The sequence below is a fragment of the Rhipicephalus microplus genome, unplaced genomic scaffold (assembly GCF_043290135.1).
Source record: "Rhipicephalus microplus isolate Deutch F79 unplaced genomic scaffold, USDA_Rmic scaffold_15, whole genome shotgun sequence".
NCBI classification, from domain to species: domain Eukaryota; kingdom Metazoa; phylum Arthropoda; class Arachnida; order Ixodida; family Ixodidae; genus Rhipicephalus; species Rhipicephalus microplus.
In genome coordinates this window covers 7,130,860-7,202,948 of record NW_027464588.1, presented here as the reverse complement: position 1 = coordinate 7,202,948, position 72,089 = coordinate 7,130,860, and the positions used below count along the sequence as shown (strand labels likewise).

Sequence of the window (72,089 nt, the reverse complement as noted above, 5' to 3'; positions counted from 1 at the left end):
GCACTTCCAACTCTCTGGTACTGTCGCTGTTTCCCACGTAGAGTTGTAGAACGACAAGAGAGCCTGCCTTGCTTCCTGGCTGAGGTGATATAGAGCCGAATAAGTAATTCCGTCAGGCCCTGGTGCGGACGACCGTCGGGACGTAGAAATCGCAGCGTCGAGTTCGTGCATTGTGAATGGCAAGTCGAGGCGATCGTCGCTGGATGGCGGTGAGGCTAAATACGAAGGTGATATCGATGAGGAGGACATACCTACGAGTAAGTGGCAGTAATCTTCTGCAACCTCTACTTCAGGTCGACCTTGCTTTAGAGCCAAAGATCGGAAAGGGAACAACTGTTGAGTGGGCGTCTGAAGGCTTCGGATAGTTTGCCATATTCGAGACAGGGGTTTTCTGGGATCAAGGGAGCTACAAAATACCCTCCACCGTTGCCTATCGAGCTTATCGAGGTGTCGCAATACATGTCGCTGTGCTTGGCGTGCTCTAGATAGGTCAGCTGGTGTTTTCGTCCTCCTGTATTTTCTCTCTGCCCGGCGACGAATTGCACGAAGGTATTCATATTGTGCGTCAAGTTGTGATCTTGGTAGCGACACATTCACAAATTTCGTATGCGTTGATAAGGCTGATGCAATTAGGCTTTCTATTTCAGATATAGATTGAATGTTCCCGCACTGAGCATTTACAGAAGCTTGGAATCCTGGCCAGTCTACGCTTTTCACAGGCCGGGGAGACGAACTATGGAAACCTTTTAGCTGTATATATGTAGGGAGATGGTCACTTCCATGTGTTTCAACGTCTACAAACCAACAGGTGGTAGGCAAGAGACTTCTGCTCACAAAACATACGTCTAGACAGCTGCTGTACGATGCGCCACGGAGGTAAGTAGGTGAGCCATCGTTAATGGACATAAGGCCTTGATTGAGCACAAAATCGGCAATGTCCCTGCCGCGGGTGTTCATTGAGGCAGAACCCCACATGGGATGATGTGCATTAAAATCCCCAACTAATACATGTGGTCCAGGGCAAGCTTGGAGAACAGACAAGAGATGGGGACAGTCCACGTGGCTTCTAGGAGGAATGTATCCACCAATGATTGATATTGAACGTCGCTTGTGCTTTATAGATAGGCAAATATAGTCGTTAGAAGCATGAGGAGCCACGGCATGTCTCACGTACGTTAAATCTTGACGTACGCATATAAGTACTTTGCTCGCATTTCGATCATCACGTGACCACAAAGTGACGTATCCGGAAATACGAAACGACGACATCATATTCGGCTCACATATTACAACCAACGGAAATTTGTATTTAAACATCCGTTGTCGAAAGTCAGATAATCGGCTTCGCAAACCCCGTGCGTTCCACTGCATTATGGCAGAGGTGCGCACACGTTCATCGAAGAAATTCGCCATATTGTTTATGGAAGGGTCAGCAGTAGCGGTTCCAGCACGTTGAGGATCTGCACTGCTGTTTTCGCTCCTGGTGTGTGTAGCTCGTTGAGAATCGCACGAATAGATTTTAATAGATGCTTGAGCATAGTTTGGCTCTTCTCAGTGTCTTGCCTATCATTTTCTGCCTGCTTTGAAGTTGCAACCCATGGTGTGGTCTTTTTTATTGCTCCAGTCGGTAGCGAAGGCCACTCAGTATCGGAAGCATCGGCGTGCAACGCGGGCGTTGGTCCACTTTCTGCATCCCTGGGACGTGGTGCATACAACATGGGTGTAGCAGCCTGATAATGCGTACGCGAATGTTCATCTGTTGCTGATGGTGATGCATCACTCCTATGTCCACTATGCTTTCGCTGGTGCCTACGTTTTGGACGACGTCTGTGTCGGCGGATGGACGTGACTGCCTCTCTGTGTGTCGAGTTGTCTCTCACCATCTTCCGCAGGACGCGTATTTCTTCTTTGATCTTTGGGCACTCCTTCGACGTTGCTTCATGTGCACCAGACCAGTTTGGGCATTTCAATGGAACAGCAGTATCGCAGTTTTCCACCTTATGAGACCCGCCGCACCGCTGGCAAGTTGTCTCATTTTTGCACACTGCGCTGACGTGTCCCAACTTGCAGCACTTGTGACATTGCAAAGGCCGTGGCACGTAAGGGCGCACGGGATGTCTCACGTATCCAACCTTCACGCTAGGGGGCAGAGTCTCAGAATCAAATACTAGTTTGATGCAGCGAGACTGCCCGAAGCGGCGTATGGTCACGATTTTGACTGTCGACGTCACAAGATTCTGCAGGTCAGCGTCTGTGATGTCAGCGTCGACGTCATTTATCACGCCAGTCGTTGTTCCTTTCCCGTGAGCGAGAAACGCGCGTACTGAAATACTTCCGAGTTGCGTGACGGCCTTCAGTTTGTCAAGAATGGTTTTGTTTGTCACATCAACTGACAATATGTTTTTCCTGCTATTTATGCGAATTTCATTCACTTGAGCAGGTGCAACTCGCTCGAAATAATTAGTCAATGACTGCCTGTTTAGTGAGTTCAGGTTGTCTGATGTAGACATGGGCACATACGAGATGGTGAAACATCGCTTGCCTTTGTCTAGCGCCGGTTGTGGCTCCGCCGTTGATGACGTCCTGCGAAGCTTCCTTTTCAACCGGCGGGTATGGAATGTCCTGAAGTCGGCTTCCGATTCCATCTCTTCCACTGATGAGCTCTCGGTAGAGTCATCACAAGGAGCAGATGCGCCAACGCGGTCACCCACATTCGGTCCATCCTTATGCAAACGGCTAGGGCCCGCTGTCTCGTTGGATGGATGGTCCCCCATCCCGGGGGGTGACGTCTTCCGTTCCGCTTGTTCAGAGAAGGTCGGGAATTCTGACAGTTTAAGAAAAAAACGATAGTTGTTCAAGGCAGAATTATGCCCGAACGCACTTCTTCTTCCTCCGATAATCAGGAGCTATCTATCTTACCGTGCTCATTTCGCTACTTTTACCAGATGCGTTCGGGGCAGTTATGTTCATGAGTTATGAAGGCACATGACCTCGTTTATTTCAGTCCGTTTGAAACGTCAATGTTCCTGTGCCTTGTCGGTCCGCGAGAACAAATTACTTCCTCTCGATTCCTAACGTAGGCCGGGTGACCAGCAGTGTGGCCGGCACAACGTAATGTTCCGGGTTACGACCACTTCTAACATACTGCAATACGCACCGCTGCATTTGGATGGTGATACATAAATCAGCTCTTTCCGTATACTGCATTATGTGCTCGAGAGCGATGCCTAAGTGATCCGTATATAACTATTGTGTCTTTTTTTAGTGAATTCAGATTTATGTACCACTGCTAATCTTAGAGTTACAAATATGCTCATATATGTTTTTCACCTTTCTACAGCGCATTTAAAAAGAGATGGCGTCCTGTACACTCCCAGCACTTCAAACGTTCCCTTCATGCCTCAATGTTTACTGAACGTTTGATTTGAAAAAAAAAACGAATGCTAGATTGCCAGGGTTTTAAATATGGCACACGTGCCAGCCAAGAGCAGTAAAAGGGCAGTAGTTTTTGGGCTCGTTTCTTTCAAGAACCAGCACTCGCCGTCCATGACGTATTTATGTATAAATAGCACGTCTTCTTAAAAAATATCGAATTTGAAGTATCCGTATTTCGGCGTCATTCACACGTTATTTTTCCACAATATCAATTAATGTATTTACGCGCTTAGCCCCGCCGCGGTGGTCTAGTGGCTATGGTACTCGGCTGCTGACCCGCAGGTTGCGGTTTCGATTCCCGGCTGCGGCGGCTGCATTTCTGATGGAGGCGGAAACGTTGTAGGCCCGTGTACTCAGATTTGGGTGCACGTTAAAGAACCCGAGGTGGTCAAAATTTCCGGAGCCCTCCACTACGGCGTCTCCCATAATCAAATGGTGGTTTTGTGACGTTAAACCCCACAAATCAATCAATCAATAATCAAATGGTGTTTTTGGGACGTTAAACCCCACATATCAACCCCACTTAGTTTACCAACATGCCGTAGAAATGGCTACGCTTGTTTTTTTCTTGTTAGACACATCCTAAGGAAACCAACATAAGATAAAGTCAAGGAAAGTATGTGGAACATGATTTGTAGAACGCAGTACTTTTGGCATAAAAAGAGTGAATGTTGCCAAGAAAGCAAAAGTTCATTGCAATTACGAACCAAGCTGGCAATTTCAGGTTAGCGTGACCTACGCTTCATTAATTGAGCTACTGTGGTTCCCTTTCCAGTGAGTTTTATTGACATTCCTGTTCTTGCATTCCTGCCTGTGTTAACGGTAAATGCGGCTAATATAGCTTGATTTGTTGTTATTACGCGTGCAAGCTAAACACGAGTGCAGTTTTGAACTATTGAAAAAGCTGAGTACTTTCCTATAAGTATAGGACTTGCCATCTCACACAGCAAGGTGGAAAGTTAAGGTGACTGCACTTAAGTAAACTTAGGCCAGTGCTCAGTCAAAGATTTTTTCCTTTGCTTTTATAGGCGCTACAATGAATTGAAGTGGTGCCTTAAAGTTTTCATTTCATGTACTCTCAACACTGTGGGCTCAGTCACTTATCGAGAAAGCGAAGTGATTAATGTTGGGCTCCGCGTAATGCTTCTTTTCTGAGACTTTCGTGCATAAATCATGTGGAATAATACGAGGAAATAAATTAAGCAATACATATACGTGCATAATGCAAATAGGTCATATAAATAATTTACGTGCTCGGTGCATTGCGCGCTCTGACTCGTAAACCAGCGAAAACGTTGCAGCTACGGAATCGAGCCCGCGTGGAAAACATAATGATAGAGGAGTGCACCTGATTCGTTGGTGAGTAAAGAAAGAGAAAGAATATTTAACAGAAAGGCATAAATAAGGGTACCACATATGAGTCTTAGAGGTGTGTGAATAGTGAATTCGGTACCGAATCCCATATAAATTGAATACGAATAGTAGCTGAATAATGTTCGAGTGGTTTACGAATAGTGAGTCAAACCATTTTTCAGAGAGTTCAAGAACTTTGCTACATTTTGTTTGAAACAAAACTTTTACAACGTCACCGAAGGACATTACGGTTACATGTATTCGACGGACAATAGAGCAAGTAATAAAGCTATGACAAGCCTGTTTACCGCAGAGCACAGAGCCTCGTCATTTTCTGTAACTGTATCGTAAAACACAGCAGTCACTATTTCATCCATGTGGGCATTTGTGACTTGATTTAAGATAGAATCAAACAACCTAAATCAAACAAATTTCAACAAAACACCTCAGATGAGGTAGAGGTGCAATGAAACAGAGCAAGCTGTCATCAGAGCTTGGCAGGAAAGGATGCATTTATCAATTTTTGAAGCTATATCTGCAAAACAGTTTACCGAAACGCAACAGTTTCGCTAATTGTTAGGCATGAATACGCTACCCTTCACCCCTTCATTACTACAAGATTAGACTTGAACTGAATAATGCCTACAACTTCAGCACAGTTAAAAGTGTACGGGCAAGGGCGAAGTTTTCAGAATGACACATTCATCCGGCAATCGATGAGCATTTGCTATCGGTTCGTAAATGTTTGGGCTTCATCCAGACTACTTTATGGATTAAAAGAGAAGAAATCAGCATTAGCTCTTTCAAGGTTTTAACTGGGGGTTCTGCCGTTGGTGCTGCTTATTCAAAAACTGTTTTGAAACAATATTTCACATTTTCACTGTTCCATTCCAGTACATAATGGAATAGAATGCTCTTCAACATGGTACGGAAATTGAATAGCTATCAATTTGAGTATCATCGGGTAGCATTCGCATTTTTGAAATGAGTATCAATCAAATAGCATTCGCTCACCATTATACATGATTAGATAAATTTTAGCATTTATATGATTAGCTTTCTATCAATGAACTAACGCTACGCGTGACCGCCCCCTATAAAGCTAGTCTCTATGAGTGGTACTGAAGAAAGGATCTATCTTATGTACGTAAGACAGGACTGTACGTCGCAAAAGAAGGCTGCGCAGGTGCTCCGGCGCTTTCTGCGTTCAAAAAATCTTTGATCATATTCTGATCGATTAGTACGCCCTGCACCTGTAGGCATGTGCATTCTTTCTTTTCCTTTATTTGTTTTATACGTATCTCTTTCTATCCTATTTTCGACCTGTACTTCTGCGCCCCGTGATCATGGTATCCAACCGTTGTTTCTACTAGCTTCGTTTCTAGTGTATTTATCTTTCTTTTTTTTGCTTCACATGTCTCAATTTGCAACTATAAAAAGCGACAGCCTTGTCTGTTTCATTATCGTAATCGCCGTTTACCATTATTCCTTTAGCCTTAGCTCTTACCCTCTGGTTGTTTGTTTCCTTATGCGTAATGTTCTAGCCACGTCACTGTATCAATCATAGTACCTATCAATAAATATTTTCATTTCTTTTTGACAACCCTTAAAATGCCTTCCAAAGAGTGCCTGCCTATTGAAGCAGGCATACTAGTAACATACTAGTAACAACATTTCATGTGAGTACAACTGTATGGTCTAACAAAATGACAGTGGAACGTGCCACCAAGAGAGCGTAGACATGATGTAACTTACAGCAATTCAACAAAATCACCGATCATCGAAGGAAAGAAAAAACAGAGCACACAGAAGGTCACTAAGCTTGGCAGAGTGCCACATTGTTTGGGAAGAAAATAAACAGTTTTTTCCTGCCCGTGATTTTTAAATTAGGAGTAGAGAGATCGAAATATACGTTTAGAAAAGGTGGTGTTTTTAAAGAAATTTATTGTCACAGATGTCAATACCATTTCAACAGAAAATTTTCTTGTTAGACATAAGTTACCAATAGTGGTGTTTAGAATAAGTGGTTAACAATTTCGAATACATCGTACACAAGTATGGTACCGTGATGCTTATAGAGAAAAAGTGATTAACGATACTCGACACCCCATATTATGAAAGAGCTGAAAACCGGCCCGTGGGTTTCACACTTGATGAGGTTGCATCGACAAAAATTTGGTGCAACGTGCTTTCAGGTAGTGTTGCACAATTTAGAGTACTCCATGTGTTTATAAAAACTTGGTAATAATTTAGAGTACTAGAAACTCCACTATGAAAAAAAACTGAAGCCGTCCCGTGCGCCTCACACTTGATGAGACCATGGCACGTGTGTTTAGAAAACGTTGTAAACAATTCAGAGTACTTGGTACTCTACTATGGGAGATCATAAAGCTGTTCCGTGGGACGCACACCTCATGATGCCACATCGACAAAAATTTGACGGAACGTATGTTAAGATAAAGTGTTGCGCGATTTCGAGTATTCCATGTGCTCAGAAAAAGTTGGTAACGATTTAGAGTACTATATATTTTACAACCTTTGTTCTCTACTATGAACGAGCATAAAGCCGTCCCTTGGGCCTCAAACTTGATGAGGTCCTGGTACGTGTGTTTAGAAAAAGTTCTTAACGATGTGAAGCCCTTGGTCCTCTACAATGGGAGAGTGTAAAGCCGTTTCGTTGGGCGATCATAATGCCATTCACACCCCTGTGTTCAGAAGAAGTTGCTAAATATTTGGAGTAGAAGGTACTTTATTGTGGAAAAGCGCCAAAGCCATCCCATGCCAACGAAGGGAACCGCAGACAATAGATGTATCGAACAAGCTGTTACAGAATAGGCTACATCAAAACAAATCAGTGGGCATTCTGCTGAAGTACAACGCTCACAACTTCACAGCTTCATTTATGATTGGTTTCGTCTTGTCTAAATAGTATCGTAGTTTTCATTCGTTCAACCCCAGGTATTATTAAGATTACTTCCTTCATACACGAAACATTTAGTCGCCATTTCAGCTATTCTCGCACTTCAAGATAAAAAAAAATGGCAGATCCCGCGTGCAGTGGAAATCAATAATGTGCGAAGCACGAATAAGAAATGATAAAAAATTGGCAGCATATCCACGGAGTGAATGATGGAGAGTGGGGCGAAGCATTCGTTCGTCCATTCGTTCTTGCTTCCGTATGTCCGTGCGTCCGTCTGTGTGACCGTCCACGCGTTCGCATGCCCATCCGTGCGTGCCTCTGTTCGTGTGTCCGTCCCTGCGTTTCTCCATGCATCTAACCCTGCGTTCGTTCATGCGTCCATCCATGCGTATGTCTGTGTGTTCGTTAATCCATCTATTCAACACTCCAAGTACCACCATCTCGCATCTTTTCATCATATATTCTTCATATAGAAGCACCGCCATCCATTGGACATTCCAAGGACTAAACGATAGGTGGCACACGAACACTTTCTTACGGCTTGCGCTAGGTATCTCCTTCCCACTTTTACCCACCTCGAGTTCATGGTATATACTAGTTAATTGGATTCATGGCACTGCGGCTCAACGCTCGCTAAACCTTTCTAAAACGAAAGATGTTACACCCAGCGAGTATAACGTAGCAACCCTTTCTTGTCAGAGAGTGCTCAATGTGCATGCCTATGGCTGCTAACGGGGATCGCAGCGTGCGCGTCAAATAAAAGCCGAATGCTCCGGTCTCTCATTCCCGATTAGCAGCCATTGGCATGTACATTGAACACTATTTTTTATTGTTCAACAATACACGGAATAAGTCTCCCACCGACAAAACCTTGGAGGTCAAAATGTAACAATTGTTACACACGACTCTACGATGGACGAACGGGTGCCGCTATAAAAAGCTTCGCCCCTAATAAGTCACCTTAAAATCAACACAACGTTACGAGGGGGAGATAAGCGATGCCGTACATGACGTCGTGGCATGATTATCATGTTTGGATGTGTCTTTTGCCTTCGTAATCTATTCATGTCACATGATACCAAATTTAGTATATGTGGAGCTATTGAAACGACCGCGAGCACGCTATGAGCGTGGTATGCTGTCATCTTACATGACACGCCTGTCAGGATTATCATGCTTGCACTAGTCATATATTTTGTCGTCCATTCATGTCACGTAACACCAAATTTGGTATATGTGGAGCTAGCAAAACTCGAGCACTCTATAGTCTCACGCCAGGCGCGACCGGGGTCCGTCGGCGTGGCCCGACGGCAACCGGCGCGAAATGCCACATGCTGCAGATCGCGCCAATGCTTTAGCCGCACAACACTGCATTTCCCTCTTTTCGTGACGGAGAGATGCCGGACGCAATGAAACGCGCATGCGCCAAAGCAACGCAGCATGGCGTGCGCGTGCGAGTATAATGAAGTACCCGCGCCTGAGTGCTTCATGACCATAGCATGTAGTCATGTTGTTACATAACAAACATCTCCTGTTCATCATGTTTGAACCAGTATCACACCATTATCCATTCACGTTCTGTAGTAACAATTTTAGTACAAGTAAAGCTATTGAACTGGCTGCCAGCGCATCATGATTGTGGCATGTAGTCATACTGTTACATGACATGCATCTCATGATTATCATGTTTGCACCGGTCACAGGCCTTCGTCATTCATTCAAGTACTGCAATACCAAATTTGGCGTATGTGACGCTAGCGAAACGGCCGCGAGCACACAATGAGCGTGGTATGTAGTCATGTTGCTACATAATACGCATGCCATGATTTTCATGTTAGGGTCTGTCGCTTGTGCTTGCCATCTGATCATGCCTTACTGTACTAGTTTTGCAACATGTCTTGTTAACGAAACCCCCGCAAGAGCTTCAGGACCGTGAAATGTATAACATGACACTCATGACACCTGTGTCATAATTTTTATGTTATGATTTTTATGTTATGTCATATGTCATACGGTCGTGTTGTGTCATACCAAGTTTGGTATCGATACCATTATCGAAACGGCCCGGAGAGTTAGAAGTCGTAGGCGGCTAGGTAGATAGATAGATAGATAGATAGATAGATAGATAGATAGATAGATAGATAGATAGGCTCAAAGTCACCGTAGTTTGCTATGAAATGCTTTGCATTTAAAAGCGTACTCCTTATGCATTTTACACAACTTTGGAAGGATTCATCTACTATTGCACAAGAGCGCAGGACAAATTTTAGGAGCGGAACTTTATGCCATGGATCGTGCGTCCGCGATTTATGTAGTAGTAGTCATTGTCTTAGTAGTAGGTAGCCACCGCTTATTTAGTTTGGGGAATGTGCGCTGGATGGCGGTACTTCTGTATGATGAGTATATAATGAAAAGATGTGAGATGGTCGTACTGTGAGAAATTTGGTGTAGTGGTCCTGTATGATAAACGAATGAACAACCCAAAATAGACGCAATCAAATAACACCCCTTTTTAGATTAGTTGCATAATAACTCACATCTGCAAAGATACTTCTGGAAATTAAAATTAACTTTCAATACGTGTTCATACAGTGAAGCGGACACATGATCTAAAGTGTCTACCACTACGTGAATCTCAATATTTAATTAATTTGGTCTGAAAAGTAGAGCTGCATTAACATTACAATTACTTCTAATATCATCCACTATACTTTCTTGGCATTTTAGTCTGGTAGCTCTTAATACTATTGTACGTGACAGAGAAAACGAGCCCTTCGATTCACGCGTTTTTCTTCATTTGGTTTAGTGCGCCAGAGCTGAATAGTTAGCTTGTTTAGTTTGTGTTGAGCACTCGGGTGAGCAGTTATCTCGCACTATATAGGAGGGAGCAATTTGGCTTTTGCCTAGGCCTATACAACTTCACTCAAAAGCATCTCGTTAACCTTTAGATGTAGTGTTCTGCACATATATGGTAAAGAGCGATCTTTGTTGGGCTAATAGAAATGAAGAAATTTTGAGCGGCACAGCGTGCATTACCTAACTGCACAGTTTGCTTTTATTTATTGTATACTTATTAAATATTTTTCTTCTCTTTATTATTGTTAGGAAGTTCAAGGCTTTACACAAAAGGTTCTTTGTGAGATGAAACTGAATGGCTGTGTTGCTTTCTTCCACATAGCTTCAATCATCCGGGGCTTGAATACGAATTTCAAAGAATATTGATTTCTCGAATAAAGATCGACTTGATTATACAGTTACCTTTCTAAACGTGTAATGCAGTGTAGATGAAGGATGATTCAGGTTTGTTGAATTCAGTTTGGGCAAACGCAATCTGCTATGTAGATTTTGTTATGGCATTTTAAGACAACTACATGTGCTGCAGCACTCACGCCTTCGGTCTTTGGTATAGGTGTTCTAGAAACTTTTTTCGGGCCACCCCATTTTTTTACAATCCTGTATATTTGTGTTTCACCTGCATGAAGGCATGCGTCCATCCATCCGTCCGTCCAACCGCACGTTCGTTCGTCTGTATGTATGTATGTATGTATGTATGTATGTATGTATGTATGTATGTATGTATGTATGTATGTATGTATGTATGTATGTATGTATGTATGTATGTATGTATGTATGTATGTATGTATGTATGTATGTATGTATGTATGTATGTATGTATGTATGTCCATCCGTACGTCCGTTTATCCGTTCGTCAGTCAGTTGATATAGTGAACACACCAACGCCATCTCATATTTTTTCCTAATTTTCTCATCACACACCAAGTACCACCACCCAGCGGACATTCCAAGGGCCAAACGGGAGATGGCTACCTACTATACTACATACATCGAGGACGCATGGCCCACAGCTTAGGGAGCTTCACCACTAAAAAACAAAATGCCCAAGCCAAGACTTCAGGGAGGCTGAACACGAACCGAGCGATCAATAGCTTGTACGGGACGTTTCTCAGATGCTATTACACATGGTTAGTGGTAGCGCCACTTCCAGTGTACGGGAAACGAGCACCATTACTCAGCGGAATGATGCTGTTGGTGAACCTTTATCGTGCGAACAGCGGAGTAGCAAGGGAAACCAGCGCCAAGTGGCTCAGCTGCTTTACAGCCAGCGGGAAACGCGTGCGACGAATGTTCTTTGCCACTTTCTGCGACTCGCCGAACATCGCAACCCCTAGGCAGCAGAAAAGTGTTCGTCACGGAACTGCTTGTGGCACACACGACTCCTAGCAGATTGCTGCTTGCCCGCCATTCACTTACAACCGAAGCTTCAAGCTTTTTCTTTTCCTGGTACCGGAGCAGACTGACACCGCGCTCCCTCGTGTAAGTACGGCACTGTTGCACCGAGCTGTACAGAACAGCACGTTCGTCGCCTTCGGAGGCAGTTACTTATATTACAATGGATTAGATGACGTTCATTGCGAGGAAACCTCCGCTTTGGGAAAACCGCTGTGCAGGTGGAACTTAAAACTCGTTTGCGACATACATGGCAGCGCTCCGTAAGAAGCCCATGTGGCCCCTGAAACTACGTGATACCTCCAAGCACGTCAGGCCGATGATGGCGCTGGCGGTTTCAGTGGTGGGCATCGCATCAATGAAGAAGCAACACCTTTTAAAGTGCCGCTTTTTCGCAGATTGACAAGAGCAATGCGGCGAATCCTTGAAGTTTACGAACTGACTGAAGGGTCAACTGTTAGGCTAAGCAACTTGCGACTTATCATTTGCTTTAGATATGTCTGACTTGTTATGCCCACAATTTTCTCTCGGGTGCACAAAAAACGTGCCACAACAACAACAAAAAAATTTCTGCGAAGGCCTTGCGAGTGCGTTTTGCGGTCATATTGTAGCGAAGAAAAAAAAAACTGTCAGTGAACGCGATATGGCGCACATAAGTAAAATTATGGACGAGCGCCTTGCAACCCGGGGAATTTTGTGTTCGGACGCGGCACCTTCATATTTGTCACTGTCTGCGTGGTGGTCGAAAAGCGAGGGCGCTTCCGGTTGCTGTCCCCCGAGGCATCTCGCTGTGGGAAGTTTGCCCGCTCTTTCGCTGGCCGATGGGCAGTGGTATGACTTTGTGAACGCGCGTAATGAGTCAGCAAGAAGATATCCCAGGCCGCTGCCCTCATCGTAGGCACGTTGACAGATAAAACTTTCAGGATGTGAAAGAAGGAAAGAAGCCAGTAATAAACTGAACAGTTGATACGGAGTATCCTTATTATGTATCTTCATGTTTGTTGTTTTTGTCCCGTTTATTTCTCACTCGCTTATAAGTTGCACCACTGCTAATTATCTAGCGTTTGCGGTGGACAACATGAAGTTCTTCTGAACCTGGTGGTATAAACTGGTGAGCACAAAGACAGTGCCACAAGAAGAACAAAATAGAACAGGTAAAAATTTACTTTTAGTTTTCGTCATCCTCCAATATATACTCAATAAACAGACAAGCGCAAGCAGAAATCTGGTCACGTGGTAATGGCCAAATATATCACGAGAAAACACGCAAAATTTGCGCTCACTATGAAATATACAGATGGTTCTCTAACACAAGCATTGGCTTTTACAGACATCCGAAATGCTCTACAAGTTTGCAGGCTATTGTACCACTGTGCGCCGAAAAATATCTAGATCTTTCTGATAATCGGTAAACCCGCAACATTAAATTGTTGCGAGTAACTGCATAGGCTATTTTAATTGATATTTGAGATGTTCGGTTAAACGTCTCAAAGCCCCCATATGAATATTAGATACGGTGTAGTGAAAGGCTCCGGGAATTTTCACTACCTGAGGTTATTACGTGCACCCAAACCTGAGCAAACGAACTTACAACATTTCCGCCTCCATCAGAAATGCAGCCACCGCAGCCGCGATTGAATCCCGCGACCTGCGGGTCAGCAGCCGAAAACCTTAGCCACTAGACCACCGCAGCGGGGCTAGGTTTTCTTAACCTGTTCAGATCAGTGGACAGCGGTTGTTCTACTCGGCGGCTGACGTGAAAATCGCGGACTTCATCGCGCCGTGGCGTTCGCATTTCAGTAGAGAAGTAAATGCTTGCGGCCCAAGTATTGTGCGACGTGCATAGAAATAAAACGCATCACGTAGTCAAACTTTAGCCCTCTAGTTTCTCTCCAGTACGACGTGCGTCAAAAGCATATTATTCTCAGTTTATTCTAATAATAGGTGTCATTCACTCAACTTTAGTTATGGGTGTACTGTTTCCTGTAGCTCCTATTTCATGAAGGACTTTTGAGTGCTCTGTTGGCGGCATAAATTTCCATATACAACAGGAGCGTCGTCAATCTTGACGTAATATAAACTCAGAAACTTTTAAGGTAGCCTTTTTAAATTTATATTTGAACAATTTTCCCCAAGGCAAGCATGGATATACAGAAAGAGCGCGACGAAGAGTGATATTGAAGATCGAACTTTCGGAGATGATGCGACGCCGATTGCCCACCTTTTTTGTTGTTCTTTTTCTGTGGCTTTGTACTGAAGTAATCCCCCTCTTGCAGCCTTAAACATACACGAACTGGCTCGACACTTCACACTATTGAAAGACGCGAACATTATTCACCAACCACGTCAAAGGTGTATCGCAAGAATTGAGGGTTGACGGGCATATTTTGGCGTGGTGAAGGCCGCTGAAATCGGTCCCTCCAAGTATTTTCAGCGTTCATATATATGCATACACAGATGAATACACGCACATACAGGCGTACATGCAAACGGGTAAGACATCCTACCCACCTGCCGATAACTCAGGATAAGTGCCAGAAGCATGCAGATTCCTCAAAATTTATAAAATTATCGTAAAGTGTCGAGCACTTGCCTCCTGAATCACGCACGACACATTCGCTTCTTCGAGTCATACTTACGCATTCCGTGATTGATCTATCGCACGTAAGAAGTAAGTGCTGCATTATATAGAGAACAGCACAGTCGACGAAGCTGCCGTCTGCGCTGTTTACATCGCAAACATACTTCACGCTCATTCTTCATTGGCAGGGCGTACGCTTCCCGGGAAACCTGTCGCACTGGAACATCTCAAACTTCTACTTTGATCTGGTCAAACCGTTTCCTACACGAGTGGTGATGTCGTCGTCACTGCTTTTAAAATGATCCACGCTCGCCAGACTGCATTGCAAAGTTTTTGATGAAGTAAAACAAAACATCTCCATAAGGCTTGGGTTTTCTTCCAGAATACGAAAAAGCCTGTCATTGTTCCTGATCGGGAACGCTGGTTCTTGTAGCAGCCGGTGCGGTGGGAGGCATGTATGAGTTGCAAAGACTGAAATGATGGGCCATATTTTTGTAAGTGCTGCATGAAATTGCGCTGCTTCCCGGAGCTATTGTAGGTTATTTAGAAAAAAAGTGTGTCGACTTGGACCGTCACACGTGTTTATTATTGATGTAGCTAGTGGAACGCACATTGCTGAGAAGACGGCAAAACAAATCGCTACGTTGACATACATCTAGAAAATAAACATGTAATTATTATTTAGAAAGTCTAGTTCATCTTTCACTGCGACTAGGGTTAATACTGTTGTTATAGCAGAATGAATTTTCCTATATGCAGGTCAACTTTCGCAAGAGGTACCACAAAAAAATTTGGCACTGTGTGCTTAGAATTTTAAACACACCTTTTATGCACTGCTAGAACTTGGTATCACATCTGTTTTGGCTATAGTCAGCACCGCAACTTCAAGGCTTGCAGAATTATCTGAACCCAGATTGTTTTGGTCGTATCGAACACATATAGTACAAATTATGTTTGCAGGTGCTTTTCTGACCGCCATTATTTATGATAGCCAATAATAAATGAGTGTCACGTGCATGAAAGTGCGAATTCGTAGGAACATACCAAGGAGTGCTGAGTCATGTCCTTACCAATTTTCTTTTCTTATATGAAGACGAATGAATAGAGGGGTGCGCTCTTTTGATAGGCGGAACATAAGAAGAGCTCGGCAAGGTTCTCCAGCAAAGTTAACAAATATTAAGTCAAGGAAAGAATAGGCAATATCGTGATAGTGTTCAACTGAAATATACAAATGCGTATACATCAAAAGAAATGGGTGAACTTCTACGTGTAATTAGGAGTGCTAGCTGGTGCCACTTGTAGCCATAGGGCCAGATGTAGAACATTACTTTTCGTTTCCCTCTTGTATCATGTAGCTCGTGTCGTGCAGCGAGAGTTTATTGGTAACTGGAAAATTCACCTTTGCATTATACCCAAAATGATCATGTACCCTTGCTGGCAAATGAACGAATTAGTAAGAATGAATCGAGTAGTATGCCCTATGTTAGACGCAGCCAATTGTAGCCAGCCGATAACAAAGCATCACAAAAAAGTGCACTAATGCATCTCTAAAACTTTTTTATATTTATTGACTTTAAAAAAGCTTTGAACATGTGTTCTTGTGGGTACCTTGAGAATATGCACCAACTTATACTATTTTAACTGATTCTTCCAGAAAACCAATTTAGAAAATTGGTAGCCAACTCTGCAATGATCTGTAACCGAAGATCACACTGCGTATGCATACAATGTAAGTGCCTGATTTTTTTCAAAAGCCGGCCTTTCCCAGTAGACGGATGCAGCGCACGCTTTCTTTTACAAGAGGACGACAAAGCGAGTGCAGTTCAGCTTTATCAACTGCCTACAGCGAGGTAGTCATCGTTGCAATCGCCCGAATATAAGGCAACGAGGATAGCGATGTGGGGCAGGTGAGATACTTCACGCGCCGGTGATTTGAAATCAAAAGACGATGCTATCGCACTCAAATAGTAGCTGAAATCATCGCTGAACTTAGCACTGGTATGCTCAGACGAGCTGGCACAGGTTGAATTTGCGTCGGATCACATCGCTCAATTGCTTTCCTCACGTCAGAGAAGGTACGTGAGCTATCTTTACACTCTGGCCAGCTGTGGGGGTGGATATCTGATTTAGTGACGTCATTCGATACTGACCATGAAGACAGGAGCCACTCCCTATCAGAGTTTCTGTTTTGACTCATCATTGATTGCATACAAAAATTATTGACGAGTACTTGGCAAATTCAGCCAGCCTAACGGCTGAAAAACTGTTATTTGAAAGCGGCCTTTTCTCAGTAAGGCCGAGAATGCGGATTTCCCCTTTAAAGCATAACATCAGGCTTTTTGCAAAATAGGAGGCTTCATGAAACGTCCAGATTTCTTCTGAAATTATACACTCTTTATTGTATCGTTTAACAAACAAACATTGAATAAGTTGTCCACTTTAGCAACTACTGGAAGATTAAACATTCTGAGACGAGCGCAGTCTATGTTTAACAATTTAAATTTCCACAATATTGGACTCGATGACATACCGTTGCGCAACCCACGGGATGACGTCACTCATGGGATGCCTGGTTGACTTTGTCTGCAAGAACACCGCATTTTCTATGCTTTTGCTGTGGACACCGTGCGTGCTTCCCTTTGTTTTGAAGCTCAGTACATAAAGAAGCGTTAAGACCCGATAATACGGGCAAGCAAACTGTGAATCGGTGGCCCCGGTAGCCCTCTCATGTCTAATTTGCATCGCAAAAGAACGACTAAGAATCGGTGCAGCCATAGGGAACGATTCAGGTGGTGTCGCGAAAGCAAAGCTGCCGTATTTAACAACTATTATCCTAACAGTGACGTCGAAAAGATCGCAGTGCTGGCCTCTCTACGGCGATCCTCGCGGCAAATGTGTACCGAAAACGCACCAGTGAAACTTTCCACGGTCACTTAGTCATGTGCTGGTTGGTTCATCTGGGAACTCTGGGTGGGTACTACGATGGCAGAATTTTTTTTTGTTCGCTAAACCTTCCATTTCTTTGTCTATCTGAGGTTTGGATACTGCAAGGTCCGTAGCTCTGACGGCCACACTAGATTTAGTGCTCTACACTTTTCTTTCATTCGAAGGAAGCTTTGGGGGCTTTTCATGACCAGGAAAAGACCACGCATAGACATAAGAAAAGATGGGAGTAGACACTATCTGCACTATTTCCAGCTTTCGCCATGCTCCTGATATTTTCTTTAAAATGCGCAGCATTTTTTAGCGAACTTCGGCGACCTTGCGCATATCTATCTATCTAGCCGCCTATGACTTTTAGCTCTCCTGGCCGTTTCCATAATGATATCGATACCACTTGGTATGGCATAACATGACAGTATGAAGAACATATTTGACTAGTTATAACTTGAAAATCAGTTATAACTTGAAAATAACAATATAGATTTCATGAATGTAATGATTTAAATTTCATGGTCCTGCAGCACTTGCAGTGGTTTCGTTCACATGGCATGTTGCAAAACTGGTATGGTAAGACATGATTGCATGGCGAACACATAGCCACAGATCCCAACATAAATATAATGACATGCGTGTCATGTAACAACATGACTTCATGCCAAGCTCATGATACGCTCGCGGGCGTTTTGCAAGCGTCACTTATGTCAAGTTTGGTATTACGGTACGTAAATCGATGACGAATGGTATGTGACTGTTGCAAACGTGCTAAACTTGAGATTCGTGTCATGTAACAACATGACTACATGCTACGCTCATGATGCGCCTGCGGCCGTATCGCTAGCTTTACATAGCCATATTTAATATTACGTGACGCCAATGCTTGATGAAGGTATTTGACTGGCGCAAACATGATAATCATAACATGCGTGTCATGTGAGAACATATGCCACAGTCAATGCGCCACTACATTTCGACGTGACGCGGTGCGCTTGCTCGCCGGCGTTCATTTCGTCGCGTCACGACTGCGTGGCTGCAGCAGGTGCTGGTCCTGCCATATATTCGCAGGTGCGCGCCTCGCTGCGTTGCTTTGATGCATGTGCGTGTCAGCACGCCCGGTGTCCCTCCGTCACGAAAAAAGGAAGACGCAGTATTGTGTAGGTAACGCATCGGCGTGAAATGCAGCATGTCGCATTTCGCGCCGGTTGCCGTCCGGCCGCACCGACGGACGCTAGTCGCGCCTAGTGCTCGCGTTTCGCTAACGTAGCGTCGCTACGCCCCGCGTGCGCGTGCGTCAACGCTACACTAGAGTATAATGGGCCCTTCATGATGCACTCGCGGCCGTTTTGCTAGCTTCACATGTACCAAATTTGTTTTTACATGACGTCAATAGATGACGAAATATATGACTAGTGCAAACAAGATAATCCTGACACGCACATCATGCAAGAACATGACAAAATACCGCTCTCATAGCGTGCTCGCGGCAATTTCGCAAGCTCCACATACACTAAATTGGTTATCACGTGACGTAAATAGATGACGAAGGTAAACGACACATCCAAACATGATAATCGTGACACGGAACCCATGTGCGTCTTCGTTTACCTCCACTTTTTAATTTGTGTTGATTTTAAAGTAACATATCAACATTTCTCATTCGCGCTTCGCATATCATCGATTCCCACTGTACGTGGGATCTGCCCTTTTTCTTTGTTAACCTTCCTTGCTGGTCGCTGTCTTGTGAGCCTTCTTGATTTCCATGGTTATCTGTGCAACTGCTTCATCGCTATATAGAAGCGCTGAGAGCCACAGCTGAGGGATAACAATGGGACAAAACTCCTATACAATAAATAAAAGTGCCGATAGGTACATGCCGCACCTGGAGAGTTATTGCTTTCTTACTATGGTAGCACCCCTGCGTGAGCTACTGCGGCTTTTTGGCTTTCCAACATCATCGCTCTACTGCATTTGTAGCAAGCAGCTTATTGCAAAAAGGAATGAAACCAGACACAACATTTTTTTACTTGAAAGTTTATTGTTGCGCCCAAGTGTCCTGCGTGAAACAAGGCAAGACAGTTCTACCTAGCATTTATAATAGCTTTCTTTATAACATTGTGACTGACGATCAATGCATAATCCAAAACAGGACACCACGCAAAGCAACTTGGGTATGAGCCATAATACGATCATGTTAAGATGTCCTCGTGCGACGACCATAGCAGCAAGCCCATTAGGCAGCCAGGAAACAGATCCTCCCGATTTTTCGAAGGTTTCCTTAGGCCCCGACCACTAATTTGCTGGGGTTCTCAGCAAACTTGTTGCCAGCACTGTCAGTTCCATCATCACCACCACCACCGAAACTTCACGGAACATTAAAACCATCATAAGGCAATACCTTCTATTAGTTTGGGCTTGTCTTTCACCCGACGCTAATGCGCAACAGCAGCCTCAAATTAGGAACCCACCTAAGCAATTGAGTTTACGCAGTAGGATAAAAAAGATTGAGATGAAAGCGGAACGGGAGCACAGCTTACGTACTTTACGGAGACTACTCGTTTCTTAAACAATGCCCTGCAAAGTTTTCTTTCCCTGATTTCTGGACAAAGCAGTACACTTGTTCCCTGAGGAGGCCTAGCGCTCCTTGCTTCATCGCACTGCCTTTATGGCTGACAGAGAAACACGTATAAATGCATCCGATGCTTAGGAGCCCTGTGCTCGGGGCGTGGTGGTATATGACATCAGCACACACGGAGACTCTTCGGTCGTGGCCCCGTTGCCGGGCACAATGATCGCTATAGAAAAACACATTTTCATTCTGAGCGCGGCAACTTCGGCTGCCGGAAAGAACTTTCATTGTCCGCGTTATTGCCATGGGTGCGCGAGCACATGGGGCTTATAGTGTAGCCCGAAAGATGACTGCATTTCAGCGTGTGACCTCGAATCGGTGGGCTCCTATTCGTGTAGAGAGGACAAGCCTTTCTTCAGCCGAAAACGCGCCTCCAATCTCTTTGCGTGTTTCCTTCTGTGTAAAAGGAAGGTTGCCTTCCGTATGCTAAGTTACGTGCGAAGCCGCTATCTCCCTCTGCACAATAGACTTTCCTCTTCTTTCTCGTTTCTTATTTGTTGCGTGTGTTTTTTCGGGACTGTGGCATGCGCTATTCGCTGTGTGACACGTATGGGTGCACTTAGGGCACCATATATGATGTTATTTCTCTCATATGGCTTTATTTAAATGCCCTTAAGTTTGATTGACACCTCCGACACGTATTGCATCTTTCTAGGTTACACAGCTATTGCACGTTTGTCGCAAGTAAGCACTTAAATGTGCAAAAAGCTGGATGCTCATTCGAAAATTTTACGCATTGCCCCTAACACTTTCGACAAACTTTAATGCCATTTAACTAAGTTTGCAGTTAAACTGTGAGCATTTTATTGCATGGTCGCTACATATAACCCATAAATGGTCGTATGGGAAAGATATTTGCCAGTAAGTATCAATGCCTCTATCTCCAGGACTTCTCCTTCATCGACCCTGAGAGGGTTGCAATTTCCGGTTTACTACTTGGGAATCATCTAGAAAAAATTTGAGCAATTCCGTCATAACCAGCTATCTGGCACCACTATTCCCATCGACACCACCGGCACTTTTTTTCTCTGCGTGAAATTTTGTCACGCCCGTTTTCACCAGTTGTAATAACTCGTGAATGATTGTACTTGCTGCTATTTCACTTTTAGCGCGCAATGTCACGAAGAGTACGTTTATCCCTTTCTCTGGATGGAAACGCACTTGAGTTCAAGAAGCCTTGAATTTGTACTATTGATTACTGTATGACACAAACAGCTTTTCTGACAGTACAGAAGTTGATGACGAAGACAAACCATTTTTCGTAATTACTCGCTCCAATGGTGATGCAGCAAATACAATACAACTGCATTGCAAGGATTTCACTCCTTTTACAACTTTGGAATTAATTTAGCGGGAGTAAGTAGAATCCCTTTCCAGCTCACTGAAAAAAATGTTCGGTTCACTAAATATAGCTTGGCCTGTACCGCATACTTTTGTGGCAGCAGCTATCATTGAAGAATGCTGTTGCTCCTCAACTTAACTGAGTGATAACACGTCGAAGTCTGTTCAATGTGCAATTTTTATCTCTGAGTCGTGCGTTTATCAATTTTATTACAGGTATGCCTATGCCAAATGCCCATAGGGAACGATATCCCCATTTCGAAATTTTCAAAGTTTCGTAGTATTACGACACTTTTAGCGCTGCATTATATTTTTCTACAATTAACAGTGTTTTGAAAGATTTCTGTATTTACAATAGATGCCGCATGGAAGTTTACGGGAAAGCTTGGAAACTATGAAACTTGTTCTGAAGCCCCTCAAAAATACATTTTGCAATGTTCATGACTAATTAAATAAGACTCTAAGAAATTTCGTTCCCACCCCTACCGCACGGAAAAAAAACGCATGAATCAGAGCAAACTGATAGCAAAAGTGTCGCAGCAGGTACCCAGTGTGGGAACAATAAAATGCACTTAATTGTAACAAAAAGTGCTTCAAATTTGGCATAAACGAAAATAACAAATGAAGACAAGTTTTGAGTCGTTCAAGTTATCATAGACGACAACGCTAGTGACGCAAGTGTCCTCGCAGTGGAGTGGGATCAGAGATCCGTCTAGAAGCTACAATATAACAGATTGGTTTGTTTTAAAGACGATAGTCCTTCTTGGCGACCTTCCACGCAAGAAGTTTAGTCTGTCTCTCTGTACATTTGTCTGCTTGTCCGTTCCTAACGATAATTTAAACAGTATCAAACAATACCCCAAACGCCGACCCAATCTGCAGCGCCCACAAATATTGCTCAAGATTTTGCGTTATTACATATGTGATTGTCAATTTAAAAAATGGCTCCGTATCTGCATGTTTCTGCAAATGTCGTCGAAAGACGATAGTCTTGCGTGTGGAGAGAGTGAACGAGAACTTTTTTTGAAGTTCTGCGCAAGAAAACCGGTGAATGATATTCTGGAGGCGTTGCGTTTGAGTACCTCGAGCATGCAGCGGAGGTGAACGAACGCATCAAGGTACGTCACACGTGAGACATGAGCGCCATCTGGCAGTTTTCTTAGAAAACAAAGCGCGTGGGTCTGAGACGGGTGTGCGCGCCCATCTCAGAGATCATAAAGTGTAAAACGCAAAGCGACAGGTAGGTGCCACTACCGTCTCAATTTAGCAAACCGTCGGAAACATTCCTCGTTCCGTGCAAGCGTTGCATGGTCAGCGCATTCGTAATAAGTGCTATGGTTCTTAAAATTACTGATGTATGCCTTTTCTAGTAACAGATGCACATGGAGATTTATACGTGTTATTACGATGCCCCAGACCTGCGCAATAATTGCTTTTTAATTGACAGTTGCACAAGCATGAACGCCCAGCCTTGAGCAACACTGGTGGGCGCTGCGGATGGGGTCGGCCGTTTCAGGTACCCAAAGCCGTTAAGAGTGAACAAACAGACAAATGTACAAACAGACAGACCAAAATTTTTGCGTCAAAGGTCCCCAAGAAAGACTATCATCAACAAGAGCAATTATTGCACATATCTGAGGCACCATAACAACGCGTCAGTATTCTGTATATGAGCCTATTTACTAGAAAAGACCTACATAAGTAATTATAAGGACCTTAGCGCTTTGCACGCTGCGCTGACGATGCAACGCTTATATCGGCTTTGCTAAGACGACATGGTGGTGGCACCTACCCACCGCCTCGCTTTCTAAACCTTATCGCCTCCGAGACAGTCATGCGCTTCGTTTTCCAAGATAACTGCCAGGTAGCACTCATGTCTCACGCGTGACATGCCTTTGATTGATATGTGGGGTTTAACGTCCCAAAACCAGCATATGATTATGAGAGACGCCGTAGTGGAGGGCTCCCGGAAATTTCGGCCACCTGGGGTTCTTTAACGTGCACCCAAATCTGAGCACACGGGCCTACAACATTTCCGCCTCCATCAGAAATGCAGCCGCCGCAGCCGGGATTTGAACCCGCGACCTGCGGGTCAGCAGCCGAGTACCTTACCAGCTAGACCACCGCGGCGGGGCGCGTGAGATGACTTTATGCGCTCATTCGCCTCCGCTGCACGCTAAAAGCACTCTGACGCAGCCCCTCCGGAATACCATTCACCGATTTTTTGGCGCAGAACATGGAATAAACGTTTCGTAATCTCTCTCCAAACGCAAGCCCATCGTATTTTGATGACATTTGCTGTGCAACATGTATATACAGGGCCATTTTTTTTAAAGTTCACACGTAGTTCAAGCAGTCGGTCGTGTATTGGACATATAAGTTATACTTCGGGAACAGCCCAACAACGGGCATAGCAAACACAAGCACGAGATGAAGCGCAGACACACAAAATCAAGTTTTGTTTCGCTGCAGTGGATTATAGATTCTCTGAATAAGGATCGCAAGGAGTGATCATTTAGCGTAATATAAGTAGCGCTACTGAAGAAAGAACATGATTATCTGGAGTGGTGAATGCTGTCTTCACGTATCTGCTGGTCTTTATAGTTTCTTCGTTCATCCATGAATTCATATATCGTTGCGGTCACGTAAGACTCGTTGTTGTCAGTCAGCCCTTGCTATTGTTTCTTCTTTAGATATCCCGTTGTACTGTTGTTTATTCAATGTCTCGCATATACCAACAAGTCTACGTTAACAATCCTTGTAGAATTTGGCACCTTTATTCATGGCACGTGTGTTCCTAATAATTAGGAGATACCCTGACGAAACTAAAATAGCAATGCGGGATGCATGCGGATATCAGAAAAAAGGTGTAACGGTTACAAAACCCCTTGAATATAAAAATACACTTGGCAGAATGCATCTACAGCGAGAAAGGTACAGGAAAGAGGTGTGTGTGTGTGTGAGTGCCTGCCTGCGTGCGTGTGTGTGTGTGTGTGTGCGTGCGTGTGCGCGCGTGTGTGTGTGTGTGCGTGCATGTGTGTGTGCGTGCGCGCGCGCATGTGTGTGTGTGTGTTTGTGTGTGTGTGTGTGTTTGTGCGTGTGCGTGTTCGTGTGTGTGTGTGTTTGTGTTTGTGTGTGTGTGCGTGTGTGTGTTGTTAACTCTTCTCCAGATGGTCTTGCCTCATCTGCTGGTATAAAATAGTTCGTGTCGGAAAAGCATCTTTTTCTACGCGATCCATTCATACCTAGAACTTGCTTTTTAAAATATATTATGATATATTGTACACAATCTGCTATGCCTCAATTTCCATTTCTTATAGTCCAGGAAAGCGCAATGAATTATTCTTGTATCCACGAGAAATTCAAGAAATGGTGAGACTTGTTAAGAATGCAGTGACACTTGCTCTGTCCTGCTAACCTCAAATATAAACCAACTGGAGCGAAAACTTCATGCAATGAGACGTTATGCACGGCGAATAAATTCGTTAAGAAAGGAAGTGTAAGAACTTTACTTGAAAAATTATAAACTTCACTGTACAAATCAAATATATATCGAGTGGAGAATGAATTCTGCTCCGACATACCATAAAAAGTGCGTATAGGGGAACCTTAGGACTTTCGTGTGTTTCGCCTCAGGGCCCAATCTTCGAGCGCATCACGTTTATACTTCGATACGACTGTGCCGTACACCTCATTAAAAAACAATACTTGCGTAAAGAGAAGGAAGTAAAAGGGGACATGCGGGCCGTTTTACGAAATCTCGAAATATGAGACGGAAAGATTTTTTGTCACCAGGGACGCAATTTAGCCGTGGCCTAAAAGTTTTCATCATGCATTCCGTTCAAACTTTTTCAAGCACATATTTATTAGAATGGTGGCATTGCGCATGTTGCAACAGCAGCCCGTACGATGAAATGCGAGTGACCAAGATTCAGTTCCTACAACGCTTTTGATTGTTACTCGTGCATATACCTTCTTGTTTTCATCGGTGTTCTGTTCGTCTCATGAGTTCTTTCACATTTCGCCCTATGGGCCTTCTAATTCTCCAAACGAGCTTCCAGACTCGTTTCGAAATAACGTTCTTGCAGCCCCGTTCGTGCTCCTTGAATTTTCTCTGCGTTTATGTCAGCTTCGCGCAAGAGAAAAGCTTGAAACCTTCAAACGCATTTGTCTCCTGCTTTTATTTTTGTCCTTCATGAACAGCGGTCATCTCAGGTTTCTTTCAAGGAACGTTTATGTGCCCGTTAGAGCCTGCAGTTTTTTCTCTGAATCTCTTGTGCAACGAAGCAGATCTTTCTCGTTTTCATACCAAAAGAACACGGGTGAAAAATTTATTTGAAGCTCTTTTCCATCTATGCCCCTATAAAAACGACAACATTTTCGCTCAAGCTATCTTCACTATTTTGTTTTTAATTTCAGGCCTAGCTTCAGTGTTTCTACCCAACAACATACATTTCTTACTCTATTCACTTGAAGTTATCTCATAGCGCCTTCATTGTTTCAGAGGTAGCATTGTCGTATTTCGTCGCTTTTCAAACGAAATTACTTCATGCTGGCGACAAACCCCGAACTGACGTGTTGCTTGTTGCGTTCGGGAATGCGTATAAAGACAAGCACTAGTTACGCCTCAGGTAATAGCTTATATCTAAATAAGGACGGTAGGAGCACAGATTGATAATTTAACTATGTAGTTATTGTGTTAATTTAACCATGTAGCCCGCTGTATCATATTTTGTATATATTGAATATAATACCTGAATGACGCTACTATAGGTGTCGTGATAAGCAGTTATCGCAGACTTGACTTAGTATAAAAAGTTAGTGAAATAAATATGCAATAATAAATGATTATTTACAATTATTACTAATAATGTTATGTGCCTAACAAAACTTTATTCATTTATATTTTAAACGAACTCTACACGAAAATTAAAACTAGAGTTTTCTCACAAGTTTTCTGAAGGAAGAACTTTTTGTGCGCATTTTAATGTTGAATGCAAGAATGTGGGCAATTTAAATTTGAGAGTGTTAAGATGAAGTGACATTGCCAGTGTGGGCCCAGCTAATGCAGTCAGAAACTATTAGGGTGTCAGTATGAATCGAACAGAGCTATCCTGTATAAAATCAGATATTCTACTGCACAGCCACGACAGGTCTCGGAATTGCATTGGAAATGAACGTGCGAAGGCGTAATGTTGCTGAAAGGTCAATTGTTGTTCCAGTGCTGCATATCTAACTCTATAGACATTTTATACGTTCTCGTATAAAACAGGCGTTACGTCTGGTTAGCCTCTTTTTAAAACTTAGGTGCCATCCACTGAAGTTAGTGTATGAAGAACTAGCCATTGCCACCATCCTCGCAAGCACAAACACTACATATCAGCTAATGTCTTCTGGTGTTGTTAATACCCAAGTTGACTTGCCAACGTTACACAGCTGTAAACTGGTTATGGGTAGCATGTCCGATGGTTCAACATGTCTGCATGTAATATATTTGAACATATCGTTATCCCTATTTTGTAACGATTCACTCAGTGAACAAATTGAACCGCTATCTCCTTGCCTCCGCATGCTTCTCATAACATGAATTCCCAGCATACGTAAAATCTGCCGGAATTTTTCCCCGAAAAATGCTGTGAAGGCAATGTGCCATTTTTTATTGTATAACGAAAGAACGACTATGTTTTACATGTTCCTTCGTCTTGAACTTATATTTGTTGACTTCGAGCTTAGCTGCCATTCACTTTTGCTCTCATATTTGATGCAGCAGATAATATATGTGTTGCACTAGTTGCGCATCACACAGACAAGCACTAGTTACGCCTCAGGTGGTAGCTTTTATCTAACCGAAAATTGATCACTGGTATGTATTCCAAAGCGTCTTATAAATATTCATGTTTGATACTATACAGTGCTCGAAAAATGTACCATCACAAGTAAAAATGAGAAAAATAAGACATAGTGTGGCGTTTATTAAAAATATCGCACGGTCAACCCATATAACTTGCTCAACACACAATTTTACGTCTTAACGTAGGTGACATCATGATATCAGTACGTTGTCGAAGCATACTTGACCTTTGCGACGTGTACATGCATACACGCACATAGTAAACAGAACTGAAGGATCGGCAAATTTTCATTTTTGCAAATATCATTGACGTAATAAAGATAAAAGCATAATAACCTTAAAAACAACAAAAAATAAAATAAGAAAGTAGACTTGTCATAACATATAAAAGCGCACAAGGTGCACTGACCACTGCAACTGCGCCTGCTCCACTCTACCGGAGCAAAGTACGTGGCATCGCTAGGACAACGTGGAGTTGCCGTAACTTGGCGTAGAAGACGCATGCGCAGTGATATGAGTGGCCACGTGCACGTAAGAGCGCAGCTCTTCTTCTCGAACAGCCGATTTGTCGCCCATGTAGTAGAGCAACGCGTATGCCATGGTGAGAAACCCTGTGCCCAGGAAGTCGCCGCAGCCCGTCAGGCAGGGGATGGCCGCGTTGTCCGGGTCGACGCCCCAGTTCCAGAGGTGGTACACGATGAGGCGTGCCAGGTACAGCAATACCAGAACCTGCACAATTCGAGTAAGTGTTGGTTGCTCCGGCATAATATTACTAGTCACAGTCGCACGTGTCAAAGCCTCGACATAATTATTAGGCATGTCGTAGTACAGAGCTTCAGAAATTCTGACACCACCACCCGTTAAGGTGGGCTAGTTGCTAAGGCATTCGGCTGCTGACTCGCAGGTCGTAGGATTGAATCCCGATTCCGGTGGCTGCATTTTCGGTGGAGCCAAAAGTTCTGTAGGCCCGTGTGCTCAAGGTTTGGGTGCACGCTAAAGAACCTCAGGTGGTTTATATATCCGGAGCCATCTACTACGGCGCCTTTCGTATACATATTGTGTTTGGGGCCATAAACCCCACATATTATCATGGTATCAAATCCCCAGCCCATGTGGTCGTATATGCGACGGAGGCTCATGTGCTTGAGGCCCTTGTTTGAGGCCAAAGTGCTTAGATTTAGTTGAACGTTCAAGAACCTCAGGCGGTAGAAATTTCCGGAGCCACGCTCTACGGTCTCTCGCATATTCGTACAGTGGTTTGGGGACGTTATGCCCAAACAAATATAATTTGGCTGATTTCAGTAACGAGTACCGGCACCTGTTTGCCAGACATGCAAGACATGTAATTCATCTGGAAGGAGGAACAGGATGCAGCTTTCCCTGAACTACGGGAGCGTTTGCAGACACCGCGAGTCCTCGCTAACTTTGACCGAGATGCTGATACTGAGAGTCATATTGACGCCAGTAACATGAGTCTTGGTATTGACCTCGTCCAACTACAAGAGGGCACGGAGCAAGTGATAAAACTTTTTCTCGCGCTGACGTAAACTACTCCACGTCAGAAAAAGGGCCCCTCGCTGTTGTGTGGGCCACGATTAAATTTAGGTCTTACCATCATGAACGCCACTTCAAGGTAGTAAACGACCATCATTCGTTGTGCTCGTTAGCCAACCTACAGGACCCGTGTGGGCGACTGGCACGATGGCATCTTCGTCTTCAGAAATTCAATTTCACGATCACTATCAAATCGGGCCGCAAGCACAAAGATACGAATTCGTTGTCCCACGCCCCTGTCGAAGTTTGTGGCCCACGACACCGAAGACGACGGTAGTACTACAACTACGCTTACTACAAACGATCTGATTACACGACAGCACGCGGGAGACAAAATACAAACAGTTATTGAAAACTTGAAAGACGTAACTTTTCCATACCTCATTGTATTTCTCGAAGTCTGTCGTCATACTGCCTGCGAGATGGGGCTCTGTATTAAAAAAACTCCAACGGCATTGAGAGAACTTATCTTCTTGTCGTGCCAACTGACATGCGTGACGACATCCTTATCGCCTGCCACGATGAGCCCACATCTGGTCATTTTGGTTCCTCTCGAACTCTCGCTCGACAAGCGTAATACTAACTTAAGCTTTACGCATTCGTTAAGTGATACGAGAAAATCTGCCAGGATTGTCAACGCCAAAAATCCCCGCCACTGAAGCCCATTGGCTTCTTTAAACAATCGAACCACCTAGTGTGGCGTTCGATCAGATAAGAATAGATTTACTGGGGCCCTTTCCGCTGACATCTGCCGGCAACAAGTGGACCTTAGCAGCCACAGACTATTTGACGAAGTAAGCCGAAACAAAGGCACTACAGCGCGCTACAGCAGAAACGTAGTAAAAAAGGGCGTGCGTGGGCTTCGTATCCTTGGCTGTGCTGGCACAGAAAGTTGTCGCCGAGTATAGTGAACACTCTTTCAGCCCGTTTGTCTGCGATAGAGAGGACACCAGAAAGCTAGCTGCTTCGCCCGCCGGAAGATGCGCCGAAGTGATTTTCGGAATTGTTGTTCGGCATTGCGAGGCAAGTGTTGTTCGGCATTGCGAGGGTTAGCAGAGCTGATCGCGCACGCGAACAGCGACGTCGCGCCTGGAACATCGATGAGGCGCGGGCCAGGGAAGCCGAATTCAAGCGTCGGAGGTGAAGGATCAATGAAACTGATGAGGTGCGAGTGCGAGAATGGAGACAGCGCGTGGGTAACACCGACGAGACGCAAGCCAGGAAAGCCAAGCGCAAGCGCCTTCAACGCGTAGGCAACGCCGACGAAACGCGAGCGAAGAAGCCAAGTGGAAGCACCGAGAGCGGAACGTCAACGCTGATGAATCCTCGACGTTGTCGTCGTTTGGAAACTTCTCGAAAGTGCCATGCGCCCTCCACGTAAGCACCCACCCGCCAGCGCCAGGCTCCGCCGGGTGAACAGAAGGCGACATGTAAGAACAATCAGTACCTTCTCAAAGACACTATACTGCTCCGAGTGCGTTGCGGTGCGCATCGGTGACGTCTCTATCTTCGTGCTGTACGTCACCCCCAACCTGCCGAAGGAGCAGGTTCAGCGCTGTCTGGAGGAGACCCTAACCCATTGAAGCGAGGCGTGTCGATGTGCACCTCTTATAGACGCGGGAGACTTCAACGTTTTCTTCAGCGGAGAAGACACGAATGGCTCGTCGATTACATGCTAGACTTGCGTGTAAGTGCGTGTCGGCAGAACGGAAATCACCCACCACAATAAAAGGAATGCGCATCGATCTGGCCTTAGCCAACTGCGACGCAGAATGTCTGCAGGAACCTCTCAGCGTGCACTTCAACGATCACAAGGCGGCGATCATCAAGGCGAAACGCGCGCCTGCTCCGGTCCAGCGCCCGTGTCCACTGCGAAGAAACGACTAGACACACGCCAGCCATCGCTTCAAACGAATCTTCCAGCGCCCACCACAGCACCCGCGTTAGCGCCTTTCAATCCGTCACGCCACACGTGCGCAACGCTGATGCTTCGCACCCTTTCAGGATTCCGTTCGGAGAGATCGTTCAAATTTTTATTATTATCAATTCGAATCTCTAGTGCTTCTTCAACGTCCACCTAGATTAAGTACATTGGCCTATAGCTTTTCCAGCTCAATCGGAAATGGGGCCGATGCAGAGGGGATAGGATCGCGAGACCTGCTGCTGACACTCGAACACCATAATTAATAGACCACCGTGGTGGGACTCAGGACAGCTGCTATTACTAAAAGCGTCTAAACAGTCTCTAAAACACCTTGTTGGCCGATTAGTGTAGTTAGTTTGGTGTACTGACCATAAAATAGACAATATATATTTGCGACTTAGGAATGTGATAGAGTAATAACGTCCACTTAAGAAATATACCTCTACCTAAGAATTTTCCCTGTGTTTTTCACAGCATTTCTAGCCACCCTTTTTAATACAATAAACTTCCAGAGTCGCCATGGCTCTCGCGGCATTTTAGGTATCGCTACTTCACTAAAAGAAGAGTTGATTTCGTAATACATTGTGAGAGAGCAGCGTTTGCCTAAAAATGGCCTCTTGCTCATGCATGTCATAACCTACCTCTGTACCTTCTTGTTGGCATTTTTACGTATTCATTGCTTTCAATTAGCACTACTGCACCCTAATTCTGAGCTCCTACTTTATATACCTCCATGAAGGGCCTCTAAAGGGTGAAGGCCGAACATAATAAGCAGAGCCTCGGGAAAATTTCGAACGGCTAGAAAACAACGTGCTTAGATCAAGAAATTCTAGGTTACCTTATAGAATATATGATCCGGATACTTAGAATATGAACAGGGTGAATGTCACTAGCGAGTATTCTTTTTTGTTTTTCTCGCCTTTCTTTTTATTCCGCTGGTGCAGTGTTGCATGCAATTTGTCTCTTGAAGCGTCTATCTAGGAGGCATCCGCGTCGCTTCTCGCACTCATATGATTTCTGAACGCCAAACCTCCCTAAGAACAACAACAACAAATATAATAATAATAATAATAATAATAATAATAATAATAATAATAATGAACTGACTCGTGACAAACTGACAGCTAAAGTGAATCCCCACATCCTCCATCCCTAGTGCACACGCCTCAGGCTGGGCTTAAAGCGCCATGGTGACCGGTGGGCAGTTACAGCACCTCACCGTGACTACTTGGTTCAAGGAAAAAAAGCACCAGGCCTGCGCGGGATGCACAGCACTGTCAACGCGAAACCTGGAAGAGCGGCATTTCTGAAGACTTTTTTTTAATTCATGCATTGTGTAACTGCTATGAGCAGACTTGCAGGGTAGCGATTATGTCAGAAATAACAATTTGTGGTAGGAAGGCATCCACTATGCCATTCTCGGTCAAAACGCAATTAGCAATGTGTGATGCCAGGTTGTTTTTTTTGCTGTTCTGGAACACTTTATTACTTATAATAATGCGATTCTTTTCTCGACATGAAAGTTGCCTAGTGTTAATATGCAACGAAGTTTCACGCACGAGGTTTAAAGCACCGGTGTAGCTTAGTGGTAAAATACTGGGCTGGCAGGCAGGGGACCCGGTTTCGGATCCCAGTCGGGCCTCGGAGTTTTTGTTTACTTCGCTTGTTTCTTTTTCTCCACAACGCACGATTGCGAATACGGACACCGGCGACGGACAATTACGGCACGAAGGCCCTTGTGCTCTCATAATATCTTTCTCTGTAATACATTTAACTGTCTGAAAACATGAAATTTACTAACAAAGTTAATGTATAGCTACAGGGGCCATTACCGCGGGAAATACTGAACTGAAAATTACGAACACAAAAGATAACAATGTAGTCATGCAAAAAAACCCCTCTAGCTGCACATGGGCAGTAGTTATATAAAACTCAATCAGCGGACACAGAAAAGCGGATGCAACAATTCACCTTTTGGCGCTCTACAGTGCAATTACGAGTTTCTCAAATAGATGACGCCAACGACTCGTGGAGGGTCAAAGTGAGTCAAAGCCATGGTTTGATTCTCTCTGAAAGCACGTCTTATTGTTGGTGCTTAGGCTGTGCAATTCTTCGCCGGGCTGAACTTAACCAGCACCGGATACAATAAAAAGTGATTCCGTACATGTCTACGCTTCAGTTTTATTGCAACTTATAGTTCAACTTGGTGATAGTTATCTGTACTTTTTTTCCTTAATTGGAACATAGGCTTGCCAGTTCAATATTTATTTTTATTTACCTATTTATTTAAGTATACATCTGTATATTCATTTACTTATTTTCTGATTGATTGATACTGTGACCAGGTACACGATGTTGGCAGCTTGGTACATTATAAAGGTGCATCAAGTTAAAAAAGATAACACGGGAAAGACTGGTTTCGTTAGCACGTGTGCTTTGATAAACAAAACTAAAGGGCAATAAGCGTTAGTCCAGCATTCTTAGGCTCTAACAGACGAGTTAGCACGAGGTGAAAGAGAAAAAAGAAACATACAAAATTATTCTAGCCAGAGAAAACAATTGCTTCCAACCGAAGGTGAGATTCCAATTGCGAGAATTAACCTTGCGTCAACCTTTTACCGGGCTATTTGTTCCAATTCACTACCGTTAATACTGATTGATATGTGGGGTTTAACGTCCCAAAACCACCTTATGCTTATGAGAGACGGCGTAGTGGAGGGCTCCGGAAATTTCGAACACCTGGGGTTCTTTAACGTGTACCCAAATCTGAGCAAACGGGCCTACAACAATTCTGCCTCCATCGGAAATGCAGCCGCCCCAGCCGGGATTTGATCCCGCGACCTGCAGGTTAGCAGCCGAGTACCTTAGCAACTAGGCCACCGCGGCGGGGCTACAGTGAATTCTAGGAAAGAAAGAATTAGGAACGTGTCGTGAATACAGTTGCAGCTAGTGAGTTCCTGTGTCTGGTATCATAACCTGACAAATATTGAAGGTGCGGCGTGTAAATCTTGAATTGACCTTTGATCAGTTGAAAGAAAGAATTTTAAATGGCATATACGAGAAGAAAGGATGACGTAATTGAGCCACCTTTGCAAAGCCGACCCGTTTTGAAGCCACCAGTGTCTGCCCAGCATTAGACATTTCACGCCAAGATCAAGTACACAACGATCCTTGCCGATACTGCGGCGCACTGGGGAGTATAGCACGCGGCAGATTTAATTCTAAATCCTTTTGTTCGGTGCACACCAGCCGGCCCACGCAGGAGGTTCAAAAATGAAACGCCACCGAAGTCATTATATCCCACTGCATGCTCCGACATTTTGATCATTTGTTTGGCCGACACGGTGGGCTTCACTCGTGTGATGATGCTCCCTCCTTTTTTCTTCCTTCCTACGGGCCCCGCCGAGACCGCAGCTTCAGCCATCAAATAAGGCGTCCAATGCTAACGATTTGAACTAAAGCAGCAGTTGTCCTCCTGTCTACTATATCGGGTGTATTTGTGCGTCGACACCTGGGAGCGTTTGTCAGCGCTGTTCGTAGCCCTGATGGTTGCGTGCGGAATGCTCGTGTTTTTCCTCCTGTGTCTAAACAGTAAGTGAATCCTTCGCGTTTTGTAATTACGCAACATGGTCGGTGGGGACACACCTGCCCTAGCGATGCACCACAATAGGCTGCGAAGAAGGTGATGGTCATGGAGACCTTGCCGAAGCGCAGAATCCTAGAGAGCACGGCGAACAGCGCCTGGCCGGGCACCACGACGCCGACGAGCACGTAGGCAACGTTGGCCATGTCCCCACCCTGGTAGTACATCTGTAGGGGCCCCACGCAGACGTGTTCCCCGAACGGTATGTCTCCCAGTGGCGTCAGCCGGTTCAGGTAGCTGGACAAGCTGCAGCTAAACACGGCCGCCAGGTTGCCGCCCAGCGCTGCAATCGGTAACCATCAGACACGCGGAGAATAGTATTTCACGGTTGGTTCTATTGCGATCCGAAACGAACTTCTTACACGTAAATGTTTTACGCTGGGGTACACCACCGCTCTACTCACGCCTTTCTATCGAGGGTAATACGTTGTGAAACATACACACACAGATGACCTAGAAAAATTCGAAGAAAAGAACAAATTGTTCAGTCACCACTAGTCACACCTATGACAGCTATATATAGCTCCGCAATATGCGGAGTGAAGCGACTCTAACACGGAACGCGCATTAATCAGCACACTAATGGTGAGCTATTTGTGTACGTTATTTTCTGTTGACGGTGATCATAGCTCGGTGGCACTTCAGCGTGTTCACATTTAATAACTGGCGAGATAGCGAGAAATGTGCGCTTTAGATATTACTTTAGAAGTCATCGCTCTTCCTCTGAATGTGTTCTTATGGTCCGCACGAGTGAGCACGCCTCTGCAATACGTTAATTGCCGCTCGTGCAGGCGTGACCTTGATGCGGGTGGTTTAAACGTTTCACCGCTAGTTTCTGTTGAAGTTACGGAGAGCACAAATGCCGATTCGCTCACTGCAGTGGCCGTCTTTACGAAAGGAGTGCACTGCTCAAAAATTAAGAAGCAACAAATGTGAGAGCTGCTGATTCTTACTGGTCCTGTGTATACTTGAGCGTTCATTTTGTGCGTGTTACTTTGTGTCTGAGCAGCTAGTGAGAAGCTAGTACACAGTTCTTAGTTGGTGCTCGTCCTGTTGTATGTCCATTTCGTGCGGCTCTCCTGCTTGAGCAGCGCGCGACAAGTTTTGAGCTGCATGCCATTCTTCAAGTTAACCTAAATTAGCTGCTGCCGCCTTCATTCCTTCCCTGTTGTGGAAATGCGCAGTAAATGTTTAGATACCTCTGTCAAGATAAGTTTACCTTTCGGGTAAAAGCCTATTCTATGAAGGAAGGAATGGCCAATGCCTCCTTCTTTTCTTTTATAGCCAGTGCAAATGCGCGCTCCTCAACGGAAGCCATCGGTTTACCTTAGTTCGGAGAATGTTCGTGGTGTGTCGCCACACGTGCAGCTGCTGGCGCCACACGTGCGTTCAAGCACTTTTCCTCGTAGGTATAGTGGACACCTTTATGTCTCGAATATTATATTTCTATCATATTTGCTATTGCTCCTAGGTTTGTGGCTCAGAACCTTGCCGATGCCACCTTATGGTACTCTTCAAGTCAGTGCATGAAGTAGTCTCGTAATGATGCTTCCCCATTGTTTGCTTACATTGCGCCATGAACGCCGACATGCTACCTCAGAACACCGTAGCATTTACAGAAGCAGCGTAAGCGCCAACATTGTGAACACCAGGAATGTAAGACACCACCCCGGGATTTGTACACAACCGAACAAAACAATAGAGAGTTTTAGTGCTGGGTACGCATTCTCTTAGGGCGTTGCGGGCTTGGGAGCGCGCGGCGTTGCGTACCCAACCCATGCCCAACTGGAATGCCTTTTAGTTGGCGCCACGGTTGCGCGCACGCAAACGCGTGCCGCACGAAGGTCACACGCGCTCGTTGCAACATAGCGTCCGGTCACGTAAGTATGTTTTAATTATTTTTTACAATTTAAAGTGGTAAATTTGACGTGCATAGGTAAATGGAGTGAATTATTTTCAATAAATTATTTTTAATTATTTTGACAGCTTTCAGCACTAAAACATTTTTTTGTGTTTGCCGTAGTTGCAACTGAAGCCGGCACCGTCGAAGCCAAGCAATCCGGATGGCCGGTCGTAGTCCGACAAACGCGACAACAGAGCAATGGTGTAACTTTTAAGTTTGTGTAAATTTTACTTTGTACGTATACTTCTTTACTTTAACGTGTTACCGGATACCGGTTTGCATTTACCGCGTTACCGAAACGCGTGTGTTCCAACGTTTTCAGCTCCTCATACTTAGATGTTTACGTACGTACGTAAACATGTATGCCTTTACGTTTTCGCGAACCATAAATGGTGATGCTAACTGCATTTAACTTACATATTTTTGGATCGCCGATGCGACAAAATCACGATACTTTTTTTTATCATGTACAGTATCCTGGTATATGCAAAAAGATTAAAAATACAAGGTTACTGTAACGATGGTGTCGACATCTTGTGACACTTTATCCAACCACAGTCTCAAACACGTTGGCTTACGCGTAAATTTTTTCGAACTGAAAATGATTAAAAAGGTAACTCTAATTTAATCACGCTGCTGGCGTTTTTTTGCACAAGACGTACAACGCACAATGTTTCTGCAGTAACAGTTTTGTGATTGCCTACTTTACTATGCCCCCCGCTAGATGGCGCCACCTATTAAGTTGGTTGGGGGCTCGCACGTTTTTGGCTTCTATGTACTAGCGCATTCTAGCTTTGGTAATCTGGCTGAAACAATTTAATCACTATTGATCTACCGCCAGTACCTCAGCAACAGAAAAATGTCCACCTGGGGCGTGAAGTGAAAACTTGCACTGCTTCACCGTAGGCGGCATCTTAGAAGGCGGCCGATCCATGCTGACCAAGATTTAGCGCCTTTGTGCTATAATAATTGTGTCAAGCTAGTGGCTCTGGTCAGTCTCGGCTTGGCTCGCCCTAAATGTGAGTTACATCACGGGTAACATGATGCGCCAGGGCAAGTTATCTCCGCTGGGAGGCCATTGGTGACAACGTTGTTTATGGCAGCACGGACGCATCGCCCCAGCGATCTTGCGACACATCTGTTTGGGGGTTCACGCATGCGCAATACCGCCGCCCCAACGTCCTGGGTACGCAAGCCACTTGGGTACCCAGCGCTAAACAAACAGATGCGTCGCAAGACCGCTGGGGCGATGGGGCCAAGCGTCCGCGCGGCCATAAACAACGCTGCCACCACTGGCCTCCTAGCAGAGATAAGCTGCCCCGGCGCACATGCTGGTGCATCATGTTACCTTCAAGGCGAGCAAAGCCGAGGCTGGCCAGAGCCACCACTTTGACTTCTAAGTTTTAAGCACAAATATTATAGTGGCTAGCCGCTAAAGAAATAGCATGGCACAAAGGCGCGAAATGTCGGACGGCAAGGATCGGCCGCCTTCGCAAGAACTCACCGTATTCGTGCTGCGGATACTCTAGCCATCGAGTTAAAGTAAGCCAAAGTGCGAGCACTTATAGCGATTACACGGTTTCAGCCAGCTTACCAAAGTTAGAATGGCCTGGAACATAAAAACTAAAATTATGCCAGACCCCTGACCAGCCGAATAAGTGACGCCATCTATCAGGCCCATAGTGAAACAGACAATCCCAACATTGTTATTGCATAAACATTGTGCATTGTACATCTGGCACAAAAACTGCGCAGCGACAATATTACAAATGAGTAACCTTTTTATTCTTTTCACCTCAAAAATATTACGCGTAAGCTAACATGTTCATGGCTGTGGTTGCACAAGTGTCACAAAATGTCGACACTGTCGTTACAGTAACCTTGCTTTTTATACTTTTTGCGTCTACCAGGATACTGTGCATGATACAAAAAGTGTCCTGTTCACTAAGTATGTTTCCTTTAACATTTTAAATCATAAAAATAATTCAATAATACTTACGCGACACAACGCTATGGCGCTGCGACCGCGTGTGACCTTCGTGCTGCTTGCGTTTGCGTGTGCGCCTCTATAAGCCATTCCAGTTGGGTATGGCATGGGTAAGCAACGCCGCGCGTTCCCAAGCCCGCGACGCCCCAAGAGCTTGCGTATTCAGCACTAAAACTCCCTATTTCGTATGATTTGCGTAGTGAGGCGCTACATGATGGGCTATCTCCCCCATAACCGCATAGAACATGCCGAAGCTTGGCGATGGGCAAGAGCTGGAGATGGCAGCGAAGGGCTAGACCTGGCACATCTGGCTGGCATATTGTAAAAATACAAGAGGCACTACATATTCGCCATTTATTTATTCAATTATTTCCCTCTCAAGTTACCACCGGGAGAGAGTTTCAATTCAAGCCCCGAACCTATGGTGCAGCCTCGTACACGGCTGCGAAAGTAGTTGTTTAAAAACATCGCGTAGAATGTGGCGGATTCCAGTGTTTGAATAGCCTGACTCACCATTTACTGCAGACAGGTGCAGGGCGATTGGCGGATAAGCGAAGACTGCGTAATCCAGGATGTACCCACCGAAGCTGCAAAAACCCATTGGCAATAAATGTTGCTAGCAACTTCTATTAGGGAGGTTTCGTACGAAGAGCTTTAAAAATTGTCGGGTAATTAAACTTGGAGCCTCTTAGAATAATTCACATTGCTTTTACGAAATTCTATTCAATCATCCTTGTTTACAACACAGTATTAGAGGTGACAAGGCAAATGTTGAATATCTGAAATGTGGACTGCTTTTACTTTTATTTACTTTCGTTTATTGTGCTTTTATTGTTTACCCGTTTTGTTTAGTTATTTCAGGGTTTATTCATTTATTAACAATTTTTTTATCGAATGCCACATCACTGCAGGTAGAAGACAAATTAAATTGCTACATACAATACCTAAAAAGAAATAGAGAACAAAACAACATAGAATGAACCCATAAAATGGGTTCGTACAGAATAACCTAGAGACTGCTGCAAATGCTTGAATGATATGTGGTATCCAGAGCCCCAAAACCACCATATGATTATTAGAGACTCTGCAGGGGAGGACTCAAAAAATATCCACCACCTGGGGTTCTTTTACGTGCATAGAAATATCAGCACGTGGGCCTTCTGCATTTTCGGCTTCACCGACAATGCAGCCACCGCAGCCGGCAATCAATCCCACGACCTGCCAGTCAGCAGCTGATTTACTCAGCAAGTAGAACTCCGCAGTAGGGCCTGCTGCCAATGCTATGCAATGGCGTTGGTAGACAGAATAGCAAAAGTAGCAGCAAGGAAAGCCGATTTAGACCTAGATTACGGAAAGAAATTTCACCTGAATTAACGCAAAAGCTTCGAGTGTAACACTCGCTTTCCTAATGAGCAATGGGTGCGTTCTCTGCTCACTTACCTCGAGACCGTGAGTGCGATAATAATTGGCAGCCACCCGATGCGCAGCACTTCCCGGGAGACGGTGTTGCGTCGGGCCAGAACTATCCACATTGGCAGCAGGAGCAGGCACAACGCGATCACCAGCGGCGCCAGATCTGCGTATGGTCGTCAAGCGCATATTGTATGCAGAGGTGTGGGAAGTTGGGTCAGTCGGTGCTGCCTCGTGGTGCAACCGCGCATGAACAGAAGGGAGCACACAATAAAAAGAGATAAAAGAAAGCTGTATTGTACGTAGATAAAACCAGTAATATTGATACGGCAAGACTTTTGAAGTTATGCGCAACTGATGCACACAGCTTTTAGTGAATAACTGCTGGCCTTTGTTTGCAACACTTTCTTGTCTACTAGCTCTGGCACTTTTAATTATATACTATCAACGTCAAGTGGCCCAATCCACCCACAGCTCGTGTTCTGAACGAACGCAAAACTTAGCACAGAGCGGTCGCACTTGTGTCTGAAGCCTACGCGTATAATATCACAACTTTCACCATCAGCACCAATGGTGTCAGTATAGTAAACATTGTGATCAATTGATATTAACTATTCTTATAGCAAGTGGGCCCGAAACTTATTCGAACACCTGAAGCACGGCGGCAAGCACGTAAGCGTGTGCGCAGTAAACAAGCGTAGTGTAACTTTCACAAGAACGCATATCAACAGGCTTTACAATACTTTTGCAAGACCTGGTCGTTACATTGCTGATAAAAGTTGGCCGATCCTACGTACAAGGGGAAATGATGAAATGCGAAGCATGAATGAGAAAGGTTAATATGTCACTTTGAAATCAGCACAACGTGACGAGTTGAAGGCAAATGATGCCTTCTATGACTTCCGTGTCATGACTATCATGTTTGGATGTGTCGTTTACCTTCATCATCTATTGACGTCACAGGATACCAAATTTAGTATATGTGGAGCTAGCGAAACGGTGGTGAGCACGCTATGAGCGTGGTAGGTTGTGATGCTCTTACATGACACGCCGGTCAGGATTATTATGTTTAGACCAGTCATATATTTTGTCATTCATTGACGTCACGTAACACCAAATTTGGTATAGGTAGAGCTAGCACAACGACCGCGAGCGCATCATGAAGGGCCCATTATACTCCATTGTAGCATTGACGCGAACCCGATGGGTACAGCGACGCTACGTTAGAAAAACGCGAGCGATCTATAGCCTAACTTCCAACAGCCGATTCGCGGCTCTGGAGGTACACAACACCTTTGCAGAGATGCGCGATGCTCATCGCGTTAACCAAATCAATCGACTGTCGCAGACGCCTTCAGGGCGCCGTCTTCTACACAGACTTGGCCTTAACCCGATATCTGACTAAGACCCTCTGCAGCCAATACCAGAGCTCTGGCGTCAAAAGCTATGGGTGGAACCTCTACCCCGTAATATGAACCCCGACCTTCATCCCGGCCGTAGACTAGCACGCGCCGCGGCCCTTCGTACGCGACACTCCGATCGTCCTGGTGTTTTCTACGAGGACGTCTCGGGTCCCTCCCCCTCGGGTACTTTACGGCTGCCGTGATTACAGAGGGCAAACACGTTTATGGCCTCTCCTTTCGAGCAGGCACAGTAACGCACGCTGAAGAGGTTGCCATAGCTTTGGCCGCCTCTCACCCTGCCTCACGCACCATCCTGACGGACTCGCGCTCGGCCTGTTTTCAGTACCTTCAGGGTTCTGTTGCCCCGCTGGCGGCTAGCCTACTACAGGCAGCCTCTTGGCGCTTTAACCCTCATCCCATTCGTATAGTCTGCACCCCAGGCCACTCGGGCCTGCCCGGCAACGAGGCGGCAAATGCCGCTGCCCGCGCTTGTCCTGTCCGGCCCGTTGCCCCTCCATGTCCCGAGACGGAATCTGGCAATACCAACCTGACCCGCTTTCGCGAAATTTTGGCTCATTTCCGGGCTTCGCGCCGCCTCAACCCGGACCCCGCACGCGGTTTGGAGAAAACGGACGAACGACTGCTACGCCGCCTGCAGACGAACACCTTTATCAGTCCGGCGGTCGCCAGGCACTTTTTGCCGGAAATCAATGACACCTGCTCGACCTGTCATGTCCTCGCCGACACCTATCACGTCGTAGCATCGTGCCCAATTGATCACGTTCCTTTTTCATCCCCTTTTCCTATCCCAACAAAAGAGGCTTGGGAGGAGCACATGCTCGGCTGCTCTACCTTGGCTGCGCAACGCTCCTTGGTGGAGCGCGCACGGGCAGCTTCCAGCTCCACTGGCGTCCAGAAATAGGGTCTGGCCACTCTAGCACGCCGATGGGCCATGTCGGCACTCTCTAGATAGACTTTTTCTCAAATAAATGTTTTTTACCACCATCTATAGTCTGACGCCAGGCGCGACCGGCGCGATCAGCGTCCGTCAGTGCAGCCCGACGGCAACGGGTGTAAAATGCGGCATGCTGCATTTCGTGCCGATGCGTTATCTAGAAAACACTGCGTCTCCCTCTTTTTGTGACGGAGGGATGCCGAACACGCTGAAACGCACATGCGTCAAAGCGATACAACGCGATGCGTGCCTGCGAGCATATGGCAGCACCAGTGCCTGGCGTGGCAACGCCGGCGTGACGCGACGAAATGAACGCCAGAGAGCACGCACACCGCTTCGCGTCGAAATGTATTGGCGCCTTCACTCTGGCATCATGAGCATGGTATATAGTCATGTTGTTACATGACACACATATGTTTTCATGTTAGGGCCTGTCCCTTGTGTTTGCCATGCAATCATGTCATGCCATACCAGTTTTTCAAGAAGCCATGTGAACGAAACCACCGCAAGAGCTGCAGGACCATGAAATGTAAATCCTGATATTCATGACACACATTATATGATTTTCATGTTATGGCTATTCAGATAAGTTCTTCTTATAGTCATGTTATGCAATACCAAGTTTGGTATCGATACTCGAAACGGCCAGGAGAGCTAAATGTCGTAGATGGCTAGATAGATAGATAGATAGATAGATAGATAGATAGATATGCTCAAAGTCACCGAGTTTCGCTAAGAAATGCTTCGCATTTAAAGTGACCGTGGCAAAGACGCACACGGATGGTACAGCATTAAAGACGAGTAGCCGGTGAGCAGGAACAGCGTGGTCAGGTCGCCGAACGAAGCCGCGATGGCCGGCGCGATGTTGTCCGGGTTTTTCTCGCACTTGGTGGACAGCACCACGACCGTGGACATGACGAAGCTTGCGTGAACAAAAAAAACAGGAATTGAAAAAGTGCTCTTTCAGAGTACGGTACATCAGCTTGATATATTTCATAGGGCAGCATGTAGATGAATTTTCGTAAATATTTCATTTGCAAACAATGTGACTGAAGCGAGCCGTTGTTGACATTTCCTTGTTCAAGTAACTACTGTGCTCGGATGAGTTTATTAAAAATCAGTGAAGGGAATCTCTATGTCGTGTGATTGACTTAACCCTGCACCCTTGCGAAGCAATATTTCTAAAACAAAAAGCTTTCCCTACAGGTATTCAACGTTTTTTTTCATTTGTTCAGTGATATGTAGTTGAGCTCACACTGTCAAATCCACGTGCTAAGTTTATTTTCAGAAAAAAAAAACATTCTAGTAAAAGTTCGGTTATATATATATATATATATATATATATATATGGGTCCCCCTAAAATTTCATGAAAAGGCGCTATTTGCTCGCTGTCTTCACAATTGGTATTTCTGTAGCGGCAGGCAACTCAAGAGGGTTGAAGATATTATTTGAAACAGTAAATTGGCAATAAAATTATTTGCTTTTTACCTACTGTAGTTGGACAGTTAGGCCAAAACGCACAATTTAAGCCCTTTATCCAAAAAGCCGATGGCCGCATTGAGATTTTACAAGAACAACCTGTAATATTAACTGCAAATAAATGAAAATATTCCCGATTCGGCGGGGAAACCAAATACGAATCGCGAAACAGTGAAACCGAAATGAGGGAGCGGTATATCAGCCATCTACCGACTACTTTGTGTGGGTATGTGACCTGCATAGTTATTACAAGAGGCCCTTTTTTCGAAATAGCAAAAGCAGCAATGAGCTCTTCACATCAAGGACAATTCATCCAGTTCACCTAACTGCTTGAGTCCGCTAATTGAAATGGTGATTAATGTAAGTTTCCTAAGTACTGTTCCAAATGATGTTTTCAACCCTTCTAAAATACTTTTGGCTACAGAAAAGACAATGAGCAAATAGCGTACTTTGCGGATCTTTGAATAACATTGGACGTACTTTTCAAACGTCCTGCATACATACGTGAAGTATTGCAATAATAATGGATCCACTAATTATGTGCACATGAATATTACAAAATATATACGCACATATGACAGAACATGGATGATTAACACTTTACTCTATCATCTTGAGGAAGCGTGACCGTTTGTACAGCGAGAAAGCTCCCGATAAAGTAAGCCAGTCGATTCATATGCCTCTGTGAATAATGTTCAAAATATCAATCTAGTGTGTTAAAAGCCCATTGTCGAAATGAGTCATAATACAGTTTTCCGTCCTTATAATTCAGCTCCTATCGTGCCTTCTAGTTTTATTAGTTTTAAACGCCTGTGGTATACAATTCTGTGGGCCCTGAAATAGAGCACCGAAATATGTATGTGCATTTTCACTTGTGTGTCATCACAACAATATTCCTCATTTCTTGATGCCTACGAATTCGCTCGCTTTTGAAATTTGTTCATGTTTTGTAACACACCGTGCCTATTTCTAGTTTTGTCAACTCAATATTTATGTGTGAATTTCTAAACTTCTCAAGAATATTTTTAAATGCTTCACCATCGCATTACTTGTTTTTGTCCCCTGCTCCCATATGCAGTTCTTCAGTGATTGATGCTACGTAAAACAAATACGCAACTGAGAAAGAGACTGGCGGTGTTGACAGCGGCCAGCGCTCCAGCGTAGAGGAGGGCGATGTGGGAAGGGTCCCAGAGACCGTCAATTGCCAGGCCTTTCAGGACGGCGAGTGAACATGTCAGGAATGTCGCCACTGTCGACTGGCACTGCACGTAAACATAGATCGACAAAAGAATGTGTAGCTCATTCAGACTCCTTAAAAAATAGCAGATCCCCCGTACAGTGGGAACCGATAACATGCGAAGCACTAACAAGGAAGGTCAATATCTCACTTTAAAACCAAACCAACGTTATCAAAAGGACGTAAATTATGCACTACCCGACTTCCATCCATCATTGCTATATTTAGACGTCTCATTTACCTTCGCTGTCAATTCACACCACTTGATACCAAATTTGGTATATGTTGATCTAGCTTAACGGCCCTGAGTGCGCTATGAGCATGGCAAGTATTCATGTTTTACATGACACGCATGTCATGATTATCATGTCTGGGCGTGGCATTTACTTTCGTAGTCTGCTCACGTGGCGTGATACTAAATTTGGTATATGTGAAGTAAGCGAAACAAGTGCGAGTGCAACACGAGCGGAGAGTTTAGCCATGACTTTCATGATATGCATGTCACGATTTCCAGGTTAGGATCTTCGTCATGCAGTTATGTCATACCCTACCAGTTTTGCAATGTGTCATGTGAACGAAACCACCGCAAGAGCAGCAAAAGCATGTAATCTAAATTATGACATTCATGACATAGCTATAGGTTTTCATGTTATGATTAGTTATATATACTCGTCATATAGTCGTAATATCGCATACCAGTTTTGGTATTGATACCATCATTTAAACTGCTTGGAGAGCTAAAAGTCGGAGATTGTATAATAGATAGATAGATAGATAGATAGATAGATAGATACGCTCAATGTCACTGTACTTTGATAAGAAATGCTTCACAATAAAAAAATCTTTCTCATTCAGGGCTCACTAGAACCTGGACTCACAAATTTTTTTCTCAACAGGATTACCTTGGACTCAAGCTCATGGCCAGAACAGACTATTGTGAGTCTGAATGAGTTGAATAATGAATGAGTGATTCAACCCCTGCACGTAAACAGGCGATTAGTAATGACCTCACTTTCTAGCCCAAACAGCACTGAATGAACAAAATACTAGTTACTGTAGTTATGATTTAAATATTTTCACGCACTATGTATGATATGGCGTGAATCTCAGGGTGATACAGTTATGAACGGATGAAACTCGAAGAATAGGTTACATAGTAGAATAGTTATCGCGAGTGAAAACTTGACATTATTGTCTGAGACCACTGTTTATGCGATTTCTTTATGTGGTTGAGGCCCCGTGATAAGCGCGCAAGCGACACTAAGCTGACAGAAAGCGTGCTTGCGGAAATAAAGACGAAAGCGCTGGGTTCATGTGACCTTAATCTTTTACTTCAGTTCCCAGTTGGTGCTTCTCATGTGTCTAGATACGCCAAAGAAAATGTTTCTTGTGTGATCTTGCCGGACTAATCTCGACATACTCAACTTTTAAATTGATACGCATACTCCACTAGTACACTTATTTCCCGATTTCTACTCTGCCCACTCATAGATTTCAAACTGTACTGGAATAGAACTGCAGCAGCAGCAATCTTTGACAATAAGAGGTTGTCGCCATGCTTTTCCTTTCAAGTTAGCGTTTACTATAAGGGTTGTTTTTTAACACAAAAGAGTTTTATGCCGGGGTCGACTAAGATTTCAGTGACGTATTTACGTCACGGAAATGACTTCGAAAAAAATATTCACAATCAGAAAACGAAAAAAAAATATTCTTTTAATGACAATTGAAACCATCACCCCTAGGTTTAGGACAACATATTCTGGGCACACTATCCCCTGTGCCATAGTCATATGTTTTGTACGCTTTTAAAAATACGTCACTTATATCTACCACTGTCCTTTCATGTTCTTGGTATAGAGCGGCAAAGCAATATGGCCATCGCATCTGCCATTAGTTTTTTCAACGCGTCGTTTCTAAGCATTCATACCATTCAGTGTGTTTCGTTGAAATGCGATTTTGTCAACGCCTTAACACAACTCTAGGTGACGCCCTTACCCTTACCCCACTCAGTTTGGACTGGCACGGTGAATGGACGTGTTTTTTTGGACGCTCCTGATTGACTGCGCCGATAAGTGGTTTTGCATGTTTCGAGCTTGCTTTATAACTATTAGGCAACAGTTAAAACCTTTGTAACACTTATAACATTTAACGGCGTTTTAGGAGTTAGTCTCCAGGTATTTACTTGTTTGTGTGTGCGTTTGTGTTTTTCCTCTTGCCACCTCGTGGGAGAGGTGCAGGTACACCGAACACGCAAACTTGTGTAGTAGAGCTTAGACTTCCTTTTTTCGTAGGGCATGGTATGTCGTATGCCGTGTTCAGTAATTATCGATTGGGACAATTCATAATAACAATTGGTGTCAAAAAGACATGGTTAAAAAGACTATAAAATGTTCACGATGGAGAGTGGGTTTGAAAATAGACCCAAGTGCAGACGCAAATGAAGTTGAGGCTGCCGCCAAGTGTAGACAATGTGAAATCGATAAAAAAAATTGGAGAAAATGATGGTTGTCCAGAGTGAACTGCTGATGAGAATCACTGAGCTGGAGATCGCGTTGGCGACAGAGTAAGAGAAAACGAAGGCTGAGAAAAAGGCTCAAATCCACCGAGAAGGCACTAGCGAAGATGAGCAAAGGAGGGGCCGACGGAGAGAACGGTAGGGGACCGGCAACCAGAACGGCGGAGAAGAAAGAGCAAGCAAGTTTGGGGAAAAAACAGCTTCTGTCGGTGCAATGGTCACAAAAGCTAGCTTCAGCGAAGTAGTAGTGGGGCTGGGAGGGGACACAGCAGCTGGCGTCGCTGGTGCAAGAGACACCTCCCCCCCCCGGTGCAGGATGCTCCAGCTGAAAAATCACAGCACGTGATAATCGCTGGGCACTACAATTGAAATCGATGCGCAGAAGCAATCAAAGAAAGGGCAAGAGGTGACAAAAAGGTCGCAGTAGGAATGTTTCCAGGACGCTAGCTGGAAGCAGACATGAAGCAAGCGAGCGCAAGACTGAAGACTACAGCTGATAGACGAAACCTAGTGATAAAATCGGGTGTTTTAAGTGATGTCTTAAATGAAGATACGGCAGGACTAGCGACCACACTGGCAAAAGGATTCGATGATATGTGCACCATTTCCCCCAGGTACAGGTAGTGATATGCACGATACCGGAGGTACCGGTGCGTGACGGCAACCTGCAAAGAGTGGTTGTCAACGCAAGCCAAGAGATATGACGGATGAGTCGAAAGAAAGGCTTTGAGGTTGTGGAAATAAACAGAGAGATGCATGGATGGGGTGGTTTTCAACGAGACAGAATTCATTTCGATAGAAGGCTAGGCCATGAGGTGGCTTAGTGACTTGCAAGACGCGCAGTAGCTTTTTTGGGGGCACACAGGCCCTTAGGGGTGCAGGATAGCTAGTATCGAGGAAAACAACCAAGAGAGTTCTTTTACAGGTGGTATAGACACAAATGATTCCAAAGACGCATCAATATTTATGACACGTAGAGTCCGGGGCAGAAGTCGACGTAGACATGAGGGCCGAGCCAATTCGCACGTAGGGTGTATTAACATGCAGGGTGGCAGGAATAGGCTGGAGTGAGACAACGTAGAAGAACAGCTAAGGAATGAGAGGCCGATGGTATATGATTTTGCAGAAATACATCTTAGGGGCATGGAACAACCTCCTAACCATCCGGACTACAAGCGGGAGTATCTTAATAGAACAGATGGGCGCTGAAAGGGGGGGGGGTGGTATTGGAACGTTCATTCATAAAAGTACAGACTGGCAAAGGGTCAAGCAGGCATGCAAGAAAAATTTATGGCTAAAAGGAAAAGTGACAGGGCAAGTGACGCTCCTCGGTTTTGTATACTTGTGGAGAGGGGCAAAAGGCAGAGAGGAAAGACAATAAATGATGCACTGCAGAGGAAATGACTTTGACGAACTAGGAGAAGAGTTTGAAGTATTTATATGATGAGATATTAATGCACACATAGAAGATATGGTTGGATATACTGATCCAACAGGCAGAATGCAAATAGTTGTGTGTGAAAGGCATGATTTAATTATTTGCAACAGCACCGAGAAATGCGAAGGGCAGATAAAATGGGAGGTGGGAAGGCTGCAGTCGACAATAGATTACGCAATAATTTCACATAGAATGTATGATCGGCTAAGGGTAATGAACATAGACGAATTTGGGTCACGAAGCTTAGGCAGTGATCACAAACCTATCAAGCTGAGTTTTGGGGAAAAAAGAAATTGGAAAGGTGGCATTACGAGCAACCACACGGTACTATTTATTCAGAAATGCAAATAAAAATAGCAGCTAAAGAGATTGAGGAAATAATCACCGAGGATATTAAAGCAAAGTGGACGTACACAAATATAACTCGAAAGTTTGAGTTAGAGCTTACTAAGGTACGAGTCAAATCAGCCGGGAAAAGCAGACACAAGCCCAAGAGCTGGCGTGATGATGAAGGTAAGGGATCCATAGTAAGACGTCAGGAAGCTTCCAGGGAACACAGGTATGCTAACCAGAGGGGTGAACCGGAAGATGATGTGAAAATAAAGTGGGATAATTTTTTCAGCTCCAGAAGGAAGCACCAAATTTGATCAGTGAAAAGATAAGAAGGGGGCCGAATGATTGGCGGAAGTAAATAGGAAGGTTAGAAAGGCAGCTGAAAACTTTTGGAACCATCTCAATTCTCTGAGTAATAAGACAAGCATAAATAGAGGTTTTTAACTTCAGTTAAAGGGGTCAGACTAGAAGGGGATGAGGCAATGGAATTTATAATAACAATGATGACAGAAAAATTTAAACACTAAGACAGCGCTGCATGCACCGTACCAGATGAGGATGGACCAATTAGCTGAGTGGCTCCCCTGGGACAACGAAAGTGGTAAATGGCAGAAAAAAAGAGTTCCTAATAGCACATCAACAAACCCTGACGGCATCCGAATTATGGATGATAAAGAAACTAGGACCAAACTCTAAGCAAACATTAAGAGAGGCAGCCAGCAAAGCAATAATGAATGGTGAGGCCCCCGATGGGCGGAAGCTAAGCAAGATGAGCATGATCTATAAAGGGGGCTAAAGGACGCTAAAGCCGATATATACTACTACCGTCTCATAACAGTGGCATCAGTAGTTTACAGGCTGGTGATGAAGACAGTAAAGAAAAGTTTACAGCCATGGGTGGACAACGACGGTGAGTTGAAGAACTACAAATTGGGTTTTGTAAACGAAGAAGGTTGGAGGACAACCTGTTTTCATTGATGCGTTGTAATAAAATAGCGGAAAAAGAACATATGCCCCTGTGACTGACTTTTCTAGATATCAAGGGAGCTTACGATAGCGCGATTCAAGAAGACTTGTTGAGAATACTGGACACACTAGATGTGGAAGATGGAATACCTAATCTTCTAAAGGGCATTTTTAAAAGTATCATAGTAGTTATCAAATGGGAAGAACAGGTATCTGAACCTATTCAGATACGACGCGGGCTTAAACCGGGATATCCCTTGTCAACTTTGTTATTTATGCTGTATCTCCAGAGACTAGAAGCCAAGTTAGAGGAGAGTCGACTCGGATACAGCCTCTTTTTTGCCAAGCAAGGGAAACACATTGAACAGTCATTACCAGCATTGATGTATGCAGAAGATATAGTAATAACCGACAACAAGGGATATCTGCAGAGATTGAAGACATCTCTGATATTTAGGGAGATAGGTTAAATTAGAAGTTCCGCAGGGAAAATTTTGCAATCATTTTTATTCATAAGAAAGACAGTGATCATAAGATACAAGAAGTCACGCAAGAAATAGTGGATAATTCCGAATACTTGGGCATATCAAAAAATAAAGGCGCTAAGTACCTAACAGAGCACGAAAGATACACAGTAGCTAAGAACACCAGGAATAGAGCTCTAATGAAAAATAGGGCACTGTGGAACTACAATAGGTATGACGCTGCGAGAGGAATTTAGAAAGGTGTCGTGGTCTCGGGTTTGACGTTCGGCAATGCGGTCGTGTGCATGAAACCAGAAGTTCAAGCAAGATTGGAAAATAAACAAAGTGGCATTGGTAGACTTGCTTTGGAAGCATACGGGAATACTACAAATTAGAGGGTACACGGAGACATGGGATGGACATCGTTTGAATGCAGGGAAGCTAGCAGCAATGGTAGATTTTGAGGAGCATTGAGAAAAATGGGAGAGGGGCGTTGGATTAGGAAAAATTTCAGTTACTTGTACATGAAGAAAGTCGATACTAAATGAAAGAAACGAACTCAAAATTGTCAAGCAAGTATTTAGACAACAGCAGAACACAACGGTTAAAAAGAAGGGGAAAGAAACAGAGAAGGGACCTGTGAAAGATGGGATTGCTTACGAAATCATCGCTTGAGACCTACCAAACTTTTAAGAGAGAAATTGCAAGGGAAAAGTACGATAATTCTAGAGGTATTTCTCTGCTCTGCGAGGCTAGAACGGGACAACTGCGGACCAACATGTACCTATTATATATGAAGGCACAGACACGGTATGTATTGCGTGTGGACAGCTGGAAGAAACGGCTGAACATTTGATAATGTTTTATAAAGGACTTCGCCGTATAGTCGAAGATACTGGCGCCGATTTTTTAAAAGCATTGGAATTTAGCGACAGTGAAGGCAAAATAGTCTTTAAACGGGTAGAAATAACCAGGAGGAGGCTACGTGATTGGTAGCTACAATCTAGGCGCGAGTGGAACTCAATCCTTAAACACACAGTAGTAGTACTTAACTTTATGGCTAGGTGGCTTGAGCCACCGCCTGATCTAATGGGTATAGCTGGATACAACCATTCATCCAGTCACTCGTCGGCGTCGTTCATAGCATCCAGCTATTTCAAAGAGATCTGACAGGCCCACCGACTTCATCTGGCTTTAACAACGCGTTCCCCACGAACGCTCACCCCGCGAACAATCGCCGCATACCGAAAGTAACTGGCGACGCGCGTTGCGTTTCTCTGTTGCCGGGCCAGGCATTGGTCTGTAAGTGGTGCCTATAGGTGACCTTAGCGCAAGTTCCTTGTCAATCAGTCACACTTTACCGGCTGTCACATTCTATTCTCTAGTAGTGCTCTCCCCCATAACTACTTCAACTACCACAAGCATCTGTGGCTACAAGCGTTTGTTTATTCCTTAATTATGGGTGCCAGTCGTGGGGAAAGAGATGTATGACTAAGCGACAACGTGGATACATCCATGTTAACCAATGGGCATTGTGCAAGCCCTCTTACCTCAATGTACTATTAACTTTAAACTAGTTCCCTAAGGATGCATATTACTTTCGTGTTTTACAGACTCCTATCGCGGAGGGATCAGCGATGTTTTAGGGGCGAAGCTTCTTATTCTGTGGGTCGCGCGTCCGTGATGTATGTAATAGTAGTAGGTAGCCACCTCTCGTTTAGTCTTTGGAATGTCCGCTGGATGGTGGTACTTTTATTGATGAATATGTGATGAAAATACGCGAGATTGCAGTACTTAGAGCGTTTATTTGATGAACGAACGAACGAATGGACGGAGAGATACAGATCCATGAACGGACACCCGTATGCACAGACGGACACACGCAGGGACGCTCATATGAACGGACGGACGCACGGAATAACGCATGGACAGACGCACGGACAGGCAGACGGACAGACGCAGAGACAGATTTACGCATGAACGGACACATGGACGGAGGCATGGATTGACGGACGTACGCACGGATGGTTGCAACGGTGGACGCGTGCACGGTCGCACGAACGGACGGAAGCAATAACAAACGGATGGATGGGAGCGCGAATGAACTGAAGAACGTTTCACCCCACTCATCATCATTCATTCTGTGGATGTGCTGTGATTTTTCAAGAACCACGGCAAGACAATTGTAACGCATTGTAGTATGGTGGTACACCTATACAAGCAGTTTTCCTATCTCATTTTCACGGCAATAAAGTTACTTTCATACCAACAACGTGTAGTCTTATTATAAAGAGATCAGTTGGCCTATTATAGAGACAAAAGCGGAGACACTTCCTGAACATTTACAGGAAATCCACGCAGTAACTGATGATGAGTGGGGCGAAGCGTCTGTCTGTCTGTCTGTCTGTCTGTCTGTCTGTCTGTCTGTCTGTGCACCCGCTTCTATTTCACTAGAACGTGCATCATACAACTAGGCGCTTACGTACCACGAGAGATATACAAGTGATTAATAGATCCACGGCCTTAGGAGCTTCGTCTCTAAAACGGTATCCAAACTACTCATGTAGTACTTGTGAAGCAGCGGTTCCAGAGAAAACGAGGCTCCTGCGATGACAAGGAGCCAGAGAAGACAAGCGAACGCTGGGACACTTCCTATGCGTGCACCCAGCAAACCCAGTGCAATGGGCACGCAGATGAAGCTCATGAAAGTGTTTGGAAGTAAAGAAAACGACAATGCCACAGGCCAGCAGTCAGCGGCTAACAAAGAGGTCACATGGCCTGCAGGATTTGGGGCAAGCGCAGTGGCTGACAGGCACGTAACCTGCACACGAGAGAAGTATGACACAGCCAATAATTCTGTCTGTCTGTCTGTATGTCAGTCGGTCGGTCGGTCGGTCTGTCGGGTGGTCGGTCGATTGGTGCATCCATCCATCCGTCCGTCTGTCTGTGTGTCTTTCTGTCCATCCGTTCACTGCTATCACACTAGAGCACGCGTTAGATAAACAAACAGATGGACCGGCACTTCACCCCACTCATCATTACGTATTCCGTACATATGTTGTGAATTTCTTATTATGAATGCACAATCTATCCTCTTTATTCATAAACTATAAAAAAACTGCTAATGCCACCTGGTGAGATTTCTGAAGACACATATACAATGCCATCTAGTGAGCAATTTTTAAAAGTGGCTAAAACAGGCTACTACAACAGACTATTAGAGAGGAGGGATAGACCCTCAACCCCAAAAGCTTCGCACCTAAAATATGTAATTCTACTGTTTCCAGCAATGCAAACTTTGCGCTAATGGTACTAGAAAGTACCACAAAACAGGAAAAGCTTCATCATTACACTTGGAAAACTGCTATTTGTAGAGTTGTGGCCGTTTGTGATTCTATAATAAGAATGTAAACTTTTCTGCTGATGTTCCGTTTCATGTTTTAGTTTAAGTAACGTGAACTTTGTTATCGAATTTATTCAAGACAGATACAGCGATTATTTACCATAGTGATAATTTAGCCTTTTTAGTCTCAACGGCACACTGAAGCCTTTATGAATTGCCAAACCACAATCAACCTTAGAACTTATACCAGTCAACCTACGTTTTACAAGTTCTTGCGGCTTTGAAAAATAACTTTTTGCATATATCTCCCAAAGTGATAATTATACTCGAGTGTGGCCTGTGTGAATACTTGTCAATTCTATCGTGCTCCCGAATCAAACTCTTTGTTGATCTTTTTGTAGAAAAATATCGCTGCAAAGTTTTACTGAGACCCGCGTAGTAAATATAAAAGAATGCGATTTCAACCTATATACTGAATATTTATAACACTGTTATACTTATTTTTATTGCTTATAAATTATTCTGATAGAACAACACGACGAGACAAACTGTACTATAAATGGTGTTTTTGCATATAGTTAAAAAAAGTGCGTCCGCAGATTGTGACCAATTAAGTGAGCAAATCAGTGTTAGCGTGCTTAGAGTACTTCGCGTGCCGCCTACCCAGCGAAGTCCTCGCACAAGCACTCTCTCCCTCCGGGAAGGTGCTGCACATCACCAGAGGACTCATGGGATCGCGCCCAACCGTGACCACTGGGACGTGATACGTCCGCATGGAAATGAAGGCTTCGTCACTGGTGCCCAACTACCTCAAGGTCGCGGGCCATCGAGTAACCTGTGACTATAAAAGCATCCAGCGAGTTTGCCGTCGATGTGGAGACAGTGGGCACTTCCGCATGAACTGCACAGCTCCGTTTTGTGGAAGGTGCGGCGTTTATGGCCATGACGGGAAAGGCTGCTCGCTGCCGTGTCGCCGTTGTGGGGACCCGCATGCCACCATAGCCTGCACCATCAGGCCATCGTATTCGGAGGCGACATCCTAGGATTTCCCTCCACTTCAACCAGGAACGCCATCTAAGAACAAGTGCGACGATTCGTCAGCGCGAGCCGCGGTAACCGACCACGACCAAGGTGCGCCATTCGCGACGCTGCACCAGACGCTTACTGCGTCCCCGACGATTCCGGACCTGGTAATCCCTCCAGGTACTAAAGAATTAAGTTCCCAGCGTCCCGTGGCCATTTCTGAGAAATCACAGGCCAAGCCCTCGTCAGACGAAGCGCCTCGTGAGGACGGCGTCTCGGATGGAAATATTGCATCTGACGCTCCTCGCATTGCTGCTCTGTCGACAACAAGCTCAGGTGTCATCGAGGAGTCTACATCTCAAGACGACGCCTGCATCTACGAGGACTCCAACAGCACCGCGAGTGAGGCGCCCCTACAAATTGACGAAGACACCAGCCCCAGTGACATAAGCCCGGACAGTGGAGACGCCTTTGTACCATCCTCGCTCAAGAACCTGGACTCCAAACGCCACCGAATAACTACTCGTGACTTGGAAGCCCCCAGCAGAGACAGAAGTCCCCTGTGGACTTCGACGCGATCCCGGAAGCCCCGAGCCTCCAGTGGATCGCCTGGCCGAAAAAAAATTACTCAGCCACTTGCGGGCCACCGGCTCCCGCACGTGATAAAGGTACCCCTGCATTTGCGTGATCCTATACCATGTTTTCATTTTCCCCATGGCTCTTACTCTAAAGGTTATTACTTTTAACCTTCAAGGTTTCCGTACTCAACAAAAACAGGCTGAGGTATTGGCATTTGCGCATTCAGTGCACTGTGATTTGCTGTTCGTGCAAGAAACAAATTTTTTTCAAGCTTTCTGATGTACTCGCTTTCAAGCGCGCGTTCAATATTGATTGTTACTTTTCGTACGCCAGCACGCGTTCGACTGGCGTCGGAGTCATTATTTTTAACCGAGGTCTTTTACGTGACCATCATGTTTCCTTCGATGCCTTCGGACGCGTGCTGGCGTTCGACTGCACCTTTTTTTTGCTAAGAATAAGATTTGTTGCCGTGTATGCCCCAGCGGCACGCGTGAACTCAAACGCGTTCTTCCAATCTCTTGACGCGTCCCTTTTAAATTTCCAACATTTGGTACTTTTAGGGGATTTCCATTGTGTCTTAGACTCACACGCAGACGTTCGAGGTCCGGGTCGCGGCTGGTCAAACTGGAATGCCAGAGAACTCGAACGTCTAGCACAGCAATTGGCATTGAGTGACGTTCATCAAAGTGTGCATGGCAGTAATTATGCCTACACTTGGTGTCGAGCAGCATCGAGCAGCCGAATCGATCGCGTGTATGCATCCCCCAGTCTCAGTACCTACGTTCACGACACCGGGGTAATGTCATTGCCACCGACACCAGTGTACATTTGCGACCATCGGCCGGTTATGTTCTCACTCCGCCTGCCAGCGGGGATTCCAACAATTCACAGACCATGGCGTCTCGATTGCCGCGTCCTCCAGCACTCTCAGGCTACGAAGAAATTGTCCCGAGTGTTACGCGCATCGTTCATTGGGGCGGATGTAGCTGATTGGGATCGCCTCAAATAACAGTGGCGCCATCATTGTAGTGCGTCGGGCAGAGGACTTTGCACCCGTATGTCGAAAGATGCGTCATTGTTAATCCAGAAGATACGCATTGCCAATCGAGATCCCAGTCCTTCCACTGTAATGAGGGCATGGCAAGAGGAGCTCGTTGAACGATACCAACGTATTATGCGCGCTTCTTCACTCTCGGCTGCAGCCTGGCGCTTCACACGGGCACCATGTGCGCACCCTGGGGTGCTAAGGTATGCACGAAGAGCTCTGCTTTGTCCACCAGGCTCACCTGCCCACTCGCTGAACTCTCCCACCCCAGCTGCTGCGGGTACGCGCGACTTTCAGGAATTCACTCAACACTTTCAGTCACTTGCTCAATCTGGTGCTAATGTCTGTTACCCAAGATTTGTTTCTTCGCATCGTCTGCTAAAAGATTTACCTCATAATTCCAATATGTCAAATGACATCCGGCTATCACCGCCATTCGATGACGGTGATAAAACTCTGCAGGGCCTGACGAACTCCCTGCAGAGTTTTATGCACAGTTCTGGTCCATCATTGGTCCAACTATGTCACGTGTCATTCGCAAGTGTTTCCAAGATATTACACTTCCAACCTCTTTCCGCAAAGGCCTTATAACACTAGTTCCCAGGAAAGACCCAATGTCCACGTGACCAGACGATTGGCGTCCTATTACCCTGCTCAATGTAGATTACAAGCTCTTGGCTAACATTTTGGTGCGCCGAATAAGTCCATTTCTTGCAACATTATACGCTCTCCACCAGGTCTGTTCTGTTCCGGTCCGAGAAATACACACCCATACGTGGTTAACGCGTGACATCATTCAATACACCATTAGCCAATGTGCGCAAGAACTGTTGGTTTCATTAGATCAAGAGAAAGCTTTTGATTTCATAGAACATGGCTACATACTAAATGTTTTACATGCATTCGGATTCCCGGATAAGTTCATTGACCTCATCCACGCGATGTATACTAATTTAGAAAGTACCCTTTACTTAGTTTCCTGTGAGAGTCACGCATTTAGAGTCACGCGTGGGGTCCGTCAAGGGTGCCCCCTCTCCCCAGTGTTATTTATCCTTGCATTAGAGCCCTTCTTAAGGGCCGTTGAACATCACCCGCAGATTCGTGGCTTGCCTCTACCCGGTAACACTCAAGTAAAGGTGGCTGCATATGCAGATGATATTACTCTATATGTACATAATGAACAGTCGCTGCAGCATGCTCTTGATACATTCCATGACTTCGGTATTATCTCCGGTGCAAGATTAAACTTTTTTAAAAGCCAGTATTTTTTCATTGGCAACCCCAGCAGTCGTATCAACATCACGTCGCCTTTACAGTGGTCTCCTGAGATATCTATACCCGGAGTTACTTTCACTGTATTTGGTATACAGGATAGCATCTGATTATCTGTTCTACAAACTCTTCTAAATGGTATCAAAGCAGCCAGGTACTTCGAATTCCCCCTCTTGGAACGCCAATACTTAACTCAAACGGTGTACCTATGAAAATTTTGGTGCCTTGGCAATTCTGTTAAACCACCATTCCACGTCTGCAGGAAAGTGCAAAGCTGCATCAGTTCATTTTTTTTTGGTCTGCTGGCACAGAATTATTATCGCGTCCAGCGCTAGCTCATCCGCGAGATCAAGGCGGTTTTGCATTCCCCGACGTTTCCGTCATAGCTTCTACATTGTGCCTCCGCACTCTATTGCGAATACTAAGCAATGATGACATGCCCACCCAGACACTGGCTCGCTACCATCTGGGGCCATCACTACGTGTCTTCTTGCCGGATACCCAAATAAACAAAGGTCCCCAATCAACTGAATTACCATCTTTGTATCGAGCCCTTCTGGCATTTCACTGACGTTTGGAAGCTACGTGCCCGGAGATAGATGTGACCGATTATAAAGTGGTGGACACAATGGCCGCCCTTCTACGGCCCTTGGTGCCCCAGCATCGTCAATCTGCATTGAACCGCGCTTGGAAACCAATAACTGCCGCAGTGTTGCCAGGGCATCTCAGAGACTTTGTCTGGAGGTTGCGCTGGGGCTTGCTCCCCACGCGAGATCGGTTGCAGCGATGGCAGGTGGTTCGCACTTCCACTTGCCCCAACTGCGTCATGGTAGAGACCAATCGACATGCGACGTTTGAATATATGGTTTCCCGCCTTTTCTTGCGTGCGGTTAATGCTGGTTTTTGGGGACAGGGTGTGCGAACTTTCGTGTCCAACGGCCGATTTCCGCGTAGCCGCTTCGCCGCTCTCTTGCTAGTTGCGGGGCTGTTCAGCCTTTGAAGAAACCGATGTGAGGCCGTAACTGCCAATTGCCGCCGGCGTGCCTTGTGGCCGATACTGGGGAGAATGAGACGACAGACCCTCGCGTTCCTTTTTGTGAAGCTTTTCTTCCTCTGGGAGCAAGAGTTTCTGCGGCATTGGTCGTGTCCTTTCGTCAAGGTGGAACACGAAAGGATACAACTCCTTTTTCGACCGACTTGGTGCTAAGCAGCGCCCGTTGTGTTGTTATATATGACTTCATTTGTTACAAATTGTGTTTCATTTAGATCTATTGTATTGTTATACCCTTGTATCGTGATATCACATTGAATTCTTGTGTACATGTATGCCAAGATAATCATATATATTGGAGCAAATGTCTTCACTGTAACGTAGTGATGTTAGTCTTGAAATATAGATGTGCCCAAGTGTATATGCCCTGTTACTGGAATGATATGAAGCCTTTGTGCTCTGTTCATGCTGTACATAATTTTTTTCTAAACAGAGTTGCATTTTTGACGATTACAATGGAGAAGTTTACCCCTACAACCTGTGCCACTGCCACACTTGTTTTCTGTTTCCACAAAATGGTGAGAGCTCTGCATCTACAGGAGCAGCTTCCACATTCATCAACCTGTAGTACTTCCAACGAAACTACCCGATCCATGTCCCCTGTGTATTCCTACTTGAAATACTTAAATAGATATACTTTTTTCGATTCTATAGTCGAACGCATGTTTTTAGCGTTTATGTTTTGATACACGCGAACTACTTTAGTGTCAGTGCTGGCATAACAGACCACAGATAATTACTCATTTGTTTCGTACACCAGACAAGTTATCACAAGAAGTTATCATCATGCAGGCCTTTTTCAAGATATCGCACAGGCAGGAATTTTATAACCACAGTATGGAAGGATGGATAGAAATGCTACACGGAATACCTACTTACACGAAACTAAATCTAGCAAAAGTAGTGGTTTCAGTGAGAGCAATGAACATCGCATTGTAGAACGAAATGGTTAAACTATTTATTTGGTTGGTTTGTTCATATATTTATCCACCCTATACAGTAATCTCAATTAGGACCACATAATTATTCATGTGAAATACATTCACCATACAGTTCACTATCAAAAGCTTTCGATGATTGTATCAGTAATTTAATGAGCGAAAATAGGTACGTTACCTGCAAGAGGGCGATGTTTGCAAATATCATGGGTAGTTGTTCGCGAACCCGGTTCAGGTTGCCCAAGTTTGCCTGCGAGATCAATAAAGTATACTTTGTAGTATATTGCATTCGGAAACAAGGTTGAACTATTTCAAGTATAGGATATACTCTACTATAAAAGAGCCTCAAAGGGGGCCTGTGACACTATTTGAACATGTAATTATCATTAGTTCTTCTGGTGCTGTTGAACCCACCAATATCATTGCACACACGACAACGTCAAAATCGACGCAGTTTTAATTTATTGCACGGGATAAACTACCTTTTTTCAGGCTACCGCGACACACAGCGGCTATTTTTATTATGAGAAGTGACTTCATGTTATGTGGCGTGACGACAAACACGGTACTATTTTCATTAGCTTGATGCGAGAAATAGCACGCCATATTCATATGGTGGTAACTAGGCCTGCGAGTGAATGCTAAAACAGCAAAAATCTTTTTTATACTTTTACAGAAAGAAGTCATTCCTCTTTCGAAATGATGTGTTTTCAGAACAAAGAACACAACACTTAGCCTGCGAACGATGCTATGGTACACCGGCAACTAAAAGTGAAAACTTGTACCAAGATTTAAGCGAGCCAAAAATGCAACAGGCGGTGAACGCCCGGGTTGCCGTATGGAACGCACCTTGCATGCAAACTGAGAACTGACCTTGCCCAAAGCGCGTGTGTGTATCTTACATAGTGTGACCATGGGAGCATCAGCTACTCGACGCATGTGGTTTGTAGTAAGCACACCATCACGCCCTCAAAAAAAGCGATCAAGAGGTATTGTGTGAAAGCCACCAAGAAATGACATTTTTAGAATGTCCTTATGAGACGTGCGCTGTGATTGGATGTGGTCTTTGACGTCATCAGGTGAGTAACTTGTGAAAGAGAACGTTTCTCGTTGTCGTCTGCTAAAGTATTGAACTTTGAGGACTCATAATTTCACTTTTTGTGCACTAATTTTCACAAATCTTATTGAATATGTTTCAGTAATCACGGCTACACGCGTTTCAGTGCTAAATAAGGCTGTAGTAAAAGTGTCGCGGGGCCCTTTAAGCCATCTCAGTACATCTTCAGTCTTACGCCCGTATTCATACAGGCTCTTTGTCTTGAGCTTGACTTACCGCCACCTTCAATGCCACACAAATGCGTTTACGACAGAATACTACCGTTGGTGGCCCTGAAGGCGGCGCCAAGGCACCACCGACGCACGACAATAGGTGCAGTCTCGTGAGCCTCATATAAGTAAAAAAAGCCTACCTTCCCCCAATACCGCACCCCTAAAAAACTATAGTTTAGTCTCTGAAGCAATGCACAACAGGCCATGTGTGCTCCCACGAAGTCCCAATATGGAATACAATGTACACCCACATTTTATTATACCTCAAAGCAAACCTATGCACTCAATGTGCATCTCGCGCTTTGGAAGGAGTATTTTCTTCTTGCTGAAGCATAAGAAATTCGTTTTTGAAATATATAAATGGGAAAACTCTGATAAAAATTTCGGTAAAGCAGTATGACTACGTGTGTTTGACGGGTTCTCGTTTTCCTATTGGTAGGAAAATTTTATTAGTTCTAAGATTCGTTATACTTTTATAAAACAAGAAAGAGCAGAACCGAGTGAATATACCATTAAAATTTGGCTTGCTGTGACATTCGGCATTCTAAATTTTAGTGAACAAGTTCAGAATATTATATTCAGTACTTTCTATTCCCGAAAATTCAAGTGTACTTTGAAAAGTACGTTCGGTTATAATGGGTTCAAAGTGTAACGCGGGAGCAAATTCCTGTCCTTTTAGTGTGTATTTCAAAAACTTCGGTGAAAATGTTTTAGGTGTCATGTAACCCGAAAAGTTCAAATCGTGGATTACTTCAAAGTAAGCGATAAAGCTGAAAGTAGCTTGTGTCAATGAAGTTTTTGCATGTCACTGTGCTCTCTGTAGAGGGTGGCACACTTTCAACCAGAAACATTTCTGCGAACTAAGTATCTGTTTTTAGCTTTCTATGCACCCACTACATGGTAGCAAGGGGATACACGCCTTAACGTCCGTGATTTTTGTCACCTGTGGCCGGCTTCAAACCACGACGTCATTATGATTATCGGGTGTTATACACCCAGTGGCAATGTACTCCTGTACCACGCGATTTTTACAGCGCTATGCCACGTTATATTATGAAGCTTGTATACAACGCTCTTGTGTTTGTAAAGCGTGAAAGTTGTTTTAACTGCATTTCCACGTAGAGGAGGTATTTTTAACTGCATTTCCAAGCATCAACGTGGCTGTGTGGCTAAATACTTGCTTGAAAAGGAAATGGCTGGCATTCAATCCTCACTTGGTCCCGGACATGTTTATTGTTAATTCATTTCATTTGACTCTTGTGTCAATCATGGACAAGATCATAATTTTTTGCTCCCGACGAACGATACCGGCCCGGATGCAGACGCCAGCATATCTGAGAAACAAGCTTTCTAACGTTATCACATGAAAAAGTGTGGCTCATCCACGGGAACATTGTGAGGATGTTGGGGCAGCGTTATCAAGATGTGCTCGGACTAGAATTCGCTGACGTGTAGCAAGACCACGCTGCCAGGACGACTTACTTTTGCGTCCGGATGACTCTTTCTGCAGCAAAGCTACACGTTTATTCCTCATATGCCTGGGCGCAAGCTCTAGCTCTTTGTTAAAGTGAACCTTATAAGACTATGTCATGTTTCACCCTCTCGCCTCCTCATTTCCCCTGTCATCCTCACAAGACTCCTCCTCGCCCTAACTTCCCTTCCCACCTTCTTGCTATGCTATGTAATATTAAGCATAGTTAAGGAAAATTCCTGCATTCAGTAGGCGCTAGAGCCGTGATTTCGACATCTTGTCTTCAATTCTGCACTACTTTCTTGAGTGCTTCAGTATGCGTGCTTCATACCCTCTCCTTCAAAACAAGCAAAAAGAGGTAGAGGGCAACTTTGAAAGCGGGCATGGTGGTGATTAGGAGGCCGCCATTTCGAAATGGGTTCTTCAAAGAGAAACAGGCATTCCCTCAAAACGGAAAAAAAATGCGCGGGCGTGGAGTTGGAGGGGGAGAGGTGGAGATGCATCACTGAATTAAGAAATATATTATGATTATGCTTAATTCATTCTCAATCTGGCGGAGGCCACACGTGTATATTGTACGTCAGAAATTGATATGAGGACTCCACTGTCATCAGTTTTTGTTGGGTATGTACTATGTCATATTGCATGGATTCAAGAACTCTCTTGAAAAAGTTCATAACTAAGTTACGACTGCGTATTTTCTTTCCAAGCGATTGAAGTTTGCTTTGGCACAACGCTTTAACTTAGCGGTTCTTGACTTCAATGAACTCTAAAGAGATACTAAAGGCAACTATTAGATCGATGTTGACTGTATAAATATTGGTTCATAAACCTCGTGTGTTACTTGTGTGCCAAGAAAAGGCCTATTTTGAAATAAAATCACGTTTTAGTGGTCCGCAACAGGTTAGCGCACTTCAAATTACTTGCCTCAAAAAGTGAACAGGTCAGACCAACTCACGTCACCGTTGCAATGCACAACGTTGCCTGGCTTTCTAGCAGCAGATCGAAAGCAGTGGGAGCCACAGCAGAAAATACGGCCATAGATCAACTTCCCACCATTGGCTCCAAGATTGTAGACGTTTTTTGGTTCAACTGTGCCCCACTATGTGGCACCATCTGTCCAGTTTAACTACGCGGAAATTGCATTTTTGAACCACTCACGCCATTCCCCATAGTTACGTCTTCCGTTTCTTTTTTCCATTAATCAAACAGAAACAAAAAGCAGCAATTTATTGCGTATTTTGATGCACGAAAGGTTTTTTATTTAGTGCAGTTAAACAAATTACAAGAGAATAACTCTACGTGGTTCATCTGATGTAATCGGGATATTTTTAAGAATGCCTGGCTGCGGCGCTTGTGTTCTTGTGAATCTACCCTAAGTTTACGGTAAGTAGCGCACTGTCGTTGACAAAATTGTCGTTTTAGATGCTGTCATGCATTGAGCTTTCTTTCTGGCGGAAATTGTTATGTTACTTTAGTGTCCCTTTAACTTTACAAACATAAGTTCCAGTATGCATGCCAAGTTGTGTAGACGAATCTGTGTCTATTGCATTGTTTTTGCGATAAAAAGTGACTAAAGTTATGATATGTGGCGATAGTAGCATCAAAATTGAATAACTTTCAAAGCGTTACCTTTATTTTGTGCCCATTTACAGAGTGCTGAAGGGTTTCACATTTTTATAACCTTAACAAGCACACCTGAATTAGTGAACTTTGCTTCTCTTTTAGGCCAAACTGTTTCAAATAATGACTGCATTTTGTCTAGAAACTGTACTTAACTAGCTTCAGGATACCATCTTATAGACGATTCCTCTTCACATCTTCTGAAAATTGTGCGGAATAACAGTAGTGAAGCGGGGAACACGCTTATGGACAAGGCTTAAAATCCGTGAAACTGCGAGTATTAGGGTGAATCAGATACTTCAGTTAGGCGTCTTAAAAGTGTGCCTAAACAAGGAACAATGGGTTCGTTGTTTTATGAGATGCAAAACATCAAAAGGAGCTTATGCTATGGAAGACGCCATCGAAAATCAATAAGTTTTGTAATTTAGGTGAGGGTGTGATTAAAATTCAAACATGATACTCTACAGAGCAACTGAAAGCTACAGTCTGACAGGCACGCATGAAAACGTATATTCGAATAGTGCAAAAAAATAGACAAGCGAGGACATGGATGAGTTCTGTATTATGTGACGCACTGAATACGCACCTGGGTGCTAAGCCTCGCAACCAGGGTCTGCTCCAGATTGCCGCTGAGACCCAGCAAGGGTGGAATGACCACGAATATGTGGTGCACTATCACATACACCGGCCACTCCTACATTGTTGAAATGAGAACATATAGAGAAGGCTCAAAGAAGGTCCAAGAAACTTGTCTCAAGCTCTTATTACCATCGAAGAAGGCGTAGTCAAAAAACAGAATGCGGTGGTCGCCAACACTAATAACAGTCCGAACCGCTTCCTCTCTCAATTCTTTACATTTTATCGCAGAGGGGCTAAACTAAACAAGCGCCTCTTAAGCTTTCCTGCGAGCAATCAAACGAGATTGGTATCATTTAGTGCAGCTTGAAAATTTGTAGAAATTTTCGGTTGTGGTCAGTAAGACCCAACTCCAAGTGTCATACTAGAACTTGAGCGACCACCTCATGCTGCATTGCGTGTATAAGCAAAAGCTATATATTTTTATTTTCAGTATGGGTAAAATGTGTTTTACTAACCATTCGACCAGTACACGTAAGGATAGCATATGTGGTCACTTTTTACATTAAAAACAGATTTCGGTTGTACCATACATCAAAACAAAGCTTTATTTAGAACTTTTAAAACAATGCGAATAGTTTTTATCAGTTCAATTTGACGGAACTCATTTAAAAAAACCTAATGATGGTTTATATTGGATAGCTACTGAACCGAATAAGTCCGCCTATTTTTAGAAGGTGATTGCTTTTGGTCAGCCACTTTGTATATATAAAATACGTGGCCGTCAAAAACAATAACCACAATCTGTTTAGTCGTGCTTTAGGAGGCAAAAAGTTCGCTGCGATTTCCTTACTAAATTCATAAGTTGCAACTAGAACCATTCACTTTGAAATACGAGGTAATACAATTACTGCGAATGAAGGATACTGGAACTACGCAATACAACAGTTTATATTCCGCACTACTACCACAGGTCGTGCAGTGCAGTTTTAAAGAGGCGAGGGGGAACATTTGTCAATTTGAAGGTTTCGAAGCTTGACATTATGCGAATAATCAAATCAGGGTATGTGATTAGGACTGCGACGGAGAATATCTTACACGTTACTTTTTTTTGCCGAAATACTTGAAGGAATTGTCGGAAGTGTCGGAAGCGTGTCGGAAGTGTTGGAAGGAAGTGTCGTAAATACGGGTTGCTCTCTTTTTTATGGAATAAAGTTTTGGTACGCTCCATTGCGCTAATACTGCAGTCAAGGCACGTCAAGCATGTAATAAGGCCTTATTTTTTAGCAAGTTTCTTCTGTGGAAAATGCTATGGCGCTGGCAATGTGTGATATAAGCAACTTATTGGGTTTAACCACCAGCCCTCTGAAAGTTGAGTACTGCTCGAATGTTATGATGAAACTGCAACAAATTTGTGAACGAATCTAAAAATGATGTAGTACCTCAAGTCAGTAGTCGCATATATAGCATCATAAAAGTGCGTACAGGAGAAACAGGGACGCTGCATTCAATTACTCACTTAAAACGGTGTTTGCAGAGTCTGCCTCATACGTTTGTTCAATTATGAATACACAGGTATTTTAAACTATTGGCAAGTGAAGACACCTGACGTTGCATGTCAGGAACTGTCTACTTCCCGTCTTCAACACAGGCCAGCCCTTGGGCGAAGGAAGTCTCCGCATAATTTCCTATTTCTTAACCCATTGTAAAGCACGTTGTCGTTTGGATTGTGCCAACGAAGAGGGAGGGGGGTGAGTGCGATTAAAATTCACTCTCACACTAAATGGGCAACCCTAGCCACGCCCACAATAGGATTTCTAGATTTATCGGTTTTACCACAAATGTGTTTTTGCCGAGGTGCACCACAACTCTGCTGACCTATTTCCGTCATTGATATCGCGCAGAATATATCCTCACCGATGGCAAACTTCTCCCCGGGTTCCGAACATACAACCTCCCAATGCACAGCGGGCGGCACAAAACCATGGATTGTACGTTGTCCAGCTTTTCATATACATGATAGGCCGTTCAGCGCGTTCACAACTGTAGCGAAATGGCACGAAAGACGTGCATTGGGCACGCGGTAAAGGTCGTCGTCCTGTGTCTGAAGATGCGCGCGCGTCTAACAATGCGTGTTGCTCATGCACGCCCACTAATCTCACGACTAAGGCGCTATGTACCTCTTGCACTTCCACGGCAAGATTGCTTTTAGGTTGCAGTAGTTAAGGAGAGCACAAAGGTTGCCTCGCTAGCTACTCGAATTGAGTTTATCCAAAGCTGCTCACACACGAATGAGTAAGAATTCGATCCGCGACAGTTGTTACTTCGCACGCGTCCTGTGTATGCTACTTTGGTGCGTGCTTTCTCCTCGAGCTGCTTGCCGTACTTTGCGTGACACTATAATTTGTTTCTGTAGCATATATTCCTTCTCCTTTGTGCACGAACAAACCAGAATAAACTGTAAACTCCTTCTGTTCTGACACGTTTCTCTTTCCTGATATACTGATCACCAGACAGAAAGATCAGCCATGTTTTCTCACATATTCTACTTTTATTTGTACTCTCGTTTTCTTCCTTTTTTTCTGATGGAGTGGCTCCGATTGCTGCCTCACGAAATATTCACCATTGAGAGATTGCGCCTACTTGTTTCTGTCTGTTTTTTTCTTTCTTAATTTGTGAGTGTCTCTCTTGTTACAATAATGCATTTTAATATTTCACAACTTTTATCGAAATGGTTTAGAAAGCTTTTATTTTGAGTGACTCAGTAGTTCGCTGTTACACTGCAGCCATTTTTACCTTGACAACGTCGAGCAGGATGCCAGCCAAGGTGGAGCCGAAGCCAGCCAGGATAAAGGGCACGAACACCTGAAGCGCCGTCGAGGTCAGCTGGGCGTTCATAGTTCCTTCACTAGGCCTGGCGCTCCCTATATCCGTGCGTGGCACACTGGCACGGCCGATAAGGGCAGTGCCAACGCAGGCGTCAATCGAGAGGGGTGCACCAGCCTCGGACGGACAAGGATCCGGTGTTGGTGAAAGCATGAACGACGCCTGGCCAATCTCACGAACAGGAAATGACAAGCTTACGTCGTCGTTGCGAGGGTCCTGACGGCCTTCCTCCGAGGGTACCATGGTGGATGGCCGCATCGAAGCTGCAGTGCGTAAGCGTTGCAAAAACTGTAATCTGCTGCCTTCATTTTACGCAATCTGCCGCTTTGTGGAAACATCATTGGACTAGGTTCTAAAACGTGTAGGACTTGGTTTAGTTGCTTGCGGGTAGGAGCGTGTAGGCGATGTGCTAAAAATATTAAGACATTCCGAATTGTGCCTAAAATAGACCTTCTTCAAAATTGTAAAGTTTGCTTTCCTGCTATGTGGCTTGAGCGAATATTGGTGGCTTGTCAGTCCATCAGAATAGCTTGTTCAAGCGGGTCTCGCGTACGCAATAATAAGAAAAATGTTGAGTCGCCTCTCAAAATTAAGCACTCATGATATACAAGACCGAGCACGTTCAACTAGGACTCAGGTGTGCGCTCGAAGGGGGCAGAAGGGACGGCGGCGCCCCCTAGTCACCTAAGAGGGGGCGCAAGATCTGCTCCTTACATTGACTCGGAAGCGGGGCACCCTGCTAGCCACACAAGAGAGAGATCGTAAAATTGGGCCCAATATTTACCTAATAGAGAGGGTAGTGGGCGCAGCAATGGACCTCCGCCTCCCTGAATACGAGCGCTACGCATGCCCATGACTAGGACCTAGAACCACGTCTCCGCATAAAGCACGACAGGCACCACCATTACTTATTGAAAAGAAAAGCAGTTCAGAGGAAGCGCACTTGCGAATTATGAAAAAGGTCCATTGGGTCTTGCGGTTGTACATCAGAAACGATTTGAAATGCAGGCGCAAAGTAACACACGAGTAACACCAGCGCTTACTATGCCATCTGGTTTGCCATCTCGTGTCTTATATTTAGTTTGCGTTGCTCGCGCTGCATTTCCTTTCAGTTATAGGATGGTCAAATGCTGTCAAGCCTAAACACCGACGTACCGCCACCAGTTTAATGAACTCTCGCTCAAGCGTCAATGTCAGCAGTAGTTAGCGTCTCAGGCAATCTATCAGTTTTCAACCACGTGATAGAAACAAGGAGGCCTCAAGGTGCAATATGATGGTGGGCTAAGCGGCTTTATAAAAAAAAACAGTATTATGTATGAGCTCAAAAACAACATGAATAGAAAGGGAAAGCCTATAGAAATTCGCTTTTGGTTGATCTGTCGTAGTAACACCATGTGAAAAGTTTCAGTGCACATGCTTGATTTTGTGTTCTTCCTTGAAGGAATAACCTATCATTTTCTTTCAGTTCATGTTGTTTTTCTGTTCATGTTATCAAAAAGTGCCACACGGTTTTCCTTTCTTATGAGTGCGGTCAGAAAAGAGGTCATCATCTGCTCCCCGTAGTTGGGACTGGATTGTCATTCTAAATGTGTAACTTCATGGAGTAGTCTAAGACGCACACTTTCGAAAACACACAGTGGTGATAATTCACGAAGCTATAGCGTAGGATGCGTTCACTCGTCCACGATTCCCGGTGGTCAGGAATTGCGTCCACAATAAAAGAGCGCGCTTCTTCGATAGCGAAATGTTTCGTAAGGTGTAAGGATTGGAAAAAGCGATGTTTGTGATGTAGATTTTTTTTCATGAGTGAGCAGTTCATTGTGATTCTGAAACGCCGTGTATACGGCAAGAGAGGGAGATATAAAAATTTCTCTCAAGGAACGCGCGCTAACAATGATGCTGTCTTATTCCACTTCATTGAGATAAAAATTTGCTCTTTCGCCTACGCAATTTGCCAATGTAATGGTGAACAGTATACTTATGTTGTTGGTACAAAGAAAATACGTTAAATTGGGCGTAATTGCTCAAGATTAGCTTACCCCCCTTTTACCTACTTCTCGTGATCCTGGCAAGTTTGATCAAATAAAGACTTACTGGCGTAAGCGTGTCAATTTATGGAGAGCGCAGTTTTATAGCAAAAGACTGTAACTCAGACTATAGTACAATAGTAAGTGCCACAGAAAGTTCACGAGTGACATTCGTTTTTTTTCTACCCTCACGCACGCACGCGCGTACCCAGGGCCACACATACCCACACATGCGCACACACTAAAACACACACACACTTAACACATACATATACATACGACACACACACACACACTTCTTGGGAATCAATAGGTTATAATTTACATGCAAGGCCGTATCTGCCAGTTAATATTGCCGAATATCAGTCACACAATCCACCTTCTTCATTTGCTGTGCTGCCCTCTGGCGTTTTGGTAGGGCTTTTCTAGAAGTGAAACCTCTTAACGTAATGTTTAACGACATTTCATCTAGAAGAAGGGTACGTGCGATGTTTAACGACATTTCAAGTAGAAGAAGGGTGCGTGCGATGAGCGCCGTAATAAAGTCCGATTCACAATTGTAGAATTACGACGAAGAGGGATGCATAAGTTTTCATTTACGTAATGTAGAAGCGTTACGTCCCGTAGCACAAGTGAACAACAAAATTGTAGGACTGAACAAGGCCATCCTTTGACCGCTGAACATCGTACGTGCGCACTTTTCCTAAGCTAGTTATGAGCAAGCGAGAAACATGTGTTTCCCGGAAGTGGTTTCCAATGCCACGTGGATATATTGTGAAGGATTACTACCAGCAGCGTATCTAAAGCCACGCGAATTCGCTGTGTAGAGTAAAGATTTCGATAACGGCATTTGCAGTTGTGGCGAACAGTGCATTTCCTTGGAAGAGTTCATATGTGTGAGCTTATTACCATTTGTACCCAGTTTTGAATCGTGGAAGCGGACAACGTAAGCACGCAAAGCCTGACCGTTACCTCGGTTGGGTTTACTCAGTTGAGTTTACTTGTCCATGGCACCACTACCAAGCGGAGTGTACAGCATGTGGCAGTGTAGTCGTGCGTTTAAAAATACTGACCAGGAAGTGCTGTTCTGTAGCATGGTTTATAAGGGGGATCAAAGTTAAATGAGATTTCGAGTGAGATTTCATTACTTGTGAAATTGTAAACGTTACAGATCATATTTCCTCGCCTCTTTAGACTGCCTTATGGTATTAACATAGCATAAAAAGTGACTGCTTCGAGAGACTTGCAGGGAGGATAATACGGTGTCTCTGTTCCGGAAAAAATGACCATTGTTCAGTCCCTAATGTTCAGGACTTGAGTGTCGACACGACAAAATAATCTCACCTTTTCAAAGCAATAGGTGAGCCTCTTCTGGACTAGAACGCTTCTTGAGACGATGCGGGAACGGAACACAGGTGCTGGCACGGTTGCAGTCTTCTTCTTCGGCGTCTGCTTCCTCGTGTAACGCGTGTCTTTATCGTGATTTCTTCTTCACGTTTTAGTGCATCCATCACAGCACGTGCTCTTGTTCTGCCGAAAAAAATTGCTCATCTTAGACAGAGTGGCGCAACACTGGTTAACAGCAGAGGTGGTGATCTGGTCGTAGATTGGAGCAGTAAATTCAATATGTCTGTTTATTCAGTTTGACACCCCATAATTTACCCGCCGTTGTTATTTCATCCCCCTGTGTACAAGTCGGAGGAAACGTTCCGTTCGAACAAGATTAAGTTGAACTAGACGATCGTGAGACGAAGTGTGGATTCATGAATGTTACAGCTTTTGTGGGCCACACGGCAAACTATACTTACAATACTCTACAAAATGTGATTATGCTTTCTCTCTTTTCTTTGGCTCTCTTTTGTGTGTTTATGTGCTTGTAAGGTTTGATCATGATGATGCTAATCTGACATGAATCGCAATCACCGACAAAGGAGAATAGGCCAAGAACCGGGTGGCAGGATACCTAAATAAAAATAAAAACAATGTGAAAAATTACTTTAGAGATTAAATAGCAAAAAAAACCTTTCTCACTGTATTTTTTCCTTTGTCTGTGTATTTTTTCACTCATAAATCCTTCTCTGTTTTCGCTTTTTTGGCTCCCATTTCAATCATTTATTTTGCTCTTTTTTTGCTTCTCAGACACTCGTCTTCTAACTTTTGAGCTGTTTTTTCCATTTGTTTTTTTTCTTTTTTTGTCACATTTCCTCACCTTTTTTTCTTTTTTCTGACCGTCAGACTGTCGATTTCTATTTTTGTCTTCATAGCTTTTTATTATTTGAAATATTTGCGCTTCTACTTGTTTTCGCACTCTAACTCTCTATTTTTTTTCATCTGTACCCGTCCTTGCCTTCTCCTCTCATCCTTATTGTCACTTTTCTTTCCTACCCGTTCGCCGTGCTCTACTATTGACCGTGAGATC

The 72,089-nt window shown here is 44.4% G+C and overlaps 1 protein-coding gene across 1 annotated transcript; it reads right to left on the bottom strand.

The window, feature by feature from the left end:
- Positions 1 to 27,754: 27,754 nt before the first annotated feature.
- LOC142784746 (solute carrier family 41 member 1-like) lies at positions 27,755 to 43,288 on the bottom strand. Its single transcript, XM_075883246.1, has 5 exons — positions 42,851 to 43,288; positions 39,747 to 39,882; positions 38,820 to 38,893; positions 34,419 to 34,699; positions 27,755 to 28,024 (listed from the first exon to the last, which is right to left on the bottom strand). Exons 1-5 carry the CDS (start codon positions 42,987 to 42,989, stop codon positions 27,755 to 27,757), a joined length of 900 nt encoding a protein of 299 aa, XP_075739361.1. The 5' UTR covers positions 42,990 to 43,288.
- Positions 43,289 to 72,089: the final 28,801 nt, after the last annotated feature.

What these genes read in the sequence shown, in the direction of transcription:
- LOC142784746 (XM_075883246.1), bottom strand. Translation starts at nt 42,989, where the DNA reads ATGTCCACGGTCGTGGTGCTGTCCACCAAGTGCGAGAAAAACCCGGAC. An exon ending in TTTAATGCTGTACCATCCGT is followed by an intron (nt 39,883 to 42,850) that starts GTGCGTCTTTGC and finishes GACCATACGCAG; the next exon opens with ATCTGGCGCCGCTGGTGATC. An exon ending in GCACCTGTCTGCAGTAAATG is followed by an intron (nt 34,700 to 38,819) that starts GTGAGTCAGGCT and finishes TACCGATTGCAG; the next exon opens with CGCTGGGCGGCAACCTGGCG.